This window comes from Capricornis sumatraensis, chromosome 4 (assembly GCF_032405125.1).
Source record: "Capricornis sumatraensis isolate serow.1 chromosome 4, serow.2, whole genome shotgun sequence".
NCBI classification, from domain to species: Eukaryota; Metazoa; Chordata; class Mammalia; order Artiodactyla; family Bovidae; genus Capricornis; species Capricornis sumatraensis.
Genome location: NC_091072.1, coordinates 72252363 through 72317073, shown reverse-complemented (window position 1 = coordinate 72317073; position 64711 = coordinate 72252363). Strand labels below are relative to the sequence as shown.

Below are 64711 nucleotides of genomic sequence, written 5' to 3'. Positions count from 1 at the left end.
AGAAAGTTAGAATGGTAACAACTCCAGCAAGAGGCTTGCAAGGAATGCAGCTACACAGATAATCCCTAAATAAATGAGTGTATAGAAGAGGGGCAGGGTCTTCATGGCTCCAAGAAAGAAATGATATGGTGAGAATACAATTTACTGCATCCCTGTAGATGGATTAAACAGTCCAAAAACCTTTTGCAGTGTTTCATCTATCCTCTGTAATCTGATTTGACTGTTCACATAAGAATTGAATCATCAGTGAAGCTCATTTGGGTTAATGTAATACATGTCTGATTTGAGACTCTCAAAGGACATTCATTCATTCATTCAGCAATTACCAGATACTCTATCTCAGGTAATGTGCTTGGTGCCGAGGGTATAGAGATAAAACAGGTGGTCTCTGTATTCCTGCTGGCGTGGGGAGATTTTCTTGAAGACTTCTACCAACCAATAGTTTTGTGACATAATTTGAGGCCAAAACATGCCAATGATTTGGCCATGTATCTGTGTGGAAAGTTAACCACATGATTTTGAACCTCTAAAATACACATTAGGGATATCTGCAGTCTTACCTATGTAGCTTCCTTGCATTATAGATGGAGAGACAAATGTTGACCTTTTCTGTTCTAGAAAGTGGCATGATTTGTCCTGCTTATCTGTGTCTGGGGGAACTTGTGCTTGATTGGATGCTTACTTGGGATTCTGTCAATACTTTGGAGGGGAATATGAGCTTTTGACTAGAGCCATCCATCTCAAGTCTTCACTCTTTCCTTCCTTCTGGTCTCTATACCTTTTATTTCTTTTTCTTGTCTTACTGTATTAGCTAGGATATCCAGTATGATGTTGAAAAGCAGTGGTGAGAGAAGGCATCTTTGCCTTATTCCTGATTTTTGGTGGAAAAGCTTCAAGTTTCTCGCAGTTAAGTACAATGTTAGTTGTAGGTTTTCTGCATATAGAAATTTGTTTATCAAGTTGAGGACGTTTCCGTCTGTTTCTAGTTTGCCACTGTGCTCCATAGAGCCAGGTATCAGGTGCATGTCTCAAAGGGAGAAGTAGAAAATGATAATAACACAGTAGTTCTTGTGAAGATTGCCAGCAACCTCCATGTTGCTAAATTCAGTGGTCCATTCTCCATTAAATTATCATTTAATTTAGAAGAATTTGACATAGTTGATCACTCTCTTTTCCTTGAAATAATTTCCTTTTTTGGTTTCCAGACACCACAGTCTCTTGATTTTCTTTACATATTATTTACTGCTTCTTTTCATTTTTCTCAACCAGTTTATCCTCATATCCCTGACCTGCACACACCACGGCATCCTTGGGCTCAGCTCTTGTACCTGTTCATGTCTTTATCTACACTTGTCCCCTTTGTGACATCGTACAGCCTCATGACTTTAAATACTATCTGTCTGTTGATGGCTCCCAAGGTGTATCTCTATCCTGAACATCCCTTTGAATGTCCCTTCTGTGCCCCCACACACATATTTTGATCAACATGTCTATTTGGATATCAACTATGTATCTCAAATTTAATCTGTCCAAAACTGTTCTCCCGAATGCTTGTTCGTGTGAAATACATTCTACTTGCCAGGCTTGCTATCTCTGTACCAGCTCAGGCCAAAAACCTGGGAGCCATCCTTCGCTCATCAACTTTTTCCATATCCCACATTCAGTCCATTGACAAGTCCTGCCTTCAAAATATACCTGGACCCTTACTACTGCTCACCACACCATTGCGCCCATATTGGTCCAAGTTCACCACTCCTCACAGGGTCTATTGAATTATCCTTCCAGCTACTCATCCTGCTTCCTCCTCTGTCCCCTCTCTCTTTCCTTAACACCATGGTCCTTTAAAAACAAAACATGTCAGATTATGCCATTGCTAAGTTCAAACATCCAGAGTAAATGCCATACAGGACTCTACATGGTCTGCCCTCCTCTTTCCTTGACCTCCCTTCCATCTGTCTGTCCTTTAATCACTCTGCTCTAGCCACTCTGTCTGCCTGTATGTCCATCAGACAGGTAGGAAACCTCCTGCTCAGACACTTTTTGCATTTACTGTTTTTTATTGGTGCTGAGAAATCTTTTTTTCTCAAATGGCTGCATGGCTGGGTCCCTCAACTCTTCCAGGTCTTTGCTCATAGGTCCCTTCTCTTTCAATTCCCCTCCTCCACGTACTCTCCATCTCCTCTCCCTGTTTCCTCCTCTCCTAAGGAGTTCTCACCATCTGAGGTCCTTGCCTGCAAGGATTTGCTGTTTAACATCATCATTCCAGGCTGTAATATAAGCTCCAGGAGGCAGGCACTGTTGTGTGTGTGTGTGTGTTTTTCTCCTCTTCATCCCTCCTTAGGAGAGTGAGGCACGTGGTAGGCAGGCTGTGTGTTTTTGAGGAATAAATGGAGACACTGCAAAGATTAAAAGCAGGAGGAAAAGGGAGAGAGGACAGTGGGTAAAATTTTATTATCGCTGTGCAAACACTTGCCCTCCTTGATACATAAATGACCTGGGGAAATTGTCTAACCTCTCTAGCCTCAGTTTCCTCATCTGTAACATGGAATTATACCTACTGCACAGTATGTGAAGGATACATGTGGAAATGTTTGGGCGGGGTGTACGTTGTGTGGAGCCTCGTGTGGTTATCCATTTCTCTCCTCTCTTCATCTCCTTCTTTTCATTGCTGCCTCTTTCCCCCTTTTTTGCCTCCCTTCACCTGTAAGCTGTCATTCCTGTTGTGGTCCAGCACCCCACCTCATTCCCGCCAGTGGTTATGGCATCATTACCCCACCAGTCATTCCTGGGGCTGACCCGTGTCTCAGCTTCCTTCAACCCTAACAGCTGGGGGTAATTGAGACCAGTCATGCATGACCCCTGTTCTGAGATGAGCTGTCACCATTAGCAGTTTATAGTTCTGAGGCATTATTTCGCCAGACGATGCAAAATACAGTCCTCAGCCATTTTTAAAGGGTAGCAGGTGGGGAGAGGGGAGGAGCAGCCCTGGAAACTTTGGGCTGGGGCTTTTGCTGCTCTGACAGTTTCTTCTTCCTGTTGAGAGTTGGTCTGGACATAATCCTGAGATCTGCTGGCTGAGCTAGTGTGGATGGAATGCTGGCTCACCTCGATGCTAATTGCCCTGGGAGGAGGGGGAACTGCTGATGAGGGAGGGGGCCATGCTGGGTGGCTGGGCAGAGCCTGGGAACCCTGGCTGCTCTGTGTGTGTGCATGCCTGTGGGTGGGGAGGAGGGTGACAGGGAAATCCCAGAGGATGAGACGACTTTCTAAAGCCACCGCCTCCTTCAGAGTGTTTCCATTCTGCCTGGGGACAAGTCTGTACTGGAGAGAGGCACTCACTGGGACATGTTCATGCCGAGACCTGCCCCAGTGGGAAGGGAGACTTGGGAATCTCCCTGCAGAAGGAGGGGGCATTGGGAAGGAGTCGAGGCCCTCTAGCCCTCTGTCCTGTCAGGTTAGTGATGCTGAGATAGAATCTAAACACCTCTCAGGAGAGACAAAGCACCCCTCTTACTTGAGCCTATCCCCACCCTTTCAAGCAGGATGGCTTTTCTTTTTTTTTCAGGTTTAGCCCAAATTCCTCACTTGCCCACACAGTTTCAGGGTGAAATGAAGCTCTTCGCATGCATGCAAGTCAGTTCACGTCAGAAAACCTTCACTGGGTGCTGATGTGAGCCTGGCATCGAGCTAGGTGTGGGGATGCCAGCCAGCTGGGTGCAACCCTCTTCCGTCTACCAGACACAGTGATCCTAGGTCCCCTTCTCCACTTACAGCTCCATTTCTGTGGCCATTTCCCCCAGCCCAAGCCCCAGGAGGAGAGTGGCAGTAGTCAGTCTCCCTGGAACCCCTGATGGGACCAGGATGAGGAAGGGATCCCAGGGGACTCAGAGTGTGGGGCAGAGCGCAACTGAGGGAGAGGGCAGTGGGGCAAGGAAGGGTCTCCCGGGGGTAAGAGGAACAAGAAAATGGGAGACATTCTGGGGAGACAGAAACAAAACCAAGGAACCTCGTGTCAGGTCCTCCACCCAGGCCTCTTTGGGCTGTTCCCCACCTGTCCTTGTGGGGGCGCTCTGGGAAGGGCTGCGATTTGAACTCCGTAGACGGAGTGGAATGCAGGGAGGCTCTGGCTTCAGCGGACATCTCTCCCTTCCGCTGGAGGGTAGGGCGGGGGTCTGATCCTCCCTGTATCCCTGCACCTGGGGCAGGGCGGGTCCTGGGAGAAGCTCGGGAGGTGTTGGCTCAGCTGATGGAGTGAAATTCTGGAGCACCACCAGGAGGCACTTTCATCCCGCCTGCCTGGCATCACCTCCTCTCTGGGGGGAAGCGGAGAGGGAGGGCGCAACTGCGCAGCACTAAGGGGGCTCTCCTGGGGGGTGCTCTGAAGGGGCATGCTGGCGCCTGGCCTCTAGCTCATGTCCAGGACAGGGCCACCCTGGGATGGGAATTCCCGCAGGGATGGCCACCGGGCTGGAGCCCACCTCTCTGTGAAGGTGGAGGGATCTTCCTCTCTCCTCCTTTACTCCACTGGGGTGTTTCCTGGGCTGTGGATAGTCATCTGTGGGACAGAGGTGGCCTATTGTCATCTCTCTTTTTGCTGACTCCACACTGGAGTGTCTCTGTAGTTTTCAGAGCTTTGGGTTTTTAATCAGCAAGCAGCTTGCTGGCTCTAGGGCAGGTCCAGGGTGGCAGGGCTTCAAGTGGGAATGGAAGCCGTAAGGCCCTTGTTGTCCCATCTCTTCTCTTTCCCTGGGTGTGGATGTGCGTCCCTGAAGTCACCAGCTCGCACCTGTCTGACTCTGCGTGTGCCCTGACTCAGGGCTGCTGATCCCTCAGCCTTGAACCTCACCCCCCCTGACCCTGCCACCACGGGCTTCCTTGCCTCCTCTCAGTCTTGCTGGCTTTTGGGGTCCAGCTTACCTGCCCCTCCTCAGGGGACCTACCCGAGGCCCGTGGCCAGGGTGGGAGCCTCAGTTCTGTCCTCTTTCACAACAAGCCTGACATCTATAATTTCATGTCTAAGTCTGTACCCTCAGGTAGGCTGTAAGCCCCAGAGGTCTGGATTGGAGCCAGGGCCCCATTTTTGAAAGACAGTTTTTTTTAAAGATACAATTCATGGATCATATAATTCACTCATTTAAAATGTACAAGTCAATGGTTTCAGTATATTCCCAGATAAGTGCAACCAACACCATAGTCCATTTTAGAATATTTTCATCACCTCCAGAGAAACCTTTAGAATATTTTCATCACCCTTACCCCATCCTCTCCTTCCTCCAGGCCTAGGCAGCCACTAACCTGCCTTCTGTCTCTATAGGTTTTCCTAATCTGGAATTTCGTATGAACGGAATCAGACTATCTGGTTTCTGTGTCTGATTTCTTTATTTACCTTATGTTTTTGAGGTTCATCCATGTTGTAGCACACATTAGTAGTTCACTCCATTTTGATGGCCAAATATTCCATTGTATGGATAGATCAAAATTTTGATCACCCATTAGTCCATTGATGGGCATTCAGGTTGCTTTCACCTGATGGGGATTGTGACTAGTGCTGCTGTGAACATGGATGAGTTTTCATGTGTACATGTTTTTTTTTTTTTTAATTTTGATTGGCGTATAGTTGCTTTGCAGTGTTGTGTTAGATGCTACTGTAGAACAAAGAAATCAGCTAATGTGTAGCTATATCTCCTCTTCTTTTTAAATTTTGTTCTCATTTAGGTGACCACAGAGCGTTGACTAGAGTTCCTTGCATGCAGCAGGTTCTCATGGGTTATCTGTTTTATACATAGTATCAGTAATGTGTGTATGTCAGTCCCAGTCTCCCAACTCATCCTGCCTCCCCTCCCCTCCCTTGGTGTCCAGACGTTTGTCCTGTATGTGTTTTCGTTTCTCTTGGGTATCTACCTAGGCGTGGAGTTGCTGGGTCACGTGGTCACTAATGTTTCACCTCTTGAGGAACTGCCGACTGTTTTCTAGAGTTTACAGTCCCTACTGTGGGCTCTAGGTGCCATGTCTTCTGTCCCTACAGGTAGGTGCCACGCCTATCGTCCCTAATGGGGCTGCCTTGTTCATCACTGTGACACCAGCCGCTGGGTGGCTGGACCCACAGCAGGTGCTTGATAAGTACATGGAGTGAATGAAAACTGAGTGGACAGGTCCTTTGGAATAAGACGCCCATAAATCAGTAGCCCTTGTTTCTTCAAACCCCGTCCTTGCACTGTTCTCTGTGAACCTCTCTCTGACCCCCCCTGCCCGGTATAATTATCAGTTGCTTTTTCTTGTCACTTCCATCCTCTCTGGCTGTCACTACTTATGACTCCTCTCTGGGGCCGAGTCCCTCCAGGGTTGCAAGGGTGTTATAGTCACCTCTCTATCACCAGCTCCTAAAGCAGGGCTTGGCACAGAAGAGCTGTCCCATGAGGCAGGGCTGTGCGGTAAGGGAGTGCTCAGGACACGGGAGCACAGGGGGGCATCTATGGTGGGCGGATTGTTACAGGGGTCAATGAAGCAACATGGAGCGTATCAGGGCCCCTCTGAGGGTGGACTTGCTGCCACCAAGTCTCAGCTCCAGGTCTTGGGGCTGTGGAGAGGGAGAGGCTCCTCGAGGATGCCCCTCCCTGGCCAGGCTGCTACCCAGCTTCCCTGTCAGCCCCAGGCCTGACTCTGTCCTGCTTCGAAGGTAGACGTGGTACACATAGTCCAGGCTGTGGAGGCAGAGTCCAGGCCTGGAGGTGAGTACAGACATGATATAAGGGGCCCCACGGGCTTTCTCTAGGGCGTATGCAGGGCACCACGTGGTGAGGAGGCCTGTGGGGAATAAGACCGTGGTTTTTAACATGGCAAGTGACTTGTAAACTCTTGTGGTATGATGCACAGGCTTTAAGGGTAATTTGTATGGCTCCATACTTACTCCACAGGCCACTTGCCAATCATTCACATGTAGTTTCCCTGTTTGTTTAATAACCTCTGTTTCCACTCCCAATGCTCCCAACTGGCCCCCAGGCCCCCAAAGCTGTTCATCAGTGTCCCTTCAACCTCACTGTCCTCAGAGCAGGGGCGAACAGTCCTGATTCCTGTAGCCTGGGAACAGTTTATTGGGAATAGACAAGCCCAGAGGCTCATGGAAGAAACGTGGATCCCTGGGTGGGCAGGAGGCAGCACTATTGGGAGGGGTGTGCTCTGGGGAGGTGAGGTCAGTTCAGCACCTTCTCCTCCCTCACAGCCCCTGAGGCAGAGCCTCCAAGCCTGCTGAGGCAGCTCCTTATCACTGTAGCCAGGAAAACGTGCTCACATCAGACCCAAAGCAAGAGGAACTCAAGGGAGAGGGAGCTGGCAGGGGGTGGCTATGTACAAAAGGCGCGGGCTTGACTGATTCCATTGAACGAATAATGTCAGCTCTTGATTGTCCCCTTTGTTTTAGGCATTTCTTTGCCATCAGCTGCCAATATCAGCTCAGGAAAGAGATATATTTTTATAGTGCCAGTTCAACACAGCTGAGCAGGTAAGTCTATTGCCCAAATACCATCTCCTGATTCTGTGTGCTGAGAACAGCGTTGACAGATTCTGCGTGATCCTGAAATCCTGGCATTTGGCTTGGGAATTTGGGATGGGATTTTGGGGTGTCTCCTTTTGATATTTGCAACAGTGCATGTATTAGGTGGCAGCTAGAAGGAGTTGATTTTTCTCAGGTTCATGAGAGTCCAAGGTAAGAGAGGAGGAACACGTCTGGGGGTGAGGGGAGGCAGAATTTGTGTGGCAAGTTCCATGGGATGACCCACAAAGCAGAACTGTGATGTGCCCCTTTGACCTCCTGGGGAAGAGAAGCATTAGGGGGCCATTGCCATTTTCTTGGTCACACTACAAGCCTGACTGTCAGCAGTCCAGGGAGACGGGAGATGTGTTTTCTTCCTTTGTACCCGACCCTCACCCGAGGGCCTCACTCAGGGTCTGCACACAGCTAAGTGAAAAGAGACTCTCGAAGATACCTGAGGGGCAGCTCCCAGTGAAAACCCAAGGGGAATCTTCGATCAGTAGAGAAAGGTGGGATCTTGGAACAGCCTTGTCTTGAGCCCTGGTTGTGGGGGACAACATCCCAGCCTGGAGCTTGGGCCCTGTCCCCTGGGCCACTAGCCTCTGGGGCTGTACTAACACTTGTGGCAGGAGGCACTGCCCCCAGCCCCTAGCTTCACAGTGGAGCTCCGCCTGCTCCCACAGACAAGGAGCCCCTGGGGCTCACAGGGGATGTAGATTTCACCAGTGCCACTGATGCCGCAGCCCCCACTGCTCTTGAGGACCGTGGTGCTCCCTGGACAGTACACAGGTGTGCTGACCACACATGGCTCGTACAGGATGGCACCTTTGGAGCTGCTCACAGCTGTGGGAACAGGAAGGGGAGTTCAGGGTCCTGCCAGGCCAAGCCCCATGCCCCCGTCGGCCCTGCACCTGCTGTCGTCGTGTCTAAGGACACCCCCATCCCAGTTACCAACTTCCAAGTCTCCTATTGTTCTTTAGTTGCTCAGTCGTGTCCAACTCTTCTGTGACCCCATGACTATAGCCTGCTAGGTTCCTCTGTCCGTGGGGTTTTCCAGGCAAGAGTACTGGAGTGGGTTGCCATTTCCTCCTCCAGGGGATCTTCCTGACCCAGCGATCAAGCCTTGTGTGAGGAGTCACTTGTGTCTCCTGCATTGGCAGGCAGATACTTTAGCACTGAGCCACCGGGGAAGCCCAAGTCTCCCATTCCAGTCACATAAAATGCTTAGCAGTTCCCCACGTGTCCTTCTCTTGCCCCAGAGCCCTGTCTTCTGCTTTCCCCTCTCTTTCTATTTGTCTGCACGTGTGCATGCATGCTAAGTTGCTTCAGTCGTGTCTGACTCTTTGTGCCTCTGTGGACTGTAGTCCATCAGGCTCCTCTGCTCATGGAATTCTCCAGGCAAGAATACTAGAGTAGGTTGCCATGCCCTCCCCCAGGGGATCTTCCTGACCCAGGGATCGAAACTTTGTCTCAGGCATTTCCTGCCCTGGCAGGGAGGTTCTTTATCCCCATCACCACCTGGGAAGCTCCCTATTTGTCTGCTTCAAGTCTCGTTTCTCCAGGAAAACATCCTCTTGTCTAGATGGTGCCTGGCAGACCACGCTGGGTGTCTGCTTCTGCTTCTGACGCCCATAGACCTGGGCAGCCCTGAGGGAGAAACTCTCCATACACCAGGAGCTCTTTCCTTTAGGGCGAGGGAGGCAGGCTAAGGTTTGGGCAGGGGCAGTGTGGTCTATGTTTGGGTGGATCAGTTCCCAAGATCCCAGAGCCCCTGCAGAGTCCTCAGTACTCACAGATATTCACGGGTCCAACACCTTCACATAGCCTGGAGGTGAGAGGGAAAGGAGACGCAAGAGAGCTGCATCAGAGAATGAGAAGAACATAGCACCCCCTGCCTCTGCCCGCACCGTGGACCTGCCAATAAGGAGGGGATGCAGACTGCATGCTGTCCCAGATTTCCTGTGCACGGGCCGAGAGGCGGGCAGTGGCTGTAGCAGCAAGCAGAGGGCAGCAGAACAGACATCCCTGACCCACCTCTGCTCCTCGCCCTCCAGCAGGCGCCTGTAGGTGGCGATCTCGATGTCCAGGCCCAGCTTGGAGTTCATCACCTCCTGGTACTGCTTGAGCAGGCAGGCCATGTCCTGCTTGGCCTTCTGCAGAGCCTCCTCCAGCCCGGCCAGCTTGCACTTGGCATCATTGAGGGCCGCCTCGCCCTGCTGCTCTGCCTGGGTTACTGCAGCCTCCAGCTTGCAGCGCTGGGGGAGAGGGCACAGAAAAGTATTACAGGGGCCCTGGGACCCTGGGCTGACTCTCAGAAGAACAGAGAGCATGGTCATTGTGAGATCATTGAAAATAGCATATATTGGTCTCTTCCCCCATTTCCTGGCACAGAACTCCTCCAAACCTTGTAGTTTCTTAAGTGATGAGCACACCAGAGCATCCTTTGCCCTAACCTTTGGTCTTTGACCCTGTGTCTGACAGAGTCCCGAAACCCCTTAGAATTTCCTGAGTATTGACAATGTCTTTTGTTTAAATAAGGTGACTCTAGGTGGGCTCCTGGGTGGGGGCTGGTCATTAGAAAAACCAAGCCTTGATTAGAAGCTGGGAATTTTCAGCCCACCCCACCATTCTCCTAAGAGGGGAGAGCAGCTGGGAATGGAGGTGGTAAGTGATGATGCCGATGTGAGGAAGCCTCCATAAAATTTCAATAGTAGAGGATTCAGAGAGCCTTCAGGTTGTTGACCAGGTGGAGGTATGGGGAGAATGGCATACCTGGAGTGGGCATGAGAGTCTTGTGCCCCTCCCACGCACTTTATGCATCCTTCCCAGCTGGGTATTCATTTGTATTCCTTATCATATCCTTTTATAATAAACCAGTGCGTGCATCGGTGCTCAGGCATATCTGACTCTTCGTGACCCCATGGACTGTACCCTGCCAGGCTCCTCTATCCATGGGGATTTTCTAGGCAAGAATACTGGAGTGGGTTGCCGTTTCCTCCTCCAAGGGATCTTCAAGACTCAGGGATTGAACCCACATCTCCTGCATCTCCTGCCTTGGTAGATGGATTCTTTACTACTCTGCCAGCTGGGAAGCCCATAATAAACCAAAAAAGTAAACTATTTTCCTGAGTTTTGTGAGCCACTCCAGCAAATTAATTGAATCCAAGGAGGATGGTCATGGGGCCCTCCAATGTACAGCCAGCTGCTCAGGAGCACAGCCTGGACGTGTGATTGGCATCTGAACTGTCTTGTGGGACTTGCGGGGGCAGCCCCTAACCTACGGGATCTGATGCTATCTCCAGGTAGGTAGTGTCAGAAGTGAGATCAACTGTGGAACACCCAGCTGGTGTTGCAGAGCTGGCTGGTGTGGAAACACTCTTCCCCGCTATCTGGTGTCAGAAGTGTTGTGAGTGTGACTGTGTGAGAGTGAAGGAGGGACACAGAAGGAAGAGTGAGTTCTTCCTGCGGTCATGGATATGTGCCAGGTTCACGTCTGCTGTGGGTTTCAGCCTAGAATTGTGACGTCTGGTTCCCCCAGGGGCTGGAGGCCAGTTCTCCTGTCTATGACACTTCAGGGAGATCTGAGAGTTTCCTCTTATGCCAAGCAATTACTTTGTGGTTAATACATTTTAAGCATCTGCCTGGTCTTCACTAGCCTAGGAGGAGAGGGTGGGTCTGATTTTATGGACTCTACGGCGTCACCTTGAATTTGAGGATCATGGAATTACAATCTTTGGTTGGAAGAGGGTGTGGAGGACATCTTTTCTACACTCCCGCCTCATGAAGTGTTCTTGCTATTTCATCTTGATGAATGTAGGCTGCCTAGTCTCTGTTGGGGACCTCACTATTGCCTGACCCTGCTTACCCAGCTGTGGATCAGCTCTTCTGAAGAAAGGGCTCACTCCCTCTCGTGGGAAACAGTGCAAGTTTATTCCCTCCTCCTCAGGTCCCCCAGGGAGGATGAACCTGCCCTGTACAACCAGGACCAGGTGGCGGGTCAGCCTGTGATGGGCTCACCTGGGCTTTGACAATCTCAATGTCTTGCTGCAGCCGCTGGATTAACTTGTTTATTTCCAGGATCTCATTCTTGCGGTCGCGGAGGTTGTCACAGTGATTCCCGGCCGTCAGCTGAAGCTCCTCATACTGCCGGACGGGGAGGTCAGAACCTGGGCACCCACACTGTGGTCCCTCTCAGCCCTCATTCCCACTGTCCCCAGGCTCTGCTCTCCTGACTTCCTGCATTGGGTACTCTGGATTCTTAGACTTGTTATGTTTCCCCAGCCCTTGCCCACTTCTGGTCCTTTTCTGGGCTGCTTCTCATTCCCTTTTCACCTCCCAGCCCTGAACCTTGAAGCTTATTAAATTCTCCCCTAAGCTCCAAGCACCCTTCCTCTCTCTTTCATGGGTTCTGTGTCTCATCCTTTTCTCTCTGCCCTGGAATATCCCTCCCTTTTGCTCCATCTGTGCTCTGGACCTTGGAGGGGATTTCTGCCCTCACCCTGGGGTACCTAACAGACCAACAACAGAGAACGCAGAACATCTGCCCCCTCAGGATAGATGTATTTGTATGCTCTCCCTCAAAACAATTGAAAACAAAATTCAATGTTACTTCCTATCTTGGCTTAGCACTTTTTTTTTAAACCTCTGCACATAAAAGCTAATTTCTTAATAGCAAATTATAGATTACATCAATAGATTTTTAAAAATTAGCCAACTATACGTTTTCTGCATATAATGCATTTTCTATGCAAAACAAGATAAGCATAAGTCACTCTCTTTGGTTATCGTGAAAAAACCAGTAGTTGCCTAATCACTATCCACACTTCTTTTCCTCAGAACCCCAGACAAAAGAATATTTCTGAGCTCTCTCTTCAGTGGAGTGTAGACTGTTGCAGGGTGGGGTTCTAGGAAAGCTGTATAAAGCCAGCGATGATTCACCTGCCATGTTCCTTTAGCTCCTCGTCTTCCTTCTGCTTGGAGTGGACATGTGAGACTGGTGGTATTGCAGCCTTCTTAGGGCATGAGGGGACCATGAGGATTACCGTTCTTAACAGAATGGCAGAATAGCAAGCTCGAAGGAGCCTGTGTTTCTGAGGGTAACTTGGGGTCATCTATGGCAGTCTATTTTTGTACTGCAAGTTATTTGAGAAAAAAACAAAAAATCAAATTTGTTTTAACCATTATTATTTAAACTGTTTGATCTTCACAGCCAAGTGCAATTGATAAATAATAGAGTTATCATTCTGATTCTAACTTAGAAGGATGGGTAATTAAGATTGTTTTCCTTAAGGCCTGATGGGTGGCCCAGGAGAGCAATCAGAGGAGGGGCCCGCCAGAGCGAGACCTGGCTGTGGATGAGCCACAGACTGACTTATGGGGAGCTGACCCCAGGCTGGGGTTTGGTACCTTGATCACCATGGATCTGCAGAAAAAGGACAGAGCACTTCTTGGGACATTTCCTGAAAATTGGAATCCACGGCCTTCAGAAAAATGTCTAAAGCCTTCAGGGAAGCTCTGCCAATTGCTGTGATCTAGCTGTGTCTCCAGCCCCATATCCTTCCTGGTGCTTCCCACTGGGGACACCTCCCCTTCATGCTTCTCGGCCTGCTCCTGCTGGCTCTCAGCCAGACATGCTTACCCCATGCTCTGCTTATGGAAATCCTACTTGGCTTCCAAGACCCAGATCAAATGCCAGTGCTCCTGTCTTTCCATACACAGTTTGTCACTTCCGGCGTCATCATGCTGCGCCCTGGGCCTACGGCTCGACCTTGGTGGCCGCGTCATGCTACCTCGTATGCTTCTGGGTGTTTACACCTCTCTCTCCCATGGACTGTGACTTCCTCGAGGATGGGAATGGTCTGACTCTTAGTATCCTCGTGGTTCCACACACCTCAGTAAGGCCCTCCTTCCCTGGCCACCCATTTAAAAACCGAATTCCCCCACACTCCCTGTGCTTCACTCTGATTTATTTTTTTCCATAGCACGTGTCCATCTAACATACATCCGCTGTATTTATATGTCCTGTTTGCCTGTCCTGCTCCTGCCTCTGGAAAATGAAAGTGACACAGAGGCAGCGATTATTGTTTGTTCTGCTTCCTGTTGGATCTCCAGCATCTAGAATGCTGCTTGGCACATGATGAAGGTACAAGAAACAAATGAATAAATGAGTGAGTGAACGAATGAATGAATGGTACGTTTCATAGATGGGGTAGGTGAGACTGAGATGATAGTATCTGTTAAGTCAGATTGCCCTTCGGGGCACAGCTGTCCTCCCAGCAAGCCCCTAATTACCTAAGTCTGGGGCCACCTTAATCACAGTTTCTGCTCCACCATTAGTAACCATTCCATGCCATTAGCCTCCTCCCACACCCGGAAACTCTGAGACCTCTTTGCCATCACTGCCAATTAGTATTCCTTGAATGCTACTTAGGGAAGCACTTCCTGTGAGTCTACAAGTGTATAAAGCTGGGGGGCTCTGATGAACAGGTCTGGGCTGTCTGTGGGTCTCTCTCACACTCATGGGGACCTGGCCTGAGGCTTGGTTGAAACAACAGAGGCTGGTGTGGCATGGCTCACATTTTCTCTCCTGATTCCTGGAGGAGAGTGGTTCTGGGTCTCCCAGGCCCTGCCCAAGACTCACCCGGCTCTGGTACCAGGCCTCTGCTTCGGCTTTGCTGCGGTTGGCAATTTCGTCATACTGGGCCTTGATCTGGGCAATGATGCCATCCGTGTCCAGCTCCCGGCTATTGTCCATCTTCACAGTGACTGAGGTCTCTGAGATCTGAGACTGGAGAAGGTTTGTCTCCTGGCGGGGGAGTGGGGAGCCCAGGTGAGAATGGGTGAGCCCTTTGAGGATAAAGTTGGCGAGGGAGAGGGGGAGAAATGAGGAGACCCAGCCCTGACATTCCCATGGCAGATTTGCCTGGCCGTCCCAGCCTTCAATCACAGATCTGCTCCAGTCCCCACCCTCCAGGTGCACCAAGACCTAAGAGCCAAGGTGTGGGCCCTCTGACTTCTGGGAGTCTCTCTGCCTGAGACCCAGTTCCACAATGCCTTCTTCACTTGCCCACTTTTAAGCCACAAGTGTACCCACAGGGCAGGAGCTTTCCCCACCCATCATCCCTCCAGGACTGTCCCTTGGCCGACTGCCCGTTAGCAGCATGGCTGCAGGTACCTCGGTATACAGGGTTTTCAGGAAGTCGAGCTCGTGGATCAGAGCTTCCACATTGATCTCCAGGTCAGAATTTATCAGGAAGGCCGTGTCCACATCCTGCAGCCAGGAAAGTGACAGTCATAACCTGGGGCCACCCCTCTGCCAGCTGAGCCACCTCCCAGGCAAGCTGGTAGCAGGTGACAGGTGTGGGACCCATTTTCCTTACTTAGGCCCACATGGAAGTGAAGAGGGTGACAAAACCAAGGAACTCATGCCTGGGCCTGGCATGCCAATGGGGAAGGATCTGAAGGGATTGGGATTAAAGGAGATGGGAGTCCATTCCTCAGAGCTCCTATGGACCCTGGGCAACAAAACACATAGCTGTCCACGTGAGGGGTCTGCAGGACGGTTTTCATCTCTGGGGATTCATTTGCCACATCTCCACCTTGTTGGACAGATGTAAATACAACCCTTAGCACGGGAGGCGTCAGTCACTGCCCTCCTGGGGCTGGAGGCTGGCCTTTCTCTCCCTGGGGGTCAGTGGGGCTGGTACCAGGGTCAGCAAGGCGGGCTGGCTGCAGGCCCGGTACAGGGGTTGAGTGTCCCCAGGCCCGCTAGGCCAGCTCAGAGCGCCTTCTCCCTCCATGGGCCACCATTCCTTACCTTCTTCAAGGCAACAAACTCGTTCTCAGCACTGGGCCGCAGGGAGAGCTCCTCCTCATATCTGGTGGAAGGGGCAGGGGGAAAGTGTTTTAGTCACGCTGGTGGGATTTGGAAGGGTGTGGGCATGGGGCCTGAGAGTAGGAGCCTCTGGGGACAAGTCACAGATTCAATGCCCTATGGAGGCACCAGGTCTGGCCCTGTCTCTGCTCACCTCTGGCCCCTTCAGCCATTCAACACAGATTGTTTTAAATCATAGCCTCTTATTAGCCACTTTGTAAGTTTATGTTCCACCCCAATGCCTGGTAGCCTTTTCCTGTAATGAATCATTCTCTGGGAAGTCCTTCTTTTTTTTAATTAAAAAAAATTGTTTACTGGCTGTGCTGGATGTTAATTGCAATATGTGGGTCCTTAGTTACATCCTATGGGGATTTAGTTCCCCGACCAGGGGTCGAACCCAAGCCCCCTGCATTGGGACATGGAGTCTTAGCCACTGGATCACCAGGGAAGTCCCTGGGAAGTCCTTCTTAAAGCTACCGTTGTTCTATCTTGCTGCTGAGGAAGCTTACTTCATCCAGTCATTTCCTCTGGGAAAATGGTGAAGAGCTGGCTGCCTGTTGCTGGCACACCTGTCTTTTCTTTTAGAAAAAATATTTATTTATTTATTTGGCTGCACCAGGTCATAGTGGCAGCATGCGGTATCTTTTGGTCGCAGCATGTGGAATCTAGTTTCCCGACCAGGGATTGAACCTAGGTCCCCTGCACTGGGGGCATGGAGTCCTAGCCTCTGGGCCACCAGGGAAGCGCAGCTGTCTTTTCTGAGTTGTTCTGAGAGTTGGCTGCGGCCACTGCAAGCCCAGCTGACCCCGCACTCCTCCTCACCAGGAGAGCACTGAGCCTGGCCTCTACCTGCTGCTCACTTGCAGAGGTAGCAATTACCCACTTTACCAGATCCTCAGAGAGAGCCAGCTTATTTCCTCTAGGCTCCAGGGAGCTCTTCGCCCACTCACTACACCCCAAGGCAACAGAATCAGGGTCAAGGGTTTAGTCTGGTCGGAATGACTCAGTTTGATGAGCGACATCAATCCATTAAAAGCTTCTCTGTGCTTCCTGACGCCTGAGCTTCCGTTTTCCTGCAGAACTCAGCCGCTGCCCAGGCGCTGGATGCTGAGCCTGCTGCCTAGGTTTCAATCCCACTCTGTCCTGCGCTTGTCATGTGACTTTGGGTAAGTGGCTTGGCCTTTCTTGGCCTCAGTTTCATCACCTGTACAATGAGAATATCACTGGTCCTGTCTCACAATTACAAACACCACACAAGTTAATGTCTGCTGAATACCAGGTCAGTACCTGGAACAGGGTACTGTGTGTTTGCTATTGGTGTTAAAATACCACTTGGCCTCATCCTTCTCCAACAGCCCCACTTTTACAATTCAAAGTCCTAATCTTGAGCTGCGAAATGTATCTCCTGATCACCTTGTATCCATGAAGAAAAGCATCGCTCCTGCCGAGAGGGCTGATCCCGCCACACCCTCAGCCTTGCCACATCTCGCCTACAGTCTGCTTGAGTCGTCCCTCTCACTTGCACACTCTGGTCCTTCCTTGTCACCTGCTTCTGTCTCATCTCCTTTTCTGCGGTCTACTCTGAACTTCTCTTTTAGAAGAAGCAACCAGAATGAAACATATCCTTCAAGGCCTTGAGCAAACTGACACCTCCCTTGGGAAGCCTTCCTGGGCTGCTTCTGCTCTCTCACTCTCTTGGGCTTCCTTTTCCCTCCTGCCTTGTACCATGCTGCAGCTGTTGGTATGCATACTGGGTTATCTTGCTGACTCTACCAGGACATCTAGAGGGAAAGAGCCAGATTTTCCCAACTTTATCAAACCCAAACTGCTCAGCACAGCATCTGACTTGGACTAGACATGTGGGTATGTGTGTGTCCCACACACATGGGACACACTACATGGCTCCACTCTACTGAACCCTCCTTCCTAGTGTATTCACACTGTCTTTGGAGATGTGTTTCTCTCAACCCTCTCCCACCAACACGAGAGGCTCACCCAGGACCACGAGGCAATTTATCTGGGCCTCAGCTTCTTGAAAGAATCACTGAATCTGTGAGTTCTTGCAGGTGATGATTTCAAGTTGGACCAGGAAGATGCGAGGTAGAATATATTAGCCCGGATGTTACAAAGAAATGCTAAGGTGGGACTTATCAGGAAGAAGGAACTGCAGGAGCCCAAGCTGGCAGGAAGGAGGGCTTGGGAATCTGTTTGGAGGCTAAGAAGTGTTCAAGATCTGTCAAGGGATTGATGGAAGATGAGGCACAACAGGTATGAGGCAGAGCCCTGGAGCCCTGGGAACAGCAGGAGAAAACTTGTTTTACATGAAGAGAGGTCGAGTGTGGTGGGAAGGGGGATGGATACACATCTAAAATCTCAGAGCTTGTATGATGTGCCTAATGCGTAGTAATGATGCTCTGCCTAGGCTATCCCACCTGACTGTGGAACCCCCTAAAGGTCTACATTTTCAACTTCCCGTTTTATAGATGGGGAAACCCAGTGCCCAGCTTGTTTATGTCACTTGCCCTAGGTGCCCGGCTGGGTAGCAGTGGGGCAGACTCACTTTTTCTTGTAGCCCTCCAGCGTGTCTTGGAGGCAGCGGAACTCTGACTCCAGCTGGTCTCGGTCCCCAGTCAACAAGTCCAGCTGCCTCCGAAGGGTGGAGATGTAGCCCTCGAAAAGGGGCTCGATGTTGCTCGAGCAGCACCTCTGCTGCTGCATGAAGTTCCACTTGGTCTCCAGCAGCTTGTTTTTCTGTTCCAGGAACCGGACCTGCAGCCAAGAATAGGAGGTCACGGGGCGGCAGGGACCCTGGGGACCACAGCTGGCGAGAGCAAGTGCTGCTGCAGGCAGTGGAATCCGTCTTTGCTCCGACCTCCATCACATCACTGCTGTGTCTCTGTCTCTCCTGCCTGGGGTGGCTTAGGGGACCCCCAGCTTCCACCAGGGGTTGTGTTGTAGTGGAAACAGGGCTGCCTCAAGAGGCCTGGGGTGGTTCCTCCTTCCAGCCCTGCCTGCCTGCCACCAGCCTTGTAACCTGGGCCGAGCCACCCAGCCCCTCAAGCTTGTTTTGCTGCCTCAAACTCATACTTAGGATTGCATGGGGAGAGCTTTGTACATCTTCATGCTAATGGAAGCTGGCGAGGCTACTGGAAATTGGGGTTTCTTTAATTACAGCCCAGGGGTGCTCAGGGAATAAAGCTCAAAGTTCGGTCCTAGCACTCACTGCTACTCTGGCCCATCCCCATCCTACATGGCCACATGCAAACCATGTCCCTGCCACAGTAACGCGGAGAGCTGCTGGCCTCCCCTTCATTTCTGTGGCTTGGAGATCAAGGTTAAGAGACACTGAGTGAGCTGGCTCTGGTCACCCAGCTAAGCTAGTCGCTGGCTGGGCACACACTGTCTCCAGTCCTCACCCTGGGATTTTGCACCTTGTGCACCGTCTCTCAAGAAAACGATAGAGGAAGTCACATCATCTTCCTTCTGGTCAAAGGCTTGGTCAGCAGAAGGCCCCCAGCCTCCCAGATGGAGATGTGATGCAGCTGACGATCAGGGCTCACAGTGTTGGAATGAGTTTACAAGCAGAGCTTAATGAGCTTTCAAAATAAAACTGCAAGTTTAACATTTTCCATTTACTAAAACAAGTTCCTTTTGTGAGTATTACCTCCTTTAATTCTCCTTCCATCTCTGCCCGCTTTCCTGGGGCTGGGAGTCAGGGTCCAGGTCTCCTGACTGCCAGCCCAGGACTCTGACCTAAACTTTGGATCACCAGGAACACCAGCTTCGCCCTCGGTGTGTATCCTGATCCCAAGTGCTTCCCTGGGATATAGGGGCAGGCCCAGAAGCAGCCGAGGTGACCGGCCAGTTCAGCGTCTTCCAAAGGCAGCACGTCACCCTTCTCTCAAGGCTTTCAGAGCCGTGACTTGGGGGCTGAAGATGCTTCTCTCAAGGCTTTCAGAGCCGTGACTTGGGGGCTGAAAGATGTGACGCTTGCTCATGGCCACTTTGGGTCCCGAGCTCTGACTGCCCCACCTTCTCTTTATCACAGACCTAAGCTGATAGCAAATTCCAGGGTCACAGTGCCAAGGGTCTCACCCCAGTGCATGTCATCGGAAGGAAGCTCTTTCATTAAAGCCTCATCAGAAAGGGCAGGTCTCTGCCTCTGATTGCCCCATTCATATCTTATAGTTAAGATACTAAGGAGTTCCTCTTATAGTCTGACCTCAGGCCCTCTTGGTGAGTTTATCAGATAATACCCAGAGAGAAAGATAACATATTATAAAAAAAGACAGACAAGCAGAAATGTCCACTGCTGAGCCTGATCTAACCAGCTCTCAGCGACTAGGGGTCATGGAGCAGCCACCCAGCAGCCCCAGGTTGTGGCTCCTGCAACAGCCTCAAGGTGCTGTCTGTCTCCCATGGCCTTGCACCCCGGCACCCACCTCCTACCTTGTTGATGAAGGATGCAAAGCGGTTATTGAGGCACTTGATCTGCTCCTTCTCATCCCTCTTCACCCTCTGGACAGTTGGATCGACCTCCAGCTCGAGTGGGACCAGCAGGCTCTCATTGATGGTTACAGGGGCGATGCAGGCAGAAGACCCACAAGTGGTGCCTGCTCGATACCCAAAGCCAGGCAGGCCACACCTGGAGGCCACCCGGGGCCGCCCGAAACCCACGTTGCACAGGCTCCGGGAGCCGAGACAGCCCAGGGCACGGAAGCTCCCACTGCCCCCAGTCCGGCATGGCCCCTGGCTCACTGCATAGTGAGTGACCACCCGGGGGAGGACAGCTGAGCAGGAGCTGAAGCTCCGGCCGCCACATCTGAAGCCCTGCTGGAAGGAGCGGCACGACATGGTGGGTGTGAGAGGCGGAGAGACGGCGCCCTGGCAGGAGGACAGAGGCGGGAGTTATCAGGTGAGCTCAGCCTCCACCCTTTTATCTGGTCAAGGATGGAGGGCTGAGCTGGGCCGAACCCCAGATCACCATGAAATCAGGTTTATGAGCTTGGCATATTGGCAGCTGCTAAGTACCGAGGTGGATAATTAGGGTAGCAGAGAGCAAAGGGGGAGCCAATTGTCCGTGCAGGTTGGACCCATAAAAATTCTATTTGTCCTCTTCCTTGCTTGCAGGGGGTATGAAAGGGGCCGGCCAGACAGATATTGGGTCGGCCCAAAAGTTTGCTTGGCGTTTTTCTATAAGATGGCTCTGGTAGCACTTAGTTGTCTTTAACTTCATTTGAAACAATTTTGTTCAATTGTATTGTGACAGCTGTCATATCAGCGTGTGTTAGAAAAGCTTACCAAAACTAGTGAATTTTTGTGTAGCCGTTTCAATATTGAAGATAGAAGGAAGAAGCAGTATTTTCGGCAAATTACGCTTTATTATTTCAAGAAAGGTAAATTCGCAACTGAAATGCACGAAAAGACTTGTGTAGTGTATGGAGGAGGGGCTGTGCTGACTGAACATGTCAAAGGTGGTTTGTGAAGTTTCATTCTGGAGACTTCTCACTGAATGGTGCTCCATGGCCAGGTAGACCAGTTGAAGTTGATAGTGATCAAATCGAGACATTAATTGAGAAAAATCAGCATTACGTCATGCAGGAGATAGTTGACATACTCTAAGTAACCAGATCAAGTGTTAAAAATCATTTGTACTGGCTTGGTTATGTTCGTTGCTTTGATGTTTGGGTTCCATACAGGTTAAGTGAAAAAGCCTTTTTGACCATATTTCTGCGTGTGATTCTCTACTGAAATGTAATGAAAATGTTCCTTTTCAAAACAAATTGTGATCGGTGATGGAAAGTGGACACTGCACAGTAATGTAAAATGGGAGAGATTGTGGGCCAAGAGAAACGAACCACCACCAACCACACTGAAGGCCAGTCTTCATCAAAGAAAATAATGATGTATATATGGTGGGATTGGATGGGAGTCCTCTGTTATGAGCTCCCTCTGGAAAACCAAATGATTAATTCCAACATGTGCTGCTCCCAGTTAGACAAGCTGAAGGCAGCACTCAGTGAAGAGCATCCAGAGTCAGTCCAGAGAAAACACAAAATCTTTCATCAGGGTAGTGCAAGACCATATGTTTCTTGATGACCAGGCAGACTGTTACAGCTTGGACAGGAAGTTCTGATTCACCTGTTGTATTCACCAGCCATTACACCTTCAGATTTCCATTTATGTCCATCTCTACAGAATTCTTTTAATGGAAAAAAATGTCAATTCCCTGGAAGAATGTAAAAGACATCTGGGACAGATCTCTGCTTAAAAAGATAAAAAATTTTGGGAAGATGGAATTATGATGTTGCCTGAAAAACTGCAGAAGGTAATGGAACAAAACAGTGAATATGCTGTTTAGTAAAGTTCTTGGTGAAAACAGAAAATGTGTTCTTTATTAATATTTTTACTTAAAAACCAAAGGAACTTTTTGGCCTGCCCTATATGTTGGTTTATTCAGTTGCTTGGCCTCAAGGAAAGTTAGAGTTGGGACTTTAGGCCCTTTTGTGGGGGTGGGGCAAAGGGTATGAATTATCTACCTGGCTGCTCTGGGATGGGCTTTCCTGATAGCTCAGTTGGTAAAGAATCTGCCTGCAATGCAGGACTTTGATTCGATTCCTGGGTCGGGAAGATCTGCTGGAGAAGGGATAGGCTACCCCCTCCAGTATTCTTGGGCTTCCCTGGTGGCTCAGCTGGTAGAGAAACTGCCTTCAATGTGGGAGACCTGGGTTCGATCCCTGGGTTGGGAAGATCCCCTGGAGAAGGGAAAGGCTACCCACTTCAGTATTCTGGCCTGGGTCACAAAGAGTCGGACATGACTGAGCCACTTTCACTTTTACTGCTCTGGGATTAGAGGCCAAATTAGATATAATTGAGGATACTCTATTTCCCCAAAGTGGTTTCCATGTTTTTCTGCAGATGCTTCAGACCCAAGTACCCCCATGGGCTCCCAAGTGGTCCTAGAACCTCCCTAGAAGAGGCAGGGAGGCTTTGGGCATGAGAGAAGCTTCCCTAAGCAGGCTGGGCCCTGGCCTTCTCAGGCCAGGTGGGGTCCTGACTCTGAATCAGCTACCTACCCCTCATCCCTCTAGGGCTCCTGAGATAGAAGGCTCCAGACACAGACTCTTGTCTCCAGGGGCCTGGTTAGTCCAAAGGAGGCTTCAGGAGACTCAAAAGGGGGTGCCTTGTGCTTGAGGAGGGGAGAGGAAGGGATGGCCTCCCTAAGACTCTTTGGGCCCCAGATGGCTGTTAGCATAACTGACGGCATCTTGACCCTTACAGTTCCTCCTGTCCTTTCCCTGACCTGACCTGGGACCATACTGTGTGGTAAATCACTTCTTTGCCATCAGGGGCTTTGTGGTTAATAGATATTGCTTAATAATCATTAAGGCCAGGTGGCCCTATGCTCTGTTGATCCTCAAGCAGTGATGACAACCTTCCCTGACAAGACTAGTAACCTATTCATAAACCTTGACTTAGTATTGCATGTCCTGTTTCAAGCAGCTACCCCTGAACCCCAAGTTAAATATGACATTATCCCTGTGGCCACTTGGTGGTGTAGAGTGCAGTTGCGAAAGCTTCTGTGTTGTTGTCGGCCAGATCTTACCGTGTGAGTAAGTTACCCTGTAATAAACTTATCCATTGATGATATGGAGCTGCTTGCCTTGTTTTTTTTGGCTTCAAGATACCTTCTCAGTTAGGTGGGCGTGTTTTGTTCCCTCCATCCTCCAACAGGCCCCCCAAGTATGTACTGACGTCAGTCACTAGGTCAGGGCTCCTTTCCCTGTCTCTGCCCGCCCCATCCTTAGCCTCCCAAGGATGGATGCTCTGACCTGAGGACATTTCTGGGAAGGGTCATTGCCCTCAGGAATTGTTCAGGTGGAAGCAGGTTACAAGCTTTCTCCCCAGCACCTAGGACACAGCTCTTTGCTGATGCCTGAAAGGTCTTCTTTCCATCAGTCCCATCAGTGAAGCCACTGTAGCCAACTTGTCTTTCCCTTCCACACTGTGACCTTTTGCTAGGTTAAGATCAAGTCAACAACAATAATAGTAACATCATTTACTGGGTGCCTGCTATGTGTTGGAACCAAACTGAGCTCTACATCCATTATCCCATTGAATTCTTATGATAACCATGATATGGTTTCTATTTTACGGACAAGGAAAGTGAGGAGCAGAGTGGTGGAGTAAAACTCCCAAGACACACAGACAGGCTGGGATGGGCGAGGATCCAGTCCCAGCACTTCTGATGTCACTGCGCTCTACTGCTCTCGTGGAGAGGAGCCTGGGTTAGGACTCAAGGATCTACTGTTAATATGCATTGTATCCTCTCTGTTTCTTGGCTTCCTCACCTCTGGATTAGGAAACTGAACTCAAACATTCTTGTGCTTGGCAATTCTTAGTCTAACTGTGACACTTCACACTGGCGCCTTTTGCATTGTCTTAGCTTGGGTCCTGGAGCACTGGCGAGGGAAGGCTGGGGCTTGGGGAGGTAAGGGTGTAATGAAAGACTCTGGGAAATGGCAAGAGGCAGAGGTGAGTGGAGGTCCTGTTGCACGATGTCCAGGGGAGGGGATTCTCATTCTGCCCTGGAGTAAGCCCTGCAGGTGGATAGAACCTGCCCTCAGAGAACTCCATTTCTGAGGTCGTCCTCTGAGTGTGGGATAGGACACAGACTCAGTCAAGACCTAGAGAGCTTGGTAACATTTTTATTGAAGCAATTTGAGGGGATAGGCAGGCACCGGAAGCAGGAGAAGTGTTCTGTCTATGGTGGGAAATGCAGGCCTGGAGTGCACTCAGCATCTCTGGGGACACCAAGATCAGCTCTAAGCAACCCCAGAAAGGACTGTGGCTGCCAGGGATCTGGGATGAGGAGCAAGTGGGGTACCTTTGCGGAAACCCATTTGGAGGCAGAGGGATGAACAGGCGAGCTAGGGACTCACAGGCTACTTCCCTGCTCCTGGTGCCTCTTGTGATTCAGTGCATGGGGGCCAGCAAAGCGGTGGGTCTTAGGCCTGGGGGCCAGGGGCCTTAGAGGGGAGGCACTGGGGCAGGGGCCCTTTAGCTCCTGTAACTCTTGCTGGACGAGGTCTTGGAGATGATGCGCACGCTGGAGCTGGTGCCGCTCATGCCGCGGCCGCTGGTGGAGCTGAAGCTACCGCCGCTGCTGCTGAAGCCGCTGCTGCCAAAGCCATAGCCGCCCCCGGTCATGCAGAGGCCGCCGCCCCCGCTGTAGCCCGAGCCCCCGGAGGAGGAGACCACGGCTGTGGAGAGAAGGCACAGGGCACACTGGCAGCCTCGTCCCTGGGTCTTATGCCCAGGCGCCTCCCTCCCACAGGCTCCCCGGGGAGCCCCACGGTCCCCATCACCCGCTGCCTCAGTGGACACAGGACATGGCAACTTTCATAGCTTGCCCAGCTGTGACCACAGAGGTTTCTTTGACAGGCCTGAGAGGATGCCCTTACTATGATACCCCTACTTTTCAGGGGAAGGAACAGGTGCAAAGACACCAAGTGGCAGGCCCAAGGTCACACCTGCCGGAAAGCGAGGCTTGGGCCCCTGAGCCGTGTTCGCCCCTCCTCTCTAGCTGGGGCTTTCCCACTGGGTGAGACAGGAGGTGGGCGTCACAGGCTCCCAGATGGGTGGGGCCTGACGGCTATACGGGTGAGCCTTCCCCAGACAGGAATCCCCTCTACTGCCTCTCTGAGAGGCGATCCTTTTGTTTCTGCTCAAATCCCTTCTGCAATGGGAAGCTCCCCGCCTTGGAGAGCAGCTCCCCACATCCTGTGGAACGTTTGAAGATGCCTCTCCAACCTCCCCTCTCAGTGTCTGGTTCTCCAGGCGAGGCATCCCTGTTCCTTTAACTCACTAGTTTCCAGCTCTCTCTCATCCTGGTTTTCCAGCCTCCCTCCCAGGGCCGGACCCACGGGGGCCCCAGGGAACTCTCCATCCCATGCCCAGTACTCCACACTCCATGGATGCCGCTGGAGCCTGCTGGGTCCTTCTGCAGAATGAATCTCCCTGGCTTCCTTCCTGGGACCTGAGGGCAAACCTCTCTGCTTTCTTGTTCAGTTAATTTGCTTCAATTTTCAACACAGGTCTTTAGCTTTTTAATAGCCTCTTGTTAGTTTGAATTTCTGCCAGAACTAGCTGAGAAATCAGGTGTTCGAATGAGAGAGCCGTTGCTTTGTGAGTAGTCCTGTCCCATAACTGAGGTCCTCAGGGATTTGGGTGGAGTGGGTTTATGCCTCCACCAGGAACCTCTGTTGATCCCACTGGGAGGAAGGGCCAAAGAAGAAAGGGGTCTCCACAGAGCATCTCAGAGAATCTTAATGATATCCCTGCCCCTGCTCATTCACTATCTGTTCACCCAAAATGATGCTGTTAGCTTCTGTTTTGTCTCCCACTTCTCTGTCATCCCAAGACATTTACTCACAGATATTCACGGGCCCGACACCTTCTCCGGTGAGTCTGTTGCAGGAGGGGAGAGAAAGACATATTTCATTTGCTGAGAAGTTAGAGAACCCTGGGTTCTTTGTATTTAAAGCTGTCAGCACAGAGGGCTGGCTGTGCTCTCGGCACTGTGCTGAACAAGACTTTTAATCATCCTATTAGCTGTAGGAAGCTGGTGTGACTCTGAGAGGGGACATTAGAAGAGAGATCAAATCCAAATATATGGCGAAATGGGGAGACAAACTCGTGCTCACTATGTTGGGAGGGACAGTCAGATGGTAGGCCTCTCTGGGCAAACACAGAGTCCCCGAGCCTCGCCTTGTCCTGAGTGTGGCCTCATTGATCACAGGGCCTGGGCAGAAACGACCCTGCCGATGGCCTTCCAGGTAGTCACGGACCACCTCCTCCTGACACCTTCTATCCTGGCCCCTGCTCTGGGTCCCATTGGAGCTCAGGGAATGACTTCAGGACGCCGCAGGAGATCACTGAGTTTTAGGTCCGTTTCTATTCTGAGCATTTCTGTTTGGGGCCTCACACTGTGGGGATCTTGGGTGCTGCGGCATTGCTACAGTGCTCCTGTGGCATCTATCTGAACCATGGCAGGAGGAGGAGCTTGCCCACCTGCACTCCTCGCCCTCCAGCAGCTTCCTGTAGGTGGCGATCTCGATGTCCAGGGCCAGCTTGACGTTCATCAGCTCCTGGTATTCACGCAACTGCCGCGCCATGTCCTGCTTGGCCTTCTGCAGGGCCTCCTCCAGCTCGGCCAGCTTGTGCTTGGCATCCTTAAGGGCCAGCTCCCCACGCTGCTCAGCATCGGCAATGGCAGCCTGGAGCGTGGCACACTGCCAGGAGGACACAGGAATTTATGAAATTGTCCACAAGGAAGGAGGGAAGATATGGGCTTTAGGTTAAAAATGTGGAAGGATTTCCTGAAATGGATTTCATGCAAAGGAGGTTGGAGTATCATCATCTTTACAAATAAGATTAATCTATGTTCTCCTTGGATACTTTGTGACTTAAAATGGAGAAATGGTTTTCAGGGTCCCGTTCAATATGAACTTCTCTGAACTGTGGGTAAGTAAAAAGTGAATCGGTTTTGCCATGTATGCCTCCAGAGGACAGCATCTTTCCAAGAGGAACTGATGTTGGACAGATCTCAGAAAGAAGGTCCTGGCCTCCCTGGTAGGGGCAGAAGACTACAATTTTATATTACTGTTCGATCATTCATCTGGGGAGAACTCTGCATGGGCTGAGGCAGGGGAATGGATGAGATGGCCAATGGTTCCTCAGCCCTACCTGCTTCTTCACATTTTCAATCTCAGAGCGCAGCCTCTGTATCACTCGGTTCAACTCAGAGATCTCCATCCTGGTGGAGCGGAGGTCTTCCCCGTGCCGGCCGGCAGACCGCTGCAGCTCCTCGTACTGGGGGTCAGGAGATGGAGGAGAAGGGGCGGTGAGGCCAGAAGGTGGTGGCTTCCCAGGGCCCAACAGGGCTTCTGAGGCAACGCTTAGATGTACCTCCCTTTGCACGCAGCTGTCTCCATCAACCCGTTGCACTGTCTCTTGGCTCTGCCCCTCACTCTCCATATCCAAAGTCCACTCCCCAGGTGGACGTTCCTATACCCCAGCTTTGGTCCTTCGTCCTCATAGTCAGGTGTCTCACCCCCACAAACTCAGCGTCATTCGGGGGTGCTTGTCACTTTCTAATTTTAAAGCTCATTCATATTTGTTTTTTCCTGGCACCAGGTCTTGTATCCCCAGGGACTCCTCAGCTCTAATCTGGAACATGTCACTGGGTAACCCCTATCCAGCCTTTGCTCAGCCTCTCAGCCCCAGCTATTTCTACTTCTCATCTCTGGATGCAGGAAGCTAAACCTACCTCTTGCTCCCACCCTCCCTGTCTTGTGCCTGCTAGTACTAGCGGCAGGTACTGTCCAGCTGTCCCTGGCCTCTCCTCTACAAGGCATCAGAGGGGTGTTCATCCTCCTCGGGGCAGGACTGACCACCGCTTGCCTTTGTCTGGCTGTTCCCCCAGGTCCTGACGATGCTGCCTGAGGAGTGCTCTGACAGAGTGAGCCCCAAACTGAATTCAGATCTCTCCAAGTCCGTCAGACTGGGAGGACAAGGATTTTTATCAAATCTGCCTTTGAAATCTCAGTTCTCTGAGACTGTTTCATGAAATTGACCTTGACACCTCACCTTGATCTGGTACCAGGACTCAGCCTCGGCCCGGCTGCGGTTGGCGATGTCCTCATATTGGGCCTTGACCTCAGAGATGATGCTGTCCAGGTCTAGCTTGCGGTTGTTGTCCATGGACAAGACCACGGAAGTCTCAGAGATCTGGGCATGAAGCTGAGCCAGCTCCTGCGAGGAGGTCCACATGGGAAAGCTGAAGTTGGGTGTGTTTGTGTGCTTATGTGTGCGTGTACCTGCATGTGTATTGTGTGTGCATGTGTGCACGCATGCATGTGTGTTGGGAGACTGTGCCCAGCACCCCAGAACAGACCCTGGCACTGAGGGCCTCCCTTGCACCACAGGACTGAACATAAAGGGCTGGGGGGACAGTCGGCAGGTCACCAGGTTAACACCTGCTCTCTATCTGCACAGAAGGAGCAGCGGCTCAGGGAGCGGTAGCCAAGGTTCTCCAGAAGTCACTCCCACTGTCAAGGGCACGCACCTTGTCATAACGTGTCAGCTCTGCGATGTCTCATATTCTGAGAAAATGCAACCTTTCATTCCAAATAAAGCAATTATCTTGGGAAAGAAAGCTAAGTCAGAAAGAGCTGGAAAGCTGTGCTGTCCCAGCCCCATTTCCTAAACTTGCTCCTCCCTGCTCCCCGGGGAAGGGAAACGGAAACCCCCGGGAAACAGTAGAAAGACCTGAAAAATTCAAGCCTAGGATCTGCCAAGCAGGTTAGATGGCATCTCTGAGCCTCAGAAAGACTAGTCCTACTGCTGCCTCCCATGATTTCTGTGAGCGTTAAATACATTCACGTTTGTACGGGGCTTCCCTGGTGACTCAGATGGTAAAGAATCCTCCTGAAAGGCAGGAGACCTGGGTTCGATCCCTGGGTTGGGAACATCCTCTGGAGAAGGGAATGGCTACCCACTCCAGTATTCTTGCCTGGAGAATTCCATGGACAGAGGAGCCTGGTGGGCTATGGCTACAGAGTTGCAAAGAGTCAGACATGACAGAACAACGAACACTTGTATAAGATGTGTTTTGAAGCAGAAAATCCATAAGTAATTTGTTAATGATGACTTTACAGAATCATCTAAAACAGTGGTTCCCAAAATGTGATCCTCAGACTAGCAGTATCACCATACTGAATCACAATTGGTGCTCTCACAAGATCTTTAGGAGATTCTAATGAGCTGTACAATTTAAGCATCACTGATCCAAAGCCCAAATCTTTAAGCAACAATATCAATTGTTAATTAATTGTTAATTCCTTTCTTTATTAACAATTGGTTCACGCATTTCCTGATTCAAGTAGTTATTCTTTTGTTGCTGTTAGGTTGTAATTTGCGTTTCCAAAATTGTTTTTCCTGATAGCTGACCTAGCTAGGGGAGTCTCAGCCCGCAGGATTGCTGCTCAGCATTGGGAGCCAACATCACTCTGGTTTTCAGCACTGAAGTGAATAAGCAAAGAAAATGATGGGGGTTTTTTTTTGCCCCCAAGTGGGTGGTCATTGAAGCCACTTGAAGACCCAGAGTCCATGTTCCTGCTCCCGGAACATGACCAGATTGTGTTGGGCATCACACACATGCAACCCCATGAGCGGATTACCTGTTGTTACCAGGCCTACCTGCGACGCACACAGCCCCCTGCATCCCCGCCTCCACATCACTAACCTCATCTCGGCTGCTCCCCACTCCCTCATTCTGCACCGCTCACACGGGCCTCCTTCTGGCATTTCTGGATCCTCAGTTCCTTCAGGTTATCACCCACCATCTGCCTGCCGCTGCTCCCTGTTGTCTACTTCTCCACCCCCCTCAAACAGGGTAGTTATTTGATTCTGTCCATGCTACCCATCTCCGGGAAGCTCCAAGAACTTAGGGCCTTGATTGCGTTTGCCCAGTGCTGTGTCCTGCAGCCTTGAGCTCTGCGTTGGGCTTATAGAGGCACACAGCAAAACGCCTCTTCAAGGGAGCCAGTTCAATATTTTGTGTGCTTCTAGAAGCATCTGAGGGCTCACTAGTTGCCACTTGATCTGCATAATTACATCATCCTGCAGTTGCCATGGGCAAAGTAACAGGTAAATCTGAACTGGGTTGGGTGAGCTGGGTTGCTCAGATCATTCTATGGAAACCGCAAGTAATTCGCTCACAGGCAGCTCTTTTGTCTGACCAACAGAACATTCTTGAATTTCTCACGTTATCTGATCCACCAGCTGCCCTGGGAAAACTCACATTCTCCCTTGGTAGGGGAAGCAACATCTACTGCATCAATTCCAACTCAGGCATGGGGGGAGGAGCAGAGGGGTGACCAGGGAAGGGGCCAGCAGCCTCTGTGCTCAGCCGCGGCCCCCAGCCTCCAGCCCTTCTGGGGGAGCCCCCGGCCCTGCTTACCGCTTCGTAGAAAGACCTCAGGAAGTTGATCTCGTCCATTAAGGCTTCCACCTTGGCCTCCAGTTCCACTTTGTTCATGTAGGCAGCATCCACATCCTGGGCACAGAACATGCAGTCACTCTGAGTCCCACCCTTCCTGGGTTAGCCGGCCCCTCTGTCTGTGAGTTAAGCTGGAGGACTTCAGCTCCCGGGGACAAGAGCATTTCTCTCTCCCAGGCTACAGATAGAGTAGAACTTACAGGGGGATCCAAACTCCGTGTGGACCAGGTTCTTGGGGATCGCCCATCTGCTCATCAGCTGGTGCTACGTGGAGAAACCTTGCATGTCACCTCCATGCAGTGAGGACAGCCTGAATCATCCTGGGCCCTTGGGCCTCCGCTGCCTGTGGCCTCACCTTCTCCCTGAGGCGTCCCCGCTCCTTGCACTCTGTCCCTTCCTCCCCTTCCCACATTGCTGCTCCCGCTCTTCCTCCCTCTCCAGATTAGCTTCAGGGCTGGATCTCCCCTCCTTCTGCCCATCCACACTGAGCAGAAAGGTTCACAGTTTCTGGAGCTGGGCGCCGTCCTATGCCCATTCCTGAGCCTGACTTGAGGTCTCACAGACTCAGCTCAGCACAGGGCCCATTTTGCTTCTCCTTTCCCTGCATAAGATCCACGTTGGGGAGGGGACTGGTGTTAAGATTTATGGCTCGGACTTGGGTGTCCTAGATCCTGACTCACTTCTGGTTATCTGGGTAACCTGGGGCAACTTATTTAACCTCCACGCCCCTGAGTTTTCTCACTTCTAAAGTAATACGTGCTTCCAAGATTGGTTATGCAAATTAAATAAAGCCTCGTATACAGGGCCGCAGACTGATGCGGCAGCTGTCACTCCTGGGAGGGGCTCCCTGGGCCCGGAGTCAGATCAGGGCACCCCTGTCTCCTCACCTTCTTCAGCACCACAAACTCGTTCTCAGCTGCTGTGCGCCTGTTGATTTCCTCTTCGTACCTGCGGGGAGAAGGAAGTGAGTGGATGTTCAGAGCGGGGCTTTTGGAGTGAGGTCCAGTGTGGGGGTGTAGGTGGGAATCCAGAGCAGACTTGGAAAACACGCTGCTGAAGTGTTGCTCTCCTATTACACATGTTCAGTTCAGTTCAGTTCAGTCACCCAGGTACCTCATGTTACCCAACCCCAAATCCATCACACAACCACCCCTGTCCAAACAAAACCCAAACTTGAAACAACACAAAACAGAACTGCCCCTCATTCTTTCTGAGGTCTTCCTCACAGCTGTATTCTCAGAGGTCCCGTGAAGGGGCGCGATGCTTCCTTTTACCCCACGGCCTCGCCTAAGCCAAGAGGAGGGACAGAGATCAGTAGAGGGGGGCAGTCTGGGCCAGGCCGTCGCCTGCACCCAATGGCACCCTCATGTTGCCTCACTGTTCTGTTCTCAGCTGCTGATCTGCTGCCTGGGAAGCAGAGTCTTTAGGCTAATAAGAGACCTCCCTTTTCTCCCCTCCACCAAGTTTTCTCATCTTCAATTTGCCCCTGAGCAGCAACCCCACTCTCCCTAGCGCCCCCCACCCCACTGATCTCTGGGAAGGAAGCCTCAAGTCTGCTCTAGGTAACATTCCCTACCCCACCTCTTAAGCATCAGCCAATCCCACCTTCTCGGAGGCTTGGGGTGGCTGAGCTGTGGAGGGGGCTTCATCCCTTTTCCCTATTGGCTGAATAACCCAGGGCAGGTCCCTTAACCTCTCAGAGGCTCTTTCCCATTCACAAGTCAGCTTGTTGTTGGCTATATACGAACCCGCAGGATGGATACCACTAGACTCTCCCTCACATTTCTATTGCACCTTTTGTCTACAGAATCTTCAGTACTGTGCCTTCTTCCAAGTTCTTTGGGAAAACGAATCTGATTTTTCTTATTGTTTCCCAAAACTGTCTTTTCATTAAACATGGTCATCTTTGCTTCACCCAACTCCATGTAATTGTCTTTCTCTGTTTCCCAGCTCACAGTCCCTCTGGCCAGAGGGCAAGCCTCAAGTGGCCCTGCACAGGCCTCTTAGACACCTACCACAGGAACACTGCTGTCCTCTAACCAGCAGCACACTCTCCAACAGATCCCCCATATACCTCCAATGTGCATTTTTTCTTCGCACCCATGAGTTTTCTGTCTCTTCCTCCTGGAAGCCTTCTTGGATTGAAATACTGCTATCCCATATTTGCATGATATTATAAATTATCTGTCAGCACTTGTTTCTCTTGTCTATGTTTGCATCACTACATGCATTATACTTAATCATCAATATAATGAAAATAGCTAACACGTGTTAACAGCTTACTATGTACCAGACACTAGATACCCTATTGAGTATTTTACAAGCAAGTGTTGCTTTAATATTCTCAGTCTCCCTATGAGGTGGGTACTATTAATATCCCCTTTAACAGACTAAAGAACTAGGACTTAGAGAGTTTCACGTTCTTTAGATATTGAGAGAGTAAATGATTAAGCCAACATTGTAAATCTGAGGATTTCGCTAGTGTCTAGTGGCTAAGATTCTACACTCCCACTGTGGAGGGATCCAGGTTCAGTCCCTGGCTGGGAAACTAGATCCCACATGCCTCAACTAAGACCTGATGTAGCCAAATAAATAAATAAATATTTTTTTAAATCTTAAAGAAAAATGATCGTCAATCTGACTAGGTTCTCTAGCACTGTTCAGCAGAACTTTCACATTGATAGAAATGCTCTATACCTGCCTGTATTATGGGACCCATTAGTCATATGCGGTGACTGAGCATTTGAAATGTGGCTAGTGTCCTTGAGGGCCTGAATTTTAAATTGAATTTAATTTTAATTTAAATTTTCCCATGTGGCTTGTGGTTAACATGTTAGAGCAACTCTAAAATCTGGGCTCTCAGGACCTTATATAAATGGTAACAAAAACTGGTTTGGCCCAAGAACAAACATTAAAACTAAATTAAAACCGTAGAAATAAGAAATTATTTGTATCTTTAGATATGAGCACACCATTATGTTTAGCAGGGTGTGTGTGTGGTTCCAGGGAAAAGGAAGTAGTTACACCTCCTTGTTCTTCATACAACTGCCTTGGCCAGTGTTGGGGTGGATATGTGAATGTTGTGTAAATCAGCAATCAGATTGCGGTGAACAAACGTGAGCATGAGATTCTATGGGTTCAGTTCATCACTAATGCGTTGCTACTTCTATAACCCTGGATGGGTCATTTGCTATCTCAGAGCCTCACTTTCCTCATCTCCAGAGTTTTCAGGGTTGTATGTATCACGCTCTGTGTGCCCATATGAGTTATCATTTCTAAGCCCAGCCCCTCCCCCAAACCTCAACATTCTTTTTTTTTTTTTTGGCTGCACAGCGCACGTGTGGCATGCAAGATCTTAGTTTCCCAGTCAGGGGTCGAACCCCTGCCCTCTGCATTGAGAGCATGTAATCTTAACCACTGGACCCCTAGGGAAGTCCCTAAGAGCCCCAGTTCTTTTCCTGGGTCCACCTCTGTGTCCTGAGTGTGTGCCCTATTCCCCACTGGCTTGGGCACTTCAGGAGAGCCCAGCGCCTCCCCCGGAGCCTCAGGGCCGAGCTACCACTCACTTGTTCTTGAAGTCCTCCACCACTTCCTGCATGCTCTTCAGCTCCACCTCCAGCCTCGAGCGCTCTCCCCCCAGGCTGTCCAGCTGCCGCCTCAGGTTGTTGATGTAGCCTTCAAACATGGGCTCGAGGTTGGCCCGGGTCGCTTTATGCTCCTGCAGGAGGCTCCATTTTGTCTCCAGGACCTTGTTCTGCTGCTCCAGGAACCGCACCTGCCGCCGCCAGAGGTGAGAACCCATGAGCATGTCTTTACAGCCGTTGCCTCCAGAGGGCTCTGGCATTCAGGACCCCCGACAGTGCAGGGGGGAGCCCTGCAAGATCTCAGAGTCCAGGTGGCAGGCTGGACTCCTTGTTCTCAAGCTGGTAGGAGCCTGGGATGTAAATAGCCAAGCCCATGTTGGTGCGATGGGGCTGGGAGACTGGCTAGTGGCTGGGTTTGGAGGTGAGAATAGGCAAGAGGGCCAGAGTGCCAGGAAACCATCTGAATACATCAAACCATGCTGATGTGTGGTAGCTGAAGAAAAGAACACTCCACCACGTTACTTTGGTTCCCAGTAAATGGGCAAGAGGTTCTTGGCAGAAAGTTCACCCATTTGCTTTCAACATGATTTCTCTAGATCTAGAATCTGGACTCAGTTGCCACCGCAATCCGGGAATGCTGGAGTAGATCACTCTGGAGTCACCTAAGGGGGATCTGGATACAATTTCAGCCATGTCCCTCATGAGCTGTGTGGCCTTGGACAAGCCTCTTGTTGTCTCTATTCTCTCAGACCTCAGGTTCCTGTGATCTTGTGCTACTAATCTGGTTTTCCTGAATTGCACTCAACTGCTCCTCAGGCTGGGAGACAGCCTCGGGAACATGTAAAACCTTTTTCTCTAAACTAGTCCTTCTGTTGGGAGCAGCTGGAGTGACACACAGCCTCAGAGAATGAAGGAACAGAGCCTCCAAGACTTTGGAATTGGCAGTGTGCCTACGGAGGGTCTTTAACAAATGCATCCCACTCCCGCTTTCTCTTCCATTGTCCTGGCTCCAAGTCCTCCCCAGCCACATGCCCTCATTCCCCAAGACCCCGCCAGATGAACTGTGGAAATGCAGGGCCCACATCCTTCCCCTCAAAACGGGGCTCCTGGAAATCTCACATCTGTTGGTACAAACATGACATCAAGTGGAGGACATGGGTGATAAAGGCTTCAGCAGTCCCTGTGGTTACGTTTATACATTCAAAGGTCTGAGTCCATATGATGAGGCATTTCATAGCCTGTTAGACCTGCAAGAGGACTTTGGAGTCCATCTGTTCAACCCAACTGAGGCCTGAGAAGTTGGGGATTCTCCCAGCAGGAGAGCTGACGATAGGAGCTGGTTGCCCCTCAGTTTAGCCCTCTTTCTTTCAGACTCCAGGATCGGAGCCTGAAAGATCTAGATTTTTGAGCTGGTTTTTCCCAGATGGAAGCAGATAGCTCCAATGTGAACTGGTAGTACTGTACACCGGAACTGGGGAAATCCTTAGGGTTCCAGGCCAACAGCAGGGGAGCCTCAGGGCTGATGTCACGACTTTCATCTCACCAAAAGGAAAGTCTGAAGCCCTGAGTGCCTCCCTTGCCAGTCAAATCAATAGTGAGGCTGCCAAGGACTTGCCCCAGTTGACTGGCAGGGAAAAATGACCTCAGCCTGTGAGGTGAACTTGTAACCTTCTATTTCTTGATCCTCTGCCTCTGAACCAATTCCTTTTGCTGTCTAATTTTAAGCCAAGTTCATGGCTATCCATCAAGAGAACAATATTCTCGCAGTGGGTCAGACAGGTCTGGTGCCCAAAGGTGAACATTTTTCTAATCTCAACAAGATGGAAAACCACTTCCTCCACACCCCTGGCCCCCAGGACCTCAGAGAAGAACAGAAAGCTGAGATACTCCTGGGTGCCACCTGCTCTCTTGGCGGGAACCCCATAGCCCTCTCACCTTGTCAATGAAGGAGGCGAACTTGTTGTTAAGGGTCTTGATCTGCTCCTTCTCCTCCTTCCGTACCCGCTGGAGGGACGGATCGATCTCCAGGTGAAGGGGGGTCAGGAGGCTCTGGTTGACGGTGACCTCATGGATACCTCCAGCACCAGACATCATCCCACCTCCAAATCCATAGCCACTGCCAACTCCTCCCACTCTGTACCCTATGCCCCCCAGACCCAACCCATAGCCAGCACCCCCAAAGCTGGTCCGGTTGGAGCGGTAGCCACTGCTGATGGAGATTCTCTTGTTACCCCCAAGGCTGTGGAGGCTCCTGGTTCCAAAGCCTCCTCCAAAGCCACCCCCGAAGCTCTTCCCACTCTGGACCATGGAGATGGAACTGAAGCTGGGCCTGCAGCCTGAGAGGAGGTTGGCTGAGGAAGCGCTGAAGTTCCGAGAGCCCCCTGACTTGATGGTGATAGAGGATCGTTGGGTCATGGTGGGAGCCGGTGTCAGCGGGTCAGAGGAGTGAAACTGTCACAGGGATGAGCAGCCTTCCAAGTCTAGCTCTCCACAACTCTCCTTGACTTTTATCCCTTTCGAGAACTGGGCTTGGCCAGAGGAGATCAAAGACCACTCTGTTGAGTTCATCTTAATGGTATGTCTGGACACGACCCATCTTCCTGCACCGCTCATCATCACAGGGAGCACCCCACCCAGGGCAGGACCAGGCCTGGGAACTGGGACCTGGGGCAGGCCTGGTCCCAAGCCCCCCCCCCCCCACACCCCCCCCCCCCTGCAAACCATCCCATGTTCTCAGCCACATGCTGCAGGTATTCCCATGGCTTTCCTTCTCCTCCCCTTTTCTTGAGTCTTGGACTCTGAAACCATACACTTGATTACAGTCTTCCCATCATGGTCACTTATGAGGGAAAATTTTTTTTATTGAGGATTTCATCTGTGCCAGACCATATGCAGGTCAGTTATAAGCATTAAGTCATTTGATTCTCATTGTGAGGTTGGACAACAAGAATAATAATTGCCAATATTTATGGAGCAGCAATTATAAGTAGTGCTTTACACATGTTTCTCATTCAAACTTCACAGAGCAGGAAGGGGTAGCTCTTATTATTCTTGTTTTGCACATGAAACAGTTGAGGTGTAGAGTAGTTCAGAGACTTAGGACCCAGCAGTCCGACTGCAGGTCACCAGATCTGCTTCACTAGCAGATGGCGAGATGGCTTGTTTGAAGGAAGGAGCAAATTCAGGATTTCACTCCACATTCCTGTGCCCTCTACCCCTCACCCCAGCGGCTCATCCTGTAGTCACCCTGAGGGCCAGGGACATATTCTCAGTGTCATTTCTCTCCTTCCTTCCATCCTCTCCCTCCAAACCTTCCAAATGTTAGCCCCTGGTTTTACACTCATCTTTTCTCATCCTAGTTCATGGCCCCTTCCTTCCCTTCCATTTAATTTCTTGCTCTTTCACCCTGGACAGCTGTGTTTGAGATCCCTGGTTCCCAGAGCCCATCGGTGTGGTCCTGAGCACTGACCCAATCCCTCCAAGCCCACTTGGGCTGCCCCAACTCTGGGTGATGCCAGGGGCTGAGGTCTGATGGGAGGTGTCCAGAGCCTGTAAACTCAGGGATGTGGGAGCTTCCTGCAATTATGGCCTAAGTGGCCCTTCTGTTGGGTGAAAGCATTGCCCCCAGGGCTGACTTTTAACTCTTCTCCTGACCTGTTATTTTCCTGCTCACATCTGCAAGTTGGAAGTTGTCAGGAAACAATCAGCCCTTTGCTGGCAGAGGGCTGGGCTGCCCACACTACGTCAGTGTCCTCAGAACTCAGTCTGGTTTGGGAGGGGATGGCATTGCCGTGCGTGACATACAGAGTGGGGAGTCTGAGCAAAGCTTCCGCCCAGGGTCTCGGGCTTCTCAAAGAAGGCATCCTGACGGGAGGAGGGGGGAGGTGGGCAGAAGGAGGGAGGGAGGGAATCTGGCCAGTGCTTGGCCCTCCTGCCCCTCCCATCTTCTCAGCTCAGTCTTCTTAGCTCTGAGGGAAAAGGAGGGAGGTCAGATGCGCTGAGCCCTCCCTGTGCCAGGACCCCACGCTGAGAGGAGGTTTGGACGGGGAGAAGGATCACTCTGCGCTCCATCACCATTCCAAATAGAGGGCTGGACACCAGACACATTATACATGCATTTAATAGACATGATCCTGGGAGGAAAGAGAGAGAGGCTTCACTCTCGTCCAGCAGGCAGCTCGTAAGCATCGTGAGACAGGTGGGCTGACACTGAGATGGCCTGGGAGATACAGACTGCATCTGGAGGAAGGGAGGAGGGAGGCAGAGCTGACGGGGAGTCTCTGAAAGACAATCTGACAGTGAAATGGGAAAGAGAGCGGGTTTGGCACAGAGTGGGTACTAGGAGCAGTCTGGGGGCTGGGGGAGGCTTAGGCTGGGGAATGGGATTCAGACAGGATGCCAGGCTTCCTGGCAGCACAGGTGGACCTCGAGGAGGGGAGACGAGCAAGAGCACCTAGGTGAGCAGGGACGAGTGCAGACAGGCCAGGGGAGTGGCCGGAGCTGGCTTCAGCGCAGGGGTGAGGGAGCAGGGTGACTGCGCTTAGTGCTTATAGCTCTTCCGGCTGGAGGATGTGGTGGAGACAAACTTGATGCTGGAGCCGCTGCCCCTGAGGCCCCGGCTGCTGCTGTTGCTGAAGCTGGAGCCGCCCAGGCTGTGCCCACCACTGGGAGAGAAGGAGTAGCCGCTGCCCCCGCCGAGGCCCAGGCTTCCACTGCCAATACTGCTGCCACCTCCATAGCCACTGGAGACGGTGGAGGTGACCACAGCTGCCGGAAGAGAGGAGACGTGGTCAGAACCAAGGGCAGGAGAGAAGCACCTGGGGCATCGTGGACAGCTCCCCAAAATCCATGGGGTGGGGATGGGTGGTTTGCCTCTTTCCAGTTTTCCACCCACTTTGTGAGCTCGCTGTCCCGTGTCTCAGTCTAGTCCCACCTGCACCACAGCGCCAGATGTCCTCCCAGTCCGAATGGCTTCCTGCCTGTCCTCTGCTACTTGGTGCCTCTCTTCTCCTTCCAGAACTCACTGGGATGCCCATCCTCTGGGGAGCTCTTGTACCCACCTGCCTTCCCTTTGATTCCCCTGCTGTTCTGTCCCCACCTCGCCCTGGCCCTGGTGTCTCCCTTGCTTCTGGAAGCTCACAGCTGGTTGTGGATACGTTTCCCTTTGTGTCCTCAGTCCACACTCTCTGAATTCCAAGGCAGGGCTGGAATATTCTCGATAGACCAAGTGACAGATGACCCACTGGCTGGCTAACTCTGTCCCTTTTCTCCTCCCGAACTGCTCCCTCCCTAACTTTCAAACCACCCATCATCTTAAACATCTAGTACCTTACTTTGGGCCCTTCTGAAGGAAAGCTGAAATAAAATATAGACTCTGTTATTGGATGAATTGTATGCTCCCCAAAATGTGTGGAATACCTGTAAAGTGTCTTTACTTGGACATAGGACCTTGAAGAAGTAATCAGGTTAAGATAAAATCATTAAGGTGGGCCCTGGTCCATTATGACTAGTGTCCTTTTAAGAAGAGGGAAGATGTTCAGTTGAAGACAGACACACAGGGAAATGGCCTGTGTGTCTCACAGAGACAGAGGCTGGAGTGAGGCAAGGAACACCAAGGCTGGAAAGCTACCACCAGAAGCCAGGAAGAGGCAAGGAGGGTCCTCCCTACAGGTTTTAGGGACACATGGCCCTGCTGACACCTCCGTTTGTAATCTCTAGCCTCCAGAACCATGAGACAGTGTATTTCTGTTGTTTCTCACCACCCAGTTTGTGGTACTATGTTATGGCAACCGTAGGAAATAAGCACAAACTTGAGGTGCTTTCAAGAAAGGAAACTTTAGAGGTCATGCCAGCCAGTCCCCAAATTAGCTTTGAGGGTCTCTGGAGCCACTGGACAAGGACCTTAGGGAAGGAGGACCTCTGGGTGGTTCAGAGGGATCTGCCTTATTGAGTCATTGCTTAATATCATCAATCGCTAAGGTGACTCTCATGTCAAGAAAACTGAACTCACTTGCAGAGTGTAAGGTGTAAGAATCGTCTCTTGGCCTCACGATGCCAGCGCTGAGCTCTGTAAATGGTGACTTCTGTGCTTACCAGTGCAGGCTGTGCAAGCTTGTTAATGAATGCCTCTCCTGCTTCTGGGGAGCGGCACCAACTGCCAGGTCTCCTAGAACTCTCACTGCCTTGAAATCCTTGGTATCTTTCTGTGTCATACTCCACAGAGTTAAGCCGAGCAGTGGGGCTTCTCCCAGACTGTTCTGGAAGAGGCTGCCCAACCGGCAATGCCCTAGTGCCCAGCATGAAGGCTGTCTCTAGTGCTTGAGAGCAATCAGTATCTCTCTAGTGTGATCCAGTCTGGGCAAGGGAAGGTGTGGCCTGAGGATCCCGCAACCCATGTAGAGGATGAGAGCAAACTTCCCATTACTCCCCTCGTGGTGCCCTCTCACTTGCAAAGAGGTAAGGTCGGTGACTTTAAGGTTTCTCCTAATAGAAACATAGAATCTCAAAGCTTCTCAAAATGAACCTCCCATTGGTGGGCTCCCCTCCAATGCCCCATACATCCCTGGCACCCTCTGACATGCCCACCATCTCCCCCGTCCCCAGCCACATACACTCCAGATGACACGAGAGGATGTCATACTCACAGATATTAACTGGAGAAACGCCCTCTCCACTCAGCCTGATGGGGAGGAGGGAGAAGGAAGGTTACTGTGGTGTCCAGCAGCTTGTGGTCTTTTGAAATGACATTTGTGCAATTGTTTTAAATTCACTGAGAAAGCCTTCAATTATTTTTATTGCAGGAGTAATGGAGGTTGAAATTATTTAAATACCATTAGTATTACAAATAATAATAATAATCTAATGAATGAAATAATGCAGAGTTGGGGTTCATAGGAGTCAAATCTGTAATCTCAGAATTTTTGGTGTAAACGAGATAAACACCTTAAGAAAATTAAAATTAAAGCAAATCATATGTTAGCGTCAGCTGGAAAGGCAGGGCTGTCATAGAACAAGAAGATCGCTCTGTCAACAACGGCCTATTGTCAGGTACCAAGGTTATTACAGGTGTGGAGAGGAGTCTGAGTCATAAGTGTAACAATAGCAATCATCGGTCTAGCCTTGTAGCAACTAGAGTAGTTTTGCTTTAGCATCTTGAGGACAGAAGTGGCATTCATTATAAATGCAGACCTAGCCCTTGAAAGGGCTACCTACCTATTACCCGCATTATGCCACTTAATTCTCTCAACAACCCCTAAGTAGGTATTACAATCTCGGTTTTACCGATGGGGAAATTGAAGATCAGAGAGGTTAACTAACTCGATCATGATCACAAATGAGGTCAAATTAATTTGACTCCAAAGCCCACATCTTTGGCCACTGAAATGAGAGGGAGCTGACCATTTGCCGTGTCCCATCCATTGTTCTGAGAGCTTCGCTGGTAGTCCCTCACTTTAGCCCTTTTAATAACACAGAAGATGGAAACTCTGGTTGTCCCATTTTACAGATGAGGACTGGAGAAATCACACAGCTGGTCATACAACTGGTACTGGCAGAGTCCAAAGCCCCCAGTGGGCTTTGGGGATCATGTGACCTGGCCTCTTTATTCCATCAGTAAAGACATAGAAAGCAGGGGTGGGGAGCATTGGTGGGAGGAGGATGCTGAATTTCCTAAGCTTATGTAGCTAGTTCGGAGAAGGCAATGGCAAGCCACTCCAGTACTCTTGCCTGGAGAATCCCAGGGATGGGGGAGCCTGTTGGGCTGCTGTCTAGGGGGTCACACAGAGTCGGACATGACTGAAGCAACTTACCAGCAGCAGCAGCAGCAGCATGTAGCTAGTTAGTGGTAGACCTGTTGGCCCAAATCCTAGGACAATTTATTCTCAATTCAGAGTCTTTCATACTACATATCCAGACGCACTGTGTGACCAAATTTCTCCTTTGAGTTGATTTTACCCAGATCCAATCAGCTTCTAGATTTCTATGGGGTGCTAAAAGCAGTTGCACCTCAAATTAGGAATTGCTGATTATGATTTCCCTGGAAAGAAACTGCACCTGTACTCTTTGTCAGAGTCCAGTTCTACCAGCATTTTGCTCCCCTTTCCAGGCAAGGAAGGGCCTGTATCAACCTGCGTGCATGCATGCATGCAAAGTCCCCTTCAGTCATGTCCAACCTGAGCCCCTAGGAATGCCCAGGCTGCTGGGATGGGTGATCTGCCCTCACCTGCACTCCTCGCCCTCCAGCAGCTTCCTGTAGGTGGCAATCTCCACATCCAGGGCCAGTTTGATGTTCATGAGCTCTTGGTACTCGCGCAGCAGCCGGGCCATGTCCTGCTTGGACTTTTGCAGGGCCTCCTCCAGGTCCACCAGTTTGGCCCGTGCATCCTTGAGGGCCAGCTCCCCGCGCTGTTCTGCATCGGCAATGGCTGTTTGCAGGCTGGCACACTGTAAGGAAAGGAGGAAGCCATGAAACTTACTGATAACCCCTGGAAATCTGGTGCTTCTTGGGAAGAGTCCTGTAAGTGAGGCAGAATGACCCGGAAGACATAAGTGTGCGGGGAGCTCTGGGTCCTGCCAGAAAGTACCTGCTTCTTGACATTGTCGATCTCGGCTCTCAGCCTCTGGATCATCCGATTTGTCTCGGAGATCTCTTGTTTGGTGTTGCGGAGATCATCGCCGTGCCGGCCAGCTGTGACCTGCAGCTCCTCATACTGACAGAACCAGAGCAGAGTCAGTCACTCCTTCAAACCCTGGCCTGAGCACTACCTGCATGCCCAGCCTGGCCCTCAGTGCTCTGAGCAAGCCCATCCATGCACTCATCATTCACCCATCCCCTTGCTTGTTTCTTGACCACATCTACTCACCAGGCATGTCCTGGGCTCTGGGAATATCATGAAGAGAATAATCAGACTCCTGCCTACAGTTTCTTTCTTTCTTTTTTTTTTTTTTGAGATGGCAAATAATTGAACCAGGCTGGCATTTGATACCAGCAGTTATCAGTAAGGCTCCTGGTTTATTCCTTTCCTTACCAGCCTGCATATTATTGAATTTATAGCTTCAAATTGAGCTGAGTGTCCCTTAGGAAGTAAACTAAGTCCTATGGGGCTGTGATAAAGGAATCTGACTTAGATATGGAAGTGAGGGATGGGGTAGGGAATGGACAGGCACGTCCCTCTAGAGATGGAGATATTCACACCAGGCACTGAAGGCTGGGAAGGATTGACCGGCTCAGGGCAGAATATTCCAGACAAGGGAAACAGCCTGTACGTGAAGCCCCCAGAGCATGCAGAGCACGAGGAGTGAGGAATGATTTGGCACTGTCCTTGGGGAGTTCTTGGTCATGGGGCAGACGTCAAAGACCAACTGCGACCATGAAGTTTGGTGGCCCTCCTGATGCCAGTGCTGGGGAAACAGAGGCACTGCAGAGAAACACCATTGGAAGGAGCTCAGGCTATAGAGGACCCCGTTCTGAAGACTTTGTAACAGAATCCTCCATCTTAGATTCCTCTCTGTCTAATGGTGTGGGTCTAGGACACCATCATTTAGGAGAAATAAATGCACCCTATGTCCTCCAGCAGACTGGAGGAAACTCACACCTTGCCCAGTGGAAGAAGAGCCCCTGCCTGAGCGAAGATCTGTCCGATTTCGAAAGTGCTGAATGGTTCAGCTTCTTCGTTTCTGGACACACATGGTTAAAAGAAACAACAGTCTTCGCCAACACTGCACATTGCAACCACCCCACTTGGAGTTAAGTGCATCCCACCTCCACTCACTGCCAAGGAGCTACATCCACTCTTGTAGCCCTGGCACCTGACACCTGCTTCTTTTCTACCACTTCCAGTGGCAGCGACTAAGGCAGTGCAAAGACCAAGGCAAGGGATGAGAGCCAGCTTGTAGGTGAGCAGCTGCCTTGGAAAATCATCTGCTTTTGGCCGATAACTGGTCTCATGGGTTGGAACATTCAGGCTGCTACACCCCTCCAAACCCAAACCTTCTGGCCATCTGCACCTTTGGACAATAGTTCTCTGTGGTCATGCTAACCTCCCTCTTCCCAGAGCAAGCTCTCTTGTTCGGCAAAGTGTTCATTTCTGCCCCCTAGCCCCACAGGACTGCTTGCTCAGCCTTTCAGGCCCTCCCTGCTCCTTGGCAATCTTTTGTTCCCCGCCACTTCCAAAACAGACTAAAGCCCACCACTTCTTGGAAGTGTTTTATTAATGCTTTTCCCCTTCTATGACTGTTCATTCATCTCATGGCCTCCCAGACCTTGGACTCCTTTTGTATTTTGTTCATTTACAACTTGGTAATTCTGCTTGGCATACAGTAGGAGTTCTGTAAATAAACAAGCCTGTTGGAAACAGTTTTATGAGCATTTCTTGGTTGTTTGAGTCTCATCCAGCCCCTTGTCAGTTGGTAAGTGGTGGGGGGACTGTGGCTGTCCTTCTGAGCATCCAGCATTGCCTGACCGCTTATCAGCATATGTGTGTATTGGGATTTCCACATCCATTTCAAGCCAAGTTTTCATAGCCTCCTAGACACTTCTGCCAAGTTGAAAGAAACGGGAATGCTCGCATGACTCTTGAGGCTTATGGCTAGTAGTTAAACAATGATTTGAGGCTTCAGAGAACACTAGATCTGCAGCCTATCACGGAGGTGCCCATGCTCACCTTGGTCTGGTACCAGGACTCAGCCTCTGCCCGACTGCGGTTGGCGATCTCCTCGTACTGAGCTTTGACCTCAGCAATGATGCTGTCCAGGTCCAGGCTGCGGTTGTTGTCCATGGACAGGACCACGGATGTGTCGCTGACCCGCGTCTGCATCTGACACAATTCCTGCAGAGCCAGTTAACTTAGCGTCACCGCGCAATAAAAGAAGGAGTCTTGAAATTACGCAATTGACCACCCATCTAAGTCAGGAATCCTTCTTTGGCATCCCCAGCAGGGAATGCCCAGCCCTTGCTATGCCAGCCGACCCCTGAGGAGTTTCTGGGTCATAGATCAGTGGAATGGTAGTGTGTCCCAGTATCCATTCTCAAGGCTCCCCTCTGTGCTTTTTCTCTGAATGTGAAGGATGAACAAGTGTTCTCTGAATCCGAGTTAGATCATGTTGAATATGACATATGTGACTCATATGCCAGCATGAAATGTTTCTTCAGGATGGGGTGATTTTTAGGACCCCTCCCCCCACACACAGTGTGACTTCATTGCTCTCTACCCCTCTGTCCCCTTCCACAGGCCCAGGTGTCTGCCATCAGAGTGGAGATGCCCAGAAAGAGGCATCTTCAGGGGCCAGGAAGCACCCTGACCAATGGGCTGAGGGGCAGCTTGCCTTCTGAACTTCTCTGAGACAGGAAAGAGAGAGATGGGTCTTGATTCCTTGGGAATGTTACCCAGTGACATGGGAGTTTAGGAATCAACATTTGCTCCTTGCTCGGCCATGGGATTGCAGGGAGAAGACTCAGAGCTGGGGTGGGGTTAAATGTGGCAGGACTTCAAGCAATTCTTCCCAATCTCCATGACCTCTCCAACCCTCCATCCCAGGGAGACACTATATGGATAACATTCTGCAACATCCTTTTCTTGCCAGGCTTTAGACATAGAAGGGACAAACACACATGCAGGATCTTACTGCCTCAAAGAGCATCTGGAGGAAGTTGATCTCATCGGTCAGAGAGTTGGCCTTGGCCTCCAGGTCCACCTTGTTCAAGTAGGCAGCATCCACATCCTGAAAAGACAGCACAAGATGCTCCTCTGAGACCTTGGCCCCAGGCAACAGGCCCAGAAGAAGCTAGGTGGACTCCCTGGCCCTTTAAGTTTGGATTTTAGCAAACTCTGTATCTGGGGTTTGGGGCTGGGGCTGGGTAATTCCTGGGAATTGTGGCTTGAGTCTCCTGGGCTAACAGAAAACAACAAGGTCACTGGGGCTATAAACATGGAGGGAGGGTCTTGGCCGGTTTGAGCTCTCTAGATATCCTAAGGGCTGAAATCACTTTTCTTGGGTGGCCCAAGGGTCGGTCACCCCACACTCTCAGATTCGGTTTTAAATCTTCTCCTTTGAGAGACATTTCCACCCACCTTCTTTAGAGCCACAAACTCATTCTCAGCAGCTGTGCGCTTGTTAATTTCATCCTCATACCTGTAAGCACAGAGGAGAGGGGGCGAGCGGTGAGTGAGGGTTTGATTGAACTCTTCTCAGGCTGAGGTGGACTACTTGTGTAGCAAGAGACCTTTGTGTGACTTCAGGTGATTCACTTAACCTCTATTTCTCCCCCTGTAAAAGGAGAATAATTTCTTCTGCCAGTTTCTTTTTCCTTTTTTGCTTTTGTAAGACTGGAAGGTGGGCATGGAGCTGACAGGGACAGTAAAACATATGTATGGAACTCCATCCTCGTAGAGATGCACAATTTCAATCTTGAAAAACTTTTTGCTGTCTTAAGTGCCTGCTGGAACTGTGAGATAAACTTTGTTCAGGACACTGCTTCAGTTGATTTTTTAATATATTTTTACTGAACCTCAGGGCAGCCATTTAAATAGTGTTTTTTTTTTTTTGTTTGTTTGTTTTTTTAGTAAGTAGGTGTTGCTTTAAAATAGAAACCAAGGGTGAGCCACCTAAGGGGTTGGGGAGGACCATCTTTTCTGTCGGATAAATCACCTATTGCAGCCTGGGTGATGGCTAGTCAAAATTGACTCCCTCAGGAGGATCAGATTGCCTGGTTCATACTCTAGGGTACACCTTGGCAATGCAGGCATCTCAATAATAGAGCCCATGTTTAGTGTAGTTAAATAATAAACTGACTGTAAAGTAGTATATCACTTTCAGAGCTAGAATGTTTTGTTAGATGACACAGATGTCCCTTTGCAGTCATGGACACATATAAGAGTCAGCTTCTTATTGGTAGTGATGCACGAGATGAGAGTCCCTTTGTGACTCCATACCTTGCTCTCTTCTTCTCATTAGATAATGACTACAGGTCCAAACCTCTCTGACATAGGCATCTGCTTCTTTGCTCTCCTCTGGCCCTCATCAAGAGGAGTTTGGGGATGACTGCATGTGATCAGAAGGGTCTCTCACTCTCACCTGACTTTGAAATCCTCCACGACATCCTGCATGGTTCTCAGTTCAGCATCCAGCCTGCCTCGCTCGGTGGTGATGCTGTCCAACTGCCGCCGGAGGTCGGTGATGTAGGCTTCGAAGAAGGGCTCCAGGCTCTGCCTCACAGTCTTGGTACCCTGCTCCTGCAGGAGGCTCCATTTGGTCTCCAGGACCTTGTTCTGCTGCTCCAAGAACCGCACCTGGATGGGAGAAGAAGAGAAGAAATTCTGGAGAAACTGGGGAGGCAGAGCCAGACACCACCCCAACGGATATAGAAGAGAGGAAAAGTACTTTTCACCTGATACCCGTCTGCCAATGATATAAGTGACAACCCCTGCCGAAAAGGAAAAGCCCATCAAGCTACCCCGACATTCTCTGGGGCTCCAGAGAACTATGCAGTGGCTCCTTGATGGGGAGCCGCCATTCTCAGAGTGTCTCTACCAGCCCTGCTCTGGGTTAGGTTGGCTTTCTCAGGGAACTTGAGAACTTCACATTTCCCTCTGTGCAGACTGAACCAGCCAGCATGGCTCCCAAGGAGGATGAAGGGAAATACCCACAAGTCCTGTGGGGCAAGCTGGCCCCACCTGCAAATACATCGCCCCTGAGGGGATGCTTGCTGAGTGAATGTGCTTTCCTGCAGGGAAGCTGTTGGACCATGGCTGCTCTCTGAACTTGGCCTCCCCAAGAGTTCCTGGCACTTAACCCCATGGACCAGATGCAGCTCCCAACTCACCTTGTCGATGAAGGAGGCGAACTTGTTATTGAGGGTCTTGATCTGCTCCCGCTCGTCTTTCCGCACCCGTTGGATGTTGGGGTCGATTTGCAGGTTGAGGGGAGTCAGGAGACTCTGGTTGATGGTGACCTCTTGGATGCCTCCAGGGGGACAGACGGAGAAGCTGCAGCCCCCGTGGCCCACTCCAATTCCACCCCCATAGCCGAATCCACTGCTGACCCCAAACCCGCTGCTCGCCCTGCCGCCAAAGCCAGTTCGGAAGTTGCTGCCACACCCACTGATGGAGACCCGCTTGGTTCTCCCCAGGTTGTAGAGGCTGCGGCTGCTGAAGCCGCTGATCCTTCCCAGTCCTCCACTGCCCCCCGGGGAGTGGGTCACGGACACGGAGCTGAAGCGAGAGCAGCCGGTGGCTGGGCTGGTGGCTGAGGCTGTGCTGAAACCTCTGCGGCTGCTGCTCTGGAAGGTGATAGTGGACTGTCTGGACATGGTGTCTGGGAGAGGCTGGTGAGGAGCGCTCCTGCTGTGGGTACGTGTGGAGGGGGATGGAGAAGACAGGGCGTCTGGGGTGCCCTGGCCCCCTGGGCTTTTATGGGCTCTGGGAGGGAGGGCGAAGCACGCTCCTGCAAGCCTCTGATGGCATTTTCTCGGCATCCACCAACCCTGAGCCCACACTCAGCTCCCCTCCGAAAAAGGCGTAAAAGCCACGCGCTTGTTCCCTGGCATCCCTCCCCCACATGGAAACTCCTTTCCAGTTGCAACTTGATCAGCAGATGAATGAGAAGCACGTTAATTGCCTTCAGTCATGTCCTAATCATGCATTTTAAAATGGACTCAGAAAACACTGCCTCATTTCCAAACCGCTCTCTTAGGCCTGGGACCAACTCCCTCCTGTGCAAACATCTTGTGTCAGCCCCAGTGACCGTGGTTCACTGTTGCCTGTTCCTTCCTACCCCTTAGGTGTGCGTCTTACTCCTGAACTCTTTCTCAGCTATTAACTCTCAGAGCCCCCACTCCCAACCCCAACCCTGGCCCAAGCTGTCCGTCCAGATCTTGAAAATCCTGCTCTCCACCCATCTTTCTCAGGAATCCATCCCATTTTGATGGCCCCTTTGCTTAACTCTGAAGCTGCCATCTGTATTGTGTGGGTCACACCAACGTTCTGGGGTGTGAGTGAGTGTGTTCGTGTGAGCACGTATGTCCTGTCCACTCCAGTGTAACGTGACCATTAAGGTCAGGTCCTCTGCCTACGTGGAGAGAAGCTGCGAGAATGGGAAGATGGGTTTGAATCCCAGCCCTGCCACTTCCTAAAGCTGAGACATGGGGCCAGTCATGAAACATCTCCGGGCCTCAATTTGAGTGTCTGTAAAGTGGGGTTTGTGATGACTATTCATGGGAAAACGGATTTTGCAATGCCAAGGACATGCAGATGCTGAGCCAATTCAACAGAGTCTTCTCTCCTGATATAATCACGTGTTTGTGAAGGAAGTGCCAGCAAGGTGCCCATCCTGAGACAAGTACTCAGTATTTGAAAGCAGCACAATGCACGTTCTTTTTTCTTTATTAACAGGCTTATGGTTCTGTTGGGAAGACTAAATTAAGACACACTGAGGAACTTATGAAACGGTGATGCTCCATAAAACACTGCCTCTTGTCTCTGTTTGAAGCCGTCTCATCCCAGAAGTGGAGAAGGCAATGGCAACCCACTCCAGTACTCTTGCCTGGAAAATCTCATGGACGGAGGAGCCTAGTAGGCTGCAGTCTATGGGGTCACGAAGAGTCGGACATGACTGAGCGACTTCACTTTCAGTTTTCCTTTTCATGCATTGGAGAAGGAAATGGCAACCCACTCCAGTGTTCTTGCCTGGAGAATCCCAGGGACAGGGGAGGCTGGTGGGCTGCCGTCTATGGGGTCGCACAGAGTCGGACACAACTGAAGCAACGCAGCAGCAGCAGCAGCAGCAGCAGCAGCAGCAGCAGCATCCTAGAAGTCTCCTTGACCAGCCACTCCTCCTGTTGTTGGCCAAGGATCCTGACCCTTTAATCCTTCATCAGAAAGTCCCATGGCTACACTGAATAGAGGGCTTGTTTATTTTCCCCCGTTAGTCTTAATATTTTTTTAAATTGAAAACTTTTATACAATTTTAAAAGGTTACTTTGCATTTGCAGTTATGACAAAATATTGGCTGCATTCCTCACGTTGTACAACACATGCTTGTAGCCTATGTTACACTCAATAGTTTGTACCTCCCACTTCCCAACAGCTATATTGCCCCTTCCCACTGGTAATCACTGGTTTGTTTTCTGTATGTGTGAATCTGTTTCTTTTTTTTTTTTGTTTTAATAGCCACTGGTTTGTTGAGTTTTTAATATTCCACATATAAGTGGTATCATATGGTATTTGTCTTTCTCTGTCTGACTTATTTTACTTTAGCATAATGTCCTCCAAGTCCATAAATATTGCTGCAAATGGTAGAATTTTGTTCTTCTTTATGGATGAGTAGTATTCCATTGTGTGTATATATATATATATTCTTTATCTTCCACATCTTTATTCATTAATCTGTTGATGTACACTTAGATTGCTTTCATATCTTGGCACTTGGAAATAGTGCTATGAGCATAAACATGTGGAAGTTAAACAATATGTCACTAAACAAAAAGCAATCAATGGATCATGGAAAAAATTAAAGAGGAAATCAAAAAATTCCTAGAGTTGAATGAAAATGAAAATAAGCTGACTCAAACCCTATGGGATGCAGTATAAGTAGTTTTTTTTAATGCTTTAAAAATTGGAGTAGAGTTGATTTACAGTGTTTCAGATGTATAGCAAAGTGATTCAGTTTTATAACTGCAAAAGCAGTTATAAGGGGGCAGTTTATAGCATCCCTGCTGGTCTTGTTGACTGTGTCTCCAACCTCCATAAATCTCAATTGATAAGAAAGCTCCTGGTTCTCTTTCTTCTGCATCTCCTCTCCCCATGGAGGGTGGAGGTGGAGTCAGACAGAAATCATTAGATCTTCTTTTGTCTTGCTGACTTCTTGCCTCTTGCAGTGGCTTTAAAGGATGGGAGAGGGAGAGAGGAGCTGAAATGTATTTTGTTTGTGTTTTGTGCATGAGAAGCCAAGTCCCCGTGTGGTAAATGAAAGAGATCAGCATTGTCTGGCTAGAGAGAAGCAGAGCCACATTCTGTGGTCTCTCCACGCAGGGGTCCTTTCAGAGGTGCAGCCAGTGGGTTGGCAGATTCTCACCAACCTGGAACAGCAACTTGGCACTCGGAGCGGTGGTTCTCTGTTCTCTGTGCTATTTCCTTATTGGGGCTGAGGCCAGGGAATGGGCCTCTCCTCTGTCAAGAGAGTGTTTGAGAGTCTCAGTTTCCACGGGGAACCTGTGAATCATAGCTTTTGTTGATACAGGCCAGGAGGAGCGCAGGAGTTTTCTCGCTTGGTTGCCAAAGTGTCCAGGTCCCAGCTGGGGTGGTGCATGTGTCTGTGGAGGAAAGAAAAAATGTCTTTGTTTTCTGTACTCATGGCATGATAATCTTTCTCCCAAAAAGGGATACTTGTTTTCTGAGCCATGCTGAGTAAGCTCTTCAGAGTTTTCCATGGAACAAAAGCTGGTAAAGGGTCAAGGCTGGGAGGGCTTTCACTGACCCCATCCTTGAGAATGGGGTCACCACAGCCCTTGCCCATTGAGCTTTCCATCTGGAAGCTGCTTCAGGCTGCCTGCCCTCCTGGGTCATGCCTTTACTGGCCAAACCCTCTCCTGGGAGCCTATTCCAGGTGTTGCTTCATTTCCCTTGGCCGTCACCTCTTGTCTGGGGTTGCCCACTTCCTTCCTTCCCTCCTTTCTCTCTCTAATTCTCCCACCTAGAGCATTGTTTCCAAAGCTAGTTTGTCTTAGATGCTGACTTTGGTGAAGTAAATGGAAGAAGATAAGTCTCACCCCTCTTCCTCCTCATTCCCTCTCCTGTAACCACTGACCTTCGCTGTGACCTTTGCTCTGATGGACCATGTCTATATGAATGCCTAGGACACGCCGGCCCCACAACAGCCTGTGGAAACTTCAGAACTTAGAGACTACGAGCACCTCTGCTTTCCTTCCTGCCAATGAGGTTTTTTGTTTTGGTTTTTAACCTCCTTTGTAATTATGCTTTGAACCTTCCCCCGAGAAGACTTCCTAGTAAACTGCACCCAAGGAGTGCCCCTTCACACCTGTTCCCAGAGCAGGCCTGGGCCTGTGCTTGGCTTGCACGTCGGCACGGTTTTCGCTTGCTTTGGCTTCCTGGTGGTCTCTGGACGGGTGGGGTGTGTCCCCTTCCCCTGCCCTGTCTCCTAGCCCCCTACAGGGAATTGTGACTGCAGTTCACTGGATGTAGGTGGTCTAGTTTTTAAAAAGAGCTTTAAGGAACACATTCCTTTCTGTTCTCCGAAACTCCTGAATCTCATCAACCCTGTGTTGTTGAGTTTGTCTGGGAGGAGTTCTCTTGAGGTTTGGGGAGTGGTGGATTCAAAATATGGTATGGGCTCTGGTGCCTGAGGCTGGGAGTGGCAAACTCCTCTTCTCCCTGGTTCCTGCACCTCTGCTCAGGGTGGTCTCTCCTATCCTCAGAGGGATGCTGTCACTCTTGGCTGTGGTAGATTTCAAGGAGACTGACCTGTAGTGGCAACAGGGCTTGAGGTTGGTGGAGCCGGGGAGGAAGGCATGGAGGCATGCCTCCCAACACTACGGGAGTAGAGAACACAGCAAGGGGCTTGGGCTTCCAGCCAGGCCAGAGCCAGAGGAGGCAGGCTGGAGGGGGCAGAGGGGACTGGGCCATTCTCTAGAGCAGGCTGCCTGATGCTTAGAGCCCAGGGTCCTTGAGCATAGTGTCTCCTGGGACTGAGAGTAGGGAAGATAATTCTGTTGGATGGTACCTGAGACAGCCCAACGGAAACAGTCTTCAACCTTGACTGCTCTTGCCTGTGCAGCTGACTTCCTCTGCCTTTGGCATCTCCAACAGGCACCACCCAGCTTCCATTTACAGGTGTCAAACCCTCCAGCACATGGCACCTTTGCTCTCACATTCTGTGGAAACAATGCAAGGATGAAACTTGCCAGTTGACTTCAAGAAACTACCAAGACTCAGGGCTTGAAACGTGTGCTTGTGCACAGCCAGACCTCACCTGATCTGTTCCCCTCCACTACCCACATAACCAGGCTTTCACTTGGGCCCAGATTTGATAGGCAGATAAACTCTAGTGTAAGTAAGCAGGTGGCCCTCAAGGTCCCTTCACCAATTTTAGCAGCAAATTGAGGTGCTCTTCCTATTCAGACTTGTGCTTAACAGAAGCAAGATGGAGCAGTCCCTTCCCTCTATGATCAAGCTCTTCGGACAAACCCAACAGATGTGCCTGTACAAGGCACAGATGGACCCAAAGATACTCACGTCCTAAGAACATCCACAAAACAATGATCTACGTGTGATGTAGCGTATACTGAGTGTGTCAGGTTCAAGAGGTGAAGCAAAAGAACAGAGGCAATATTTAGAGCTACCGAAGACTTAGAGAGGAAAAAACCAAGGCCAGGAACCATCAAAGGCCACACAGCCATCTAGTAGACCAGCCAGAGCTCCCGCTCCCTTCTGATGTCACATTTGGCCTGAGCCTCCTTCATATCACAGTGCCTGTGAGAAAAGCTCCCTGTTGCCTGGGCCACAGAGCGGGGATTTTTCCTGGAGGAAGTGGGTGGTATGACACCAGTGTCTCAAGGGCTCTTGCAGTGCAAGCCTATAGGAAGCCTCTGGAAGGATTCCAATGTGTCTTGGCCATCTGCCCCGACCACACTAATGGCCACCCTTGTCCCCAGGAAGGGGCCCTTCACCAAGTCTCTCTGGTTGGTGCTGAGGAGGAGCTGCCAAACAAGGATGCTGTTGTGAGAGGAAAGTGGGGGAGAAGAGCCCCTGTGGCTTTTCCTGGACTGTCTGTGAAGAGAGGAACACACTACCTAGGAACGCACTTCAGCCAGGGAATCATGGCTCGTTGCCATGGCCTGTGGGCACAAGCCGGGTGGGCTGGGCGATACCTGAGCACCAAGGGAGACTCTTTACACCATCCCTTTGCCTCATTACGGGGCTTGGGGCTTGCTGTCGAGGGTGGGGGTGTGTGTCACCAGCTGGGAAGTGAGAGCCAAAAGCGTCAGCCTTACCCCCGCACTGAGTTTACTACCACCTCCGTGTCTTGTGAACTTGAACATCACAGAAACGCTCTCCTCCTTCCTGCTTTCTAGACTCATCCTTTCAGCCCCAGTTATTGTGACATGAGCCATCAGACAAGGTGTAGTTGTTCATTTATTTATTCATGCAACAAATATTTGTGGAACTTGCAATGTACTCAGCACTGGGATATGAGAGTGAAGAGGGTCCCATCACTAACACTGCATCCAGGGGACAGACCATTATGATATTGTCACCATATGGATAGAAGTAGGCACAGGACATGTCTGGGGAGCTCTGACAGAACTGCCAGGTGTCTAGGAGGCCAAGTCAGGTCCCTGGGATATAGACCCCAGGCCCTTGATGTTTGCCTGGGATCCAGAAAACTTCATAAGGTATGGTTACAGAGGTCCCTATTTTATGGATGAGGAGAGTGGAGCCCAACATCCCATGGGAAGCTGAGAGTAAATCTGGAGCTGGCACTCCTGTCCCCTGTCCCTTAGCATAGGGTTTGTCACCCTATGCCACCCCATGCCACCCTGGTCCAAGCTGGATAAGAAGTTCTGCATGATTCTTACCCCCAGGTGCTTGCTGGGCTGTGAGGAAGATAAAATTGGTGTATGTATGTGAAACAATAAAAGTCATACAAAGTGGCACATAGAATTTAAAAAGATGCAATTCTGAGCAGCATGGCTGAAGGCAGGATGGATGCTGAGGGATGCAGAGGAGCCTCCTGAGCCTGGGAGAGGAGGCTGGGAGAGCTGGCTTGACTTAACATTTCTCACCAAGAAATTATAGAGTGAAACCATCCTTGGATCCTTGAGATGGGATTGCAACGATCTGCTAAATGCATACCCACCTGGTCCGTAAAGCTGTGTTCCTGTCTGAGACATGGTGGTGTCACATTATTTACCTGGGTATTTCCACAGGCAGGAGTTTCTGGATGTGGGGCTGTGTATTCCACCATCCCCTGGAGGGCTGGGCACGTGGACAGTCAGCCTGGGCCTTGGAGTCTCTGCCTTATTCTGGGACTCTCTGATACCCAACTGACTTGCTGGCACTGAGTGAGTACACCCTGATGATGAGAATGGCATTGGGAAACAGAGAGTCATTAAGCTAGGAGCAACTACTTCCAGGTAACAGGGGAACAGGTAGCTCTCTGTGCTCTGCCTAAAGACGGTAAATTTCCAAAAACCCAGACACAAAAGGATGAAATATAGGACCTGTGATTTGTTACTGCAAAACAAGTTTTCTTTTCGAAGGACTCAGCAGAAGACACCTCCAACTGGTCGGCTTTCCTCGTGTACACCCAAAGTGTGATTGGTTGATATGCAACCACCCAGGAGGGCTTCTAGGAAAAAGCCCACTGCAAAACCACATGTTTTTCTGGAATACGATGGGATGAAATAGTTTTCACAGAACATACCAGCACCATATTTGTGATACACGTTTCACTGAGTGGCCAGAACATCGCTCTCACCTCCCTCCCTGGAAAACGGCTAAAATGGTGTGTGACCTCACTGGCAGATGCCCCAGCACCCTCTGTGATTCTCCCCGGGGGATATTCTGAATATGCTCCCATCAGGCCAATGAGAGACACTCATTCCTTTTAAAGGAAGGCTTCAAAGTGCTTTCCATTTGCCCCAAGCACTGGTTTGTTAAGCAAGAGTTGGCCAACCTGGAGTGAGCCCAGAGACCAACGCATATGACGAAAAGAGTTGGGAAATAGGAGTTGTGAGGAGAGGGAAAAGGCAGGACATGAGGAGGCCGTCTGCTTCTTGGAGCTTGTTACAGCCACCAGGGAATACACTTCAACTCAACAAGACGAATTCAACTCAGAATCAAAGGGCTTCTAAGATCTAGTGGTAAACACAGACATCCTCTCTCAGAGAAATCGTGAGATTTCTGGGGATTGTTTCAGGAATGACTGAGAGGGTGTGATTCTATAACAAATGGAGTTCTTTTTGTTCCCTCGTTCTGTTTTTCTGGACATTAGTCTCTTTGACATTAGTACCTATATGCTTCACCTTGATAAGGTTGTTTAGATATTGTGGCATTTTATGGATTTAGTTCTAAAGTGTAGCTTATCCATGTTTTTAAAAGCTTGCCCTTCACTCGAAGGAGTCGACACCCGTGCAGCCTCTCAGCAGCTGGACCCGACATTGTTCATGCACCTGCATGTTTTGTGTTCACCACTTCGCCTTTCAGTTCTCCTGTTGTGTAGTGTGTGTGTGTGTTTATGGGTATAGTTCTGGCTCTGCCAGGTGAGAGGGTTTTTTAAGAGTAGGCACATAATTCAGTTGAATCCAACATATGCTTAATAATGTACTTGCATGTGTGTGCTAAGTCACTTCAGTTGTGTCTGACTCTTCGCGACCCCATGAACTGTAGCTCACCAGGCTCCTCTGTCCATGGGATTCTCCAGGCAAGAATACAGGAGGGAGTTGCCATGCCCTCCTTCAGGGGATCTTCCCAACCCAGGGATCGAACCCACGTCTCCTGGGGCTCTTGCATTGCAGGTGAGTTCTTTACCACTGAGCCACTAGGGAAGTCTAACAATGCGCTTCCTTGCCTTTAAATTATCTGTAGTGTCCAGAAGCTAGCTCGACCACAGGTAACCTTACACTGTACTGCTGAGTGACTTTGCTGGGTTGCTGAGTGACACAGAGCATTTATGAACAAATATAATGAGGTTTCGAAAACATGTTTTGAGATAAGAGTAATACAGGCTAAAGATAGTCACACTGTACACATCACTCCCCCATCACTGAGGAATAAGTGAGAAGTCAAAGTGGAGAAAATAGGCTGCAGAAACTGCTAAGGCTCTCAGAAGGAGGAAAGACAAAATAAAGCTTGGATGGAGTTCAGATCCAGGGGAGGAGCGAGCAGGGCATTGTGCCAGCTTGGGCAAAAGCAGTCATTCCTCATCTTGCCAGTGTGGGCTGGCAGTCTCAGGCTCAAGGGCAATCCAGCTTGGTTTTTGCTGTTGGGGAGGGGTATGTCACCAGCTGATGTCATGAGCCAGCAGACATCCCATTGAGGTGAGGAGCCCACTCCTGGGTCTGCTCTTAGCAGCCCAACTAAGCAATGGCATCTCCACCAGACAGCAAGAAAAGTCAGGAGGGGCTGGAGCCGTGGGAAGGACCAGTTGGTCCCTCCTGGTCCACACCTGCACCTCTCCCCACAGCCAGAGGGGGCACTGATGGAGCCAGAGTCCGCGGGCAAGACTGCACCACCCTAGCACTGGGGAAGAGCACAGATTATGCAAAGGGGCAGGTCAGTTCTTGGATCCTGGCTCTGTTTCTTTCTTGCACTTTGTCATTAGAACTGGGGAAAAGTTTAGCAAGGTGGTTGGGTACAGGAATTAGTAACTCTCATTCACTACCTTCCAGTGATTAGAAAGCACGACAGAAAAGGAGAGGTTCTAATTCACAACTGTGAAAGGAGTCGACACTCGCGCAGCCTCTCTGAAGTCGGACCTGCCATTGTTCACGTACATTCATACTTTGTGTGCACAACCTTTGCCTTTTAATTCCTATGTTGTGTGAGTGAGTGTGTGTGTTTATGGGTGTAGTTCTGGCTCTGCCAGGTGAAAAGGTTTTTTTTCCAAGAGAAGGCACATAATTCAGTTGAATCCAACATGTGCTTGGATTCAAGCACGCACGCACAAAAGTGTGTTGTTAGAAGTTGTAAAATCCCCAGGGAAACTTATTAGCAACAGCAACCAGAAAACAAAACACACAATAATCACAAAAAGAACAGTGAAAGCAAGCAATGAGTAGAAATCACTGTATCAAAAGCCATCATGGAATAGAAAGCCTTAGTAATGACAATGGTGTGATTGCACAAAGAGGTAAATGGGACACTACAGAAAAAATATGAATTCAACATGTAATAAAACTAGTATTTCAATGTGTTAAAGGAGCATATATATATATATAGCAAGAAAGTACAAAAAGGAAAAGAACATTTACTCAAATTTCCACTCATTGGAATCTATCGCTATTAATATTTTGACTTACGTTTGCTTTCACCCTTTATCCTCATTAACATCATTTAATAAATCACATACATAGTTAATAAGCACAACATCCTTTAGAAAAATCTATAGCTACCGTTCTGGCTAAAGTGGCCAAACAGCTGTACTGCTGTTTCCCTCCTCTAGGATCAAGTCTGAGCAATTACAGAAACAAATGGAAGTCCTGGTACTAGGGATCACCAATGGTGACATATAACTGTGAGAAACCCAGGAAAGCCCAGGGCTGTTTGAACTGATCTGTGTGGGAGTTTGGTCTTTACCTTTTGTCTGTCCCTTCCCAATGGGAATTTGGAGCAGCAGCTCAACCACCTGTGCCCTTGTCTGTGGTTCAATATGTCTGTAGTCCACAAGTAGGATTGCCCTATTTAATAAATAAAAATATAAGATATGCAGTTCAATTTTAAGTTCAGAGAAACAGCAATCATTTTTTTTTTAGTATAGGTAAATCCTGTCCAATATTGGGGACATGTGTGCATGTGTGCTAAGTTGCTTGTCGTGTATGACTCTGCGACCCCATGGACCATAGCCCGCCAGTCTCCTCTGTCTATGGGATTCTCCAGGCAAGACTACTGAAGCAGATTGCTATGCTCTCCTCCAGGGGATCTCCCCGACCCAGGGATTGAACCTGTCTCTTACGTCTCCTGCATTGGCAGGCAGGTTCTTTACCACTAGAGCCATCTGGGAAGACCCACGGGGGACAAACTTATGCTAAAATGTTTTTGTTGTTTGTATGAAATTCAGGTTTCATCAGGCAGCCTCTGTTTTGTCTGGTGGCCCTATTCACAGCTGACGGGGATAGTGATGCCTACCTCCAGTGTCAAGCTGCTGGTATGTAGTTGGCTTCCACAGAACTGGGGACATACCTGACCCTCATTCCAGGATGGTGAGGAAGGCCTGTAAGTTAACTGCTGTCATGGAGAGCTTCACATGGGGAGGGGAAGCAGAGTCTGTGCCTGGCTCTTTAGTAAGTTTCCCCACCAGCTTTTGGGATTTTATGCTGCTTGGCAGTTCCTAACCTCTACTTCCATCCCTTGACTCAAACCCTACAGCTGCATTATGGCAGGGTAGAGAGGTCACTAATCTCTATTAGAGATTGTAAAAAGTGTCAATTAAAAAAAATTCCACACACACACACACAAAATAAATAAATAAATAAAATTGCACAACGTGAGCTGTGAGTTAAGTTTTATTTGGGGGCAAAGTGAGGACTACAGCCCAGGAGAGAGCACCTCAGCTGAGAAACTGTTGCAAAAAAGCAGGGCGGAAGGTCAGTATAGATGTGAGTTTTGTCAAGGGGGAATAATACGTGCAATCAAACACATATTTTTCCAGAAGGTTTCTGTTAGTCTCATGAAGCTTTCTGCTCATCATGAGAAACAGTCATCACTGTGAAGGATTTTTAGTGCCTTTCTAGATATGAGGAGATACAATAATTGGGCTCATAAAATCAGCTCCTGAAAATATCTAACTCTCTGAAGACCTGCCCTGCCAGTTTTCCCCCAAGTCCAGGGTGCCTTGTTTCTGCTCTCCACCCTAAACTCCTTCCAGGGATTGTTGAAGGTCAGCAGCACACGACTTAATCCTTGTAGATGTAGATGTCAAGTGCCCATGGCAAGTGCCAATTTGCAGTTGACAAGAAGTCTCCCCTAGCTCCAAAGTTTCTGCCTGGTGACCTGCTCAGCTGAGAGACCCTTGCCCAACTGTAGACAACCACAGAACAAGGCTAGATTGCCACTTGATCCATGACCCAGGGCAGAGGGTTTCTGCCGTGGCTTCAAAGTAGCAACATTATTATAACAGAATTGGCTCTTGTTCTTAGGGAATTTTCCTTTACTTTTTATTCTTTTGCATACAGATAGGACCTGGTTGAAAAGCCTGATTAGCCAAATTCTAGAATAAACTTGTGTAAACTTGGCCTAAAAACTTGTTTCTGTCTAAAAGTAAAAAATCATAACCTTGACAGAGATATATGGGAAGATCTGAATAAACCTCTAACATCGATCTTGCTTGTAAAGAATTTTACAGTGAAAAGGGTTTTTGGATATCCTGTCACAAGAGGAAATGTTCCCAACCAGAACCACCTTCATGCTAATCTGATGTCATCTGTCAACTTGGACCGTTTTTCAATCTCTTTTTTCTTTTTTTGCCAACAGCATTTCAAAGCAAAGTCTCTAAACAACACTGTTCAGAGGTTTTATTAATTTATTTCATTGACTTTTTTGATAGCATTATTTTATTTCAGCATTATGGAGATATAATTTACAGGCAGTCAAATTCACCATTTTGAGGGGTACAGTTTTATGAATTTTAACGAGCATTTGTTGAAAGTTCTTCAGTGGATCCCAAATATCTTTGGATAAAAGGAAATCCATTCCAACTTATTAAGCACCACATGGTTTTAAGCCCATCCACCAAGATCTGGAATATTCCTCTTCTGTACCCGTCAGCTTGACTGATGCATATCAGATGTTGTAACAAAGTGATAGCTTTATGGCAAAAATTGGTATTATCACAGAGAGGGATCAAACATTTCACCTTCCTACCAACTATCCTCTGTTCCACTGAATCAGTGCCGAGGTTTCCCAGTGATGGGTGGAGGCTGTGAAGGGTATCTCTAAGAGAGTCTCAGAGATCAGATGGGTACCAAGTGGAGATGGAAAAACAAACATCTCAGTTATCAGATCATGCTGATCCAGTTTTCGGGAACCCAGATTCATTTTCTTTCCTAATGTATTTTCAAAGACTTCATTTTAAAAGTCATTTTTTACTGAAATATAGTTAAATTACAATGTTATGTTAATTACTGCTATACAGCGCTTACTCAGCTTTATATGTATACGTATACATTCTTTTGATATTCTTTTCCATTGTGGCTTATCACAGGATATTGAATATAGTTCCCTGTGCTATACAGTAGACCCTTGTTATTGTTGTTTTTGTTGTTCAGTCGCTCAGTCGTGTCCGACTCTTTGTGACCCCATGGACTGCAGCACGCCAGGCTTCCCTGTCCTTCACTGTCTCCCGGAACTTGCTCAAACTCGTGTTCATTGAGTCAGTGATGCCATCCAACCATCTCGTCCTCTGTCTTCCCCTTCTCCTGCCTTCAATCTTTCCCAGCATCAGGGCATTTTCTAATGAGTCAGCTCTTTGTATCAGGTGGCCAAGGTATTGGAGCTTCAGCTTCAGCATCAGTCCTTCCAATGAATATTTAGGATTGATTTTCTTTAAGATTGACTGGTTTGATCTTCTTACAATCCAAGAGATTTTCAATAGTCTTCTTCAACACCACAGTTTAAAAGCATCAATTATTTGGTGCTCAGGCTTCTTCATGGTCCGACTCTCACATCTATATGTGACTACTGGCAAAACCATAGCTTTGACTATATGGGCCTTTGTTGGCAAAGTAATGTCTCTACTTTTTAGGATTGCTGTCTAGGTTTGTCATAGCTTTTCTTCCAAGAAACAAGCGTCTTTTAATTTCATGACTGTAGTTACCATCTGCAGTGATTTTGGAGCCCATAAAAATAAAGTCTGTCATTGTTTCCATTGTTTCCCCTTCTACTTGCCATGAAGTGATGGAACTGGTTGCCATGATCTTCGTTTTTTGATGGTTGAGTTTTAAGCCAGCTTTTTTACTCTCCCTTTTCACCTTCATCAAGAGGCTCTTTATACCAGTTTGCATCTGCTAATCCCAAACTCCCACTCCCACCTCTGCCACCACCCACCCACCCTCTTGGCAACCACCAATCTATCCTGTATGTCCCTGATTCTTCTTCTGCTTCAAAGATAAGTTCATTTGTGTCATATTTTAGATTCCACATACAAGTGACATCATATGGGATTTGGCTTTGTCCTTCTGACTTGTTCCACTCAGTATGATAAGCTCTAGTTGCATGCACATTGCTGCAAATGGCATTATTTTACTATTTTTTATGGCTGAGTGATATTCCATTATATATATGTACCACATCGTCTTTATCCAATCGTTTGTCGATGGTCATTGAGATTTCTTCCAATTGGCTATTGTGAATAGTGCCACTATGAACGTAGGGATGTACATATCTTTTTTAATTATAGTTTTGTCTGGATATATGCCCAGGAGTTGGATTGCTGGGTCATACGGTAATTCTATTTTTAGTTTTCTGAGGAACCTCCATACTGTTTTCCACAGTGGTTGAACCATCAACAGTGTAGGGAGGGTTCCCTTTTTCCACTCCCTCTCCAGCATTTGTTATTTGTAGACTTTTAAATGATGACCATTCAGGCCATTATGAGGTGGTACCTCCTTGTACTGATAAATTTGATTTGCATTTCTCTTAGTGATGCTGATCTTTTCATTTGCCTATTGGCCATCTCTATTTCTTCTTTGGAGAAATGTTTCTTTAGGTCTTCTCTAATTTTCTGATTGGACTGTTTTTGTTGTTTTTTTGTATGAGCTGTTTGTATATTTTGAAAATTAAGCCCTTGTCAGTCACAGCATTTGCAAATATTTTCTCTCATTTGGTAGATTTTCTTTATAGTTTGCTTATGGTTTCTTTTGCTGTACAAAAGCTTGTAAGTCTGATTAGGTTCCTTTTGTTGTTTCTATTGCCCTGGGAGACAGACCCAAGAAAATATTAGTACTATTTATGTCAGAGGATGTTTTGCCTGTGTTCTCTTTTAGGGGCTTTATGGTGTCATGTCCTATGTTTCAGTCTTCAAGCTATTTTGAGTTTATTTTTGTGTATGGTGAGAGGGCATGTTCTAAATTCATTAATTTACACATAGGTGTCCAACTTTCCCAACACCCCTTGCTGAAGAGACTGCTTCAAAGACTCCAGTTTGAGAAAAAGCTGAGTGGCAGACAGCCAAATAGCAGTGGATAGTCATCCACCCACTGGACTGAGTATCACACGATGTTAACCAACAGAGTCAGGTATGAGACAGGTTAAGTCATCAGTAGGGCTTAGAGGTGGTTCTACAAAGATGAAGATCTCTGTGTGGGGTAAGAAAATTTCAGGACCAGTACATGATCAATAATACAATCTACCACAGAATCTTTTTATTAGAAATCTGCTTTCTTCAACACAACAAAAGAAAGCAAAGAGAGCAAAGCATCGCAGGGATATCTGAGAGGGTGGCATCAATACCATTTAGGGACACTGCAGAAGAAAATAACTTATTCATTCTGTGAGGAACTCTTGAGTCTTGTTAGAATGGATAGGATAATTAAAATTAAAGGGAAGAGTCCCTGCTCTGATAGCATGATGTGGATTGAGCTTCAGTTTTCAAGGCGGGCGTAAGTCATTTTCTTCCCAGAATCGTGGTAGACTGATGAAAATGATGATAAGATGGGAACATCAAGAGGATGTCTACATATCTCCATGACACTGACTGTTGACCTTCTGATGGTGAATAAGGGAAGCTCAGGTGAAGTTGGTATAGACAGAGGAAATGAGAACTTTGCAATTTCAGCTCTAACTCATAGGCCAAGAGAAGTCGGAGGCAGGAGAGAGGTGGCATCCTAAGGAATGGGCAATGCAGCTGGACAGGGGACTGAGACAATGTGGGACCAAATACCAATAGGATGACTTCAGTGCTTTTAGAGCTTCCTGCTGGAGGAGGAGGAGGTGGTGGTATATTTGATGGTGGAACTGCTGCCCGCAGAGGAGCTGAAGCCAGCCCGCTGTGGCTCTGCCACTGCCAGAGCTGAAGCCACCTCTGAGGCTGTGAGTGCTGCTGTGAGGGTTGCCACTGCCCCTGCGCAGGCCACAGCCCCTGCTGACACCACTGACACTGCCATAGCCACTGGAGATGGTGAAGTGCACGCGGCCGTTGTCTATCTCAGATCGGTCTCCGGATCATGCGGGTTGAGCTCAGAAGTCTCCTGCTTGATTTTGTGCAGTTCTTCCCTTTGTCAGTCTATCTTGACCTGCAGCTACTTATACTGTAGTTCAGGACAGAGAAGCCGTGTGCATGGGGGGAGATGCAGTGTTTCTGGCCTTTCATGTGCCAACAGTGGCTTTCAATTCCCAGTCCTCTAAGAAACTCATACCAAGTGATGTGACTTCTTCTCTAGAAAAAAATAGGTGGCACAAGATTATTTGCTGCTGCACAATGGAATAGTTCTGTTTGATCACTGAGCATCTAGTTTTTCAATTACCTGTGACGTTCTTTGTGATATCTAAGGAATTTCATAATCAGAAAGAGGTTGAAGGCAAAACTCAGTAGGGCAATGTCATTAAACTTTTTTCTTTTTGTTCAATGGGCCTTATTGCAAATTCTTTAATTATCTACGTGACCGGAGCAATGATAGACATCCTATGAGATCACCCAGTGTCTTTGTATTTCAGACTCCACACAAAAAACTGCAGTTAAGCTGGTGCAGCTGAATGTAACCAACTGTGAGCAGGGAGTGAGGGGCACAGAATTCCTCTCCCATTGCTGGAAACTGCTCACATGTGTTTGGTACAAGGACTTGGCCTCATCTGAACAATCTTCCCTATAGCCCTTCTCCCTCAGAGATGATGCTATCTGGGTCCAGATTATGGTGGTTGTCCATGAAGAGGACCATGAAAATGTCTAAGCTCTGAGATTGCATCCGAGGGCACGCCTATGAGATATGGATTGTCAGT

The 64711-nt window shown here is 49.4% G+C and overlaps 3 protein-coding genes across 3 annotated transcripts; all 3 read right to left on the bottom strand.

The window, feature by feature from the left end:
• Positions 1–8141: 8141 nt before the first annotated feature.
• On the bottom strand, positions 8142–20255 carry KRT82 (keratin 82). The gene is made up of 9 exons (XM_068970290.1): positions 19851–20255; positions 17962–18170; positions 15345–15405; positions 14703–14798; positions 14169–14333; positions 11546–11671; positions 9563–9783; positions 9322–9353; positions 8142–8371 (listed from the first exon to the last, which is right to left on the bottom strand). The coding sequence occupies exons 1-9, from the start codon at positions 20253–20255 to the stop codon at positions 8142–8144; spliced, it is 1545 nt and encodes a 514-aa protein (XP_068826391.1).
• Positions 20256–24461: 4206 nt separating this feature from the next.
• LOC138077636 (keratin, type II cytoskeletal 5-like) lies at positions 24462–36464 on the bottom strand. Its single transcript, XM_068969741.1, has 9 exons — positions 35985–36464; positions 34032–34240; positions 31353–31413; positions 30427–30522; positions 28053–28217; positions 27150–27275; positions 26475–26695; positions 25837–25871; positions 24462–24664 (listed from the first exon to the last, which is right to left on the bottom strand). Exons 1-9 carry the CDS (start codon positions 36462–36464, stop codon positions 24462–24464), a joined length of 1596 nt encoding a protein of 531 aa, XP_068825842.1.
• Positions 36465–38589: 2125 nt separating this feature from the next.
• On the bottom strand, positions 38590–48354 carry LOC138077701 (keratin, type II cytoskeletal 75). The gene is made up of 9 exons (XM_068969832.1): positions 47869–48354; positions 47121–47335; positions 46118–46178; positions 45672–45767; positions 44711–44875; positions 42632–42757; positions 42271–42491; positions 40694–40728; positions 38590–38816 (listed from the first exon to the last, which is right to left on the bottom strand). The coding sequence occupies exons 1-9, from the start codon at positions 48352–48354 to the stop codon at positions 38590–38592; spliced, it is 1632 nt and encodes a 543-aa protein (XP_068825933.1).
• Positions 48355–64711: the final 16357 nt, after the last annotated feature.

Excerpts from the sequence above, each read along its gene's own strand:
- LOC138077701 (XM_068969832.1), bottom strand. The coding sequence starts at position 48,354 with ATGTCCAGACAGTCCACTATCACCTTCCAGAGCAGCAGCCGCAGAGGT. Across the intron at positions 42,492-42,631 it reads TCGACAATGTCAAGAAGCAG|TGTGCCAGCCTGCAAACAGC; the intron begins GTACTTTCTGGC and ends CTTTCCTTACAG. Across the intron at positions 38,817-40,693 it reads CGTTTCTCCAGTTAATATCT|CTGTGGTCACCTCCACCGTC; the intron begins GTGAGTATGACA and ends CTCTTCCGGCAG.
- LOC138077636 (XM_068969741.1), bottom strand. The coding sequence starts at position 36,464 with ATGACCCAACGATCCTCTATCACCATCAAGTCAGGGGGCTCTCGGAAC. Across the intron at positions 31,414-34,031 it reads GTGGAGGACTTCAAGAACAA|GTACGAAGAGGAAATCAACA; the intron begins GTGAGTGGTAGC and ends TTCTCCCCGCAG. Across the intron at positions 24,665-25,836 it reads TGTCGGGCCCGTGAATATCT|CCGTGGTCTCCTCCTCCGGG; the intron begins GTGAGTAAATGT and ends TTCTCTCCACAG.
- KRT82 (XM_068970290.1), bottom strand. The coding sequence starts at position 20,255 with ATGTCGTGCCGCTCCTTCCAGCAGGGCTTCAGATGTGGCGGCCGGAGC. Across the intron at positions 14,334-14,702 it reads TGAAAACCCTGTATACCGAG|GAGACAAACCTTCTCCAGTC; the intron begins GTACCTGCAGCC and ends CTCCCCCGCCAG. Across the intron at positions 9,354-9,562 it reads CTGGAGGGCGAGGAGCAGAG|GCTATGTGAAGGTGTTGGAC; the intron begins GTGGGTCAGGGA and ends TCTCACCTCCAG.